We start from the raw sequence: 72,089 nt of genomic DNA on the forward strand, positions 1-72,089 counted from the left end.
ACGAAGAAAAGTTTTGTAATCTTCCCAAGTTTCAAGCAAATTCACCTCTCGTCCACCGCATCTTCCCAACAACGTTCTAATGCCTCGTCCACACGCCGTATAGCAAGGTAAAATGCATAAGAACTGTTGAACTTCCTCTTGTATGTGCGACATCGAGAAAAACCCAATTCCATGTTCCTTTCCCAATCTTCATACTCCTGAACTGTCGCAAGACGGTGTAGATACCAACGAAGACTGGACGGTGGACGCTGCTCTCCCTTCAAGCAATCCAGATAGTCATTGAACACATAACTAGACTTCTTCTTAAGAGTACATTTCATGCCCAGAACATCGCCCGGAAACTCACTTTGCGAACTTCCCGGTTTGCAGCCCGGTTGACCGGATTTTACGCCAGGCTGCCCGGTCACTGGCCCGGTTGGACCGGATTTTACGCCAGGCTGCCCGGTCACTGGCCCGGTTGGACCGGATTTTACGCCAGGCTGCCCGGTCACTGGCCCGGTTGGACCGGATTTTACACCAGGCTGCCCGGTCATCGGCCCGGTTGACCGGATTTCGACCGGATTTTTCCCGGTCGCGAATTTTCGTCTTCTTCCCGATTCTGGTCGCGATTTTTCGCGATTTTGACCTCCGAAACAGCCATGGATGACCTCCAAACTGCCCCAAACAACTCCAAATTTCCTCCAACCAACCTCCTTCGACCGAGAACCAAACTCCTCCGATCTAAGAACCAATCTTCTCCGCAGCAAACCGATCAAAGAGATCGATCAACAAAACCTCGCCGTGAGCAACCCAGAAAGCTGATACCACATGATAAGGGAGCGACCCACTGGATCCTCCTACGGTTGATGCCCGATCTTTCACAACGAGAACCCGGGGTAGAGAATCCTCCCAACAACGCGATGAACGCAGCCTGGAGAAGAGGGAACGAATCCAGCAAGCAACGGATCGATGAACGACCGCCTCAAACCAAGAGCTAGACAATCCTTGATGAACACAAGAACCTTCGCAGCGGATAATAGTATAGATAAACGGCAGCGCCGTACCCCGGAGGGATGATACACGTGAACACACGCAACTAGGTATAACCTAACTTTTAGACTAAAATTGATCTACCTAAACCCTAGCCGTGCCATCTCCTTATATGAGAGGGAGAGCTGGCCGGCCGGCCCCCTTATTGGGCCTAACCTAGTTCGACTTGGACAGGCCCAAGTCAAACGGACTCTATTAAAACCCTAGATGGCCCACAAGCATGACCTGGCTACATTATTATCTCCTAATAACAAGATTATAATAAACTACCGGTACAACCTTAGACCCAAATATCATATCAATGGCTGTCCTAGAGTACCAGTGCCCGGATATCCATATCACAGACAGTCAGCCTGGGAACTGCACAGGGCTTGGGCCGGACAATTCACCTCATTCACGTCATTTCACATCAATTCTTTTGTTGTAGAGGCAGCCTTCAGCCTAACCCCGATGACGCTTGTTTAGAGGGAACCCATACTAAAGCACATAAATTTCTAGTTAAGCCCTTACCCATATTGGGTATTGTGGGGGTACTTTCAAAATTGGAATGGTATCGCATCCGAACCCAACCATCAGTTTTATATCAAAAATCACCATCTTCTCTTGGTCACATTCACCTTCAAAATCATTCAATGGAATGAACCATCATTCCAAGGTTTCCACTTCATTTCAAAGTCACATGTTCCCATCTAGAGTAGTCCAATTTTTAATTGATTAGCACTAGCAACTATTTCATGAGGGGTGCTAACTAGCTTTGATTGCCATAGACTAACCTTGATGATAGTGTTCTATTCTAGATCGAGTGAATCATGAATCAAAAAGTACTTTGAATAAACAAAAGTATTGAAACTTGTAAGTAGAAGCTTGTAGTAAAAACTTGGGATAGGCTTATTAAACATAAGGTAAGATGTGGGAGTGCTTTGCTCTTGTAGCTTTGCACTTTGCAAGAATATTAGCTTGCCACAATCTATCTTATATTAATCTTACTTGCATGAGTAAAAGCTTGTTCTAATATAACTAGCATTAGAATAGCCTGCAACAGTTTAGCTTGCATTGGTAATAGCTTGCAATACTATAGCTTGCAAGAATATTGGCTTACACTGGTTATAGCTGGTAATAATATTAGCTTGCCTTGATTGGTGAGGTGATCAAAGTTCTCTTCTTCTCCTTCTGAGTAGAAGAACTCCTCCTCTTGATAGTCTCCGGTACTAGCGTCTATAAACGAATACGAGGATACAATCACCAAACAATCCTTAAGTGCTAAACTAATCACACAAATGGTTCACACAAGCTATTCTAGCATCACCATGTTATTCACTTGTGATTGACTTGGTTTTCCTTTAAAGAAAAATAATTTCCTCTCATTAAAAATATTTTTTATTGTTTTCTATTTATTTATTCTTAGGAATAATTTCCTCTCATTGAAATCTTTATTTGTGTTTCTATTTATTTGTTCTTGTGAATTAATTTCCTCTTATTGAACCTGGTTAAGATTTAATCTCCTCAATTAACAAGGTATGATCACATGTTGACCAAGGTCAACACTTCAGACTTATCCTTTGAGAATATGGCTTAAATGAGGGAATACACCTCATGCAATTTAATACTATCTTATTAAGAAGTCAATATCATCAATTCATACAGCATGAGATTTATTATATTAAGGTCATTACCTTATGTTGAATTTACTGGAGACAAAGATTTAAATGAGACCAATACATCTCATATGATTTAATAAATAGCTTGGAACAATTTAAACACTACTATACAAATGATTTAATAATCTTTAATTAGAACATATGGGTCTTGAAGACTAAGGTCCTTATCCCATGCATTTTAGATGCTACTTTGGTTTAAGATCCTTAAGTGAGCAAATATGAGATTATGAACAAAGGTCATCACATTACTTTTAGAGCACATGGGAAAGTTATTATAGTTCATACAATTTAGTATTAATCATGGTAATGATTTAATATCCTCAAACCAAACATATGAGAACCTAAATTACCAGAGTCTCTACCTTATTTGGGAATTGTTTGTGACAAGATTTAAATGAGAGAAATACTCCCATATGATTTATTAATAGTTTTGGCCAATACTTTTGACTATAAATAGCCATATAGTCTTTTAATTAAACTAGGCCATGATCATTCAAAGTAAGCCTGGCATATTTTTGCAGAAACAATTAATACAAGTGTAATGTGATTTATAGGAGTTGGAATTAACTAAAAAGCATTTGTGGTTGATTTTTAATAATTATTCTAAGGCAGAAAAGTCCTTGTCTTGTTTATTTTCCTATTTTAATTCTATAATTAATCTAGGATTCAATCCAGTGGCATGTTGTAGATAAAATTCTAAGCTTTTCAAATATATAAAATTTGTAAAATTTGGCCTAGTGAATTTGTAGTTATTAATTTTCTAACAAGGTATCTGAGAGACATTTGAATTAATTACATTAAATTGAATTTGAGTATTTGGGCCAGCGCGGGAAACGAATTGGGCCAAAACGTTTAAAACGCAGCAGGCCAGCCCAAGCAACGCTCGGCGCGCCACGGGCCAACTGACAGGGTGGGGCCTGCGTGTCAGTCACTCTTAATCACCGAAACGGTACCTGTGAGTGTGGGCCGCTGGATCAGAAGGAGATCTGACGGTGGAGGTGCGTCGTCGTCGTCGACGAGATGCAGACGCGGGCACGGCGGAGGTAGGGGCTCGACGGCGAGCTGGAGCTCCGGCGAGGGGCGGCGCTGGTGCTAGGCGGCGTTGTCGACGAAAAGGAGTCGCCTGGTACCGGTGGCGTCTCCAATGGTGGCCGAAATCGTCGTGTCGATCTGCGGCGGTCTCCGGCGATCGACGGAGCAATTGGAGCTATCTGTGGCCTAATCGAAGGGGAGCTGGCGTTGAGGAGGTTCAGAAGAGGGAGTGGAGCAGGTTTGGTGTGGGAAGGGAAGGCTGAGGAGGTCGCTATTTATAGGGCGAAGTGGTGGCCGTGGCGGAGCGGCTGGTCGTCGATGGCGCCGGCGATCCAGGACGCGAAGGGGCAAGGGTATGGGCGCAGGAGGTAGGCGACGCCTAGGAGGTGCTAGAGCGCTTGATGGCATCGCTAGGGGAGGACAGGAGTGTGCGGCGTCATCGTCGTCCTCGTAGTACCGGCGCGACAGAGCTTGATGACTACGGCACCGGTGAGGGCCAATGGCGGTGTCCGTCGGTGTCCTGGTGAGGTGTGGAAGGCGCATGCGCAAGGAGATAGAAGGAGGAGCTCGACAGCGACCAGGCGACGCGGGGTACTGGCGCGTCCAGGACGGTGCCCATGCGCGCTCTGGCGCGCCATGACCGGCATTGGCGTGTCAGGGCGTGCTGTGTTCTGGCCAATGTCGTGCTCGCGCGCGTTCAGGCCGTGCACCGTCATGATCAGAAAGTGTATGGGAGTGTACTGGACATGATCATAACGAAAGAGAAGGGCCAGAGAGAAGAGAGGGGTGGAGGTGGCCGGCATGGGCATGGCATGGATGCAAGGGTGTATTTCCTCCATTTTCTCCATGGCTGCAGTACAGGAGAGGGTGCAAGGGAGGTACAGGAACACTTATGAGCAATGATCAAGTGGGCTTTGGTCATGGACCAGAGGTTAATAGAGTGTATGTCAAAGTGTGATTTATGCATGCAAGGTGTTTGAGAGAATGGCCGCAAGAACATTTTGGTCAATTTTTTGAAATTCTTTTTGGTGTATCTCAATAATATAATTAAGGTGATATAATGGTGGTGGTGGTGATCATTTTGGTGGTGGTTTGCAAAGATTCAAAAAGTGGGGTGATCTACACTTTGATTCAAAGTCCCTACTTGTCTTCTTTATTCTGGTCAACCTAGTCAAAGTTAGGATGGGTGGTCAACATCAAAGTTGTTGACTTTGACATGGTCTTGGATGAGGTGTCAATGGTTGACCAAGTTTAGTTTAAGAAGGAATAAAACCAGAGGGGTAAAGTGAGGAACATGTTAAAATGTGCACATATGACCATGATCATATGTGAGATGGTTTTGAGATTTATTTGGATTTGATTCTGGTTTCTTTGGTGCATTTGGGTTTGTTTAAGACATATAAGTATTTTAGAAACCAAAGGTCAAGCAATGGTAGCCTTTGGTGAGGATTTGCAAAATTGACCTATGTGTATGTGAGTGAATAAATAGGATTTTCTCACCATTTGATTTCTTTCTATTTGATTTGTCTTTTCCTTATTCCAAAGTGATTCTTATTAGTTTAGAAACCTTTTACAAACATTGAAACCATCTCAAAAGGTATAGTTCAAGGATTTGTGAAAATGGCCAATAAACACATAAGAGGTGATTTTCCATTTTTGGTTTATTCTTCTATTTTGTTTCCCTTGCTCTAATTGAGCATGGGTTAGGATCAAATTGGTGTGAGCTTAAGTTTAGTGAAGGTTTCACACCATTTGGTCAGGGTAAAAAGGCATAAGGCAATAATTGGATAAATTGGTGATGTGCCACCTATACCTCTATGCATAGATTGCATTTGATTGTTAATTTAATTTGGCTTGACCCTATTGAGTTTATTGAGTGTTGAGGTGGTATAGAGAGATGATCCAACCACTCACAACATGTCTTAGGGTTAAGATTCTCAAATCCACAACTTGACATTTTTCTCTTATATGCCTCTATGGCATTTTTAGTTTCTTTTTAATTTCTTGAGATTCAACTTGGGTTTGATGTAATAAGCACTAGGTAAGGTGTATGAAGGTGTTCCAAACTTCTAACCAAGTAGAAAAGTTTTAGGGTAAAGATTTACCAAAAATAACCATAGGAACATATGTCCCTTTCTTATTTAATTTCACTTCTTTTTATTCATTTTCTATTGGATGGTGAATAATGGGATGAGGCTTAGGGTTTAGTGAGGTTTAGTAGAGGGTTTACCATTAGTGAGAAAATTAGGATGAGTGGTAGTCAAGATTTGCCTACTAGTCTTTATGCCCACAGATGTCTTTTTATTTTATTTTTGGTTTCTTCTTATTTGACCTAATGAGTAGTTGAAGTTAGGGTTTAGGGTGTTTGAAATTATGTTGAATGGAGTAATCAAACATTCATGGCAATAACACAAGTATTAAACCAGGTTACTATGTGTCTAACTAAATTTAATAAAAGTTTTTGTTGGTTCCAAAATTTGGTAATTGGAAAAATTCATTTTCTTTATTTTTAAATTTTTGGGGTGTTACAAACCCTTCCCCCTTAAACAAATCTCGTCCCGAGATTTTAAGAAAAGATTGGGTTTCCTAAGAGGGATTGAGTAGCGTAATTAACCGGAAAACATACTTGGCATGGTCTAGAGTGCTTCCTGGGCTTCAGTGGCTTCCATGTGGTAGAAGCAACCGTTGTTGTTGTTCTGGTTCCTTCTACCTGCAAAACGACGTTGTTGCTGGGCAGGTGCAGCAGTATTAGGGGAAGTTTTGGCAAGTTTATTGGGGCATTCCTTCGAGTAGTGGCCTACGGTGCCACAATTATAGCAGGTGATTGTTGCCTTGTCCTTGGTGGTGATAGGGGTCGCATTGCTTCCAGTTCTCGGGCCAGTGTTGGTGTTGTTATTATTCCCATTGGGGTGGTGGTTGTTGTGGTGGGTGTTGCTGTTGTTGTGGTTGGGGTTGCCTCCGGGCTTCGGGGGTCCTCCGTTGTTATGGGTGTGGTTGTGGCGGTAACTCTGAGCAGGGGGCTTGTTGTATCTTGGGGCAAGTCCTCCAGTTGAATGGTTGCGGTGCCTTTGGTTATGGTGGGGTCCACTCTGGTTCATCATCCTGCGCTTGCGGTTTTCAGTGGCTTGATGCAGCTTTCCTTCCATTTGTATGGCTGAGTCCACGAGGGCTTCGAGGTCAGCGAACGGAATGTTCACTAACACCGTTTGCATTTCGTCATGCAGTCCATTCAGAAATCTTTCCCTCCTTTTCTCATCGGTGTCGGTCTCGTCCGGGGCATACCTTGACAGGGTGAGGAATTTGTCGCGGTATTCCACCACGGTCATTCTTCCTTGCTTGAGTTCGCGAAACTCGTCTCTCATTTTCTTGATTAGTCCTTGGGGTACATGGTATTTGCTGAATTTTAGCTTGAAATCTGCCCAGTTCATTATCTGTCCATTATTCATGGCACGCGTACTTGTCCACCATGCTCTTGCAGGTCCTGACAGATAGTGGGTGGCGAATAGTACTTTCTCTGCGGCTTCCACTCCCGCAACTTCTAAGGTGTTCTCTATTGTTTGGAGCCAATCGTCTGCGTCAAGGGGTTCTTCCGTCTTACTGAACATTGGTGGGTTGGTGTTCTGAAAGTTCTTCAGCTTTGAACCAGGGTAGTCGTGGTTTCCATGACCCTGATTGTTCTGAGCTATCTGTTGGAGTGCAACAATGTTGGCTTGTCGTTCGGCTCTCTCAGCTTCTCGGTCTGCCATCAGAGTTTGTAATAGTTGCATCATTGTGTCTTGATTAGCACCGCGATTCGGAGGGGCCATCTGATCATTAAGGTATGTGATAAGATACGAGGGAAATTTCTATGGTTCGTTTTGAGTGAGTTTAAGACTTTAAAAACTTGGATTCTTTTTGGATGATACATATAACACATATTTATTTATTTATTCCGCATACAAACTAACACACCACACTAATGGTTTTAAGAACCATTCTTCTCCAGCTACGATACAACGGGCGGGGGTACAACTCACACCTACACAAGTGACTAGGTGCAGCTACTCTTCATCATCTTCATCCACATCAATGGGAATGATCCCATCCTCTCCAGACTCCAGAAACTCGTAGTCCTCCTCCTCAGTGAGCTCGTCTTCCTCAAAGTCGTTGTCGTCACTCAGGAAGTCCTCGCCTCCCTGGATGTCCTCTCCATTCTCCTCCATTTCCTGGATCTGGTCCTGCTGGGTCCGGACAGTCACCTCCAGGGTGCGTATCTTCTCGCGAAGACGTGCGATAGTGGCATCCTTCTTGGCGCGCTGCAGGCGGAGTGACTTGCGGTCCTTGGCGAGCATCCTGATGGCATCAGCATGATGACCCAAGGCCATCTGAGCACGGTGGGTGTGGACACGCGTCAGCTCCAGGTCCTTCCGGGTCTCATGGAGCATAAAGTCCAAATGCTGCACATGGATCTTGAGCACCGGGTGCGAAGAGAGTGCCATGGGCTCTCCCATGGTGTCGTGCCTCGCGAAGTGGGCGAAGCGGCTTCCCCGGAGTGCGGCGATGTTCTGTCCGCACACCCGAGCAAGTCCCTCCTGAAGGGCGTGAGCAAGACCGTCCACCCAGCTGTATGCCTTGAAGGAGAAAAGGATCCTCTCCGAGATGGGAGGCTCCGGGCTTCCCTTCAAGTCAGCGGTGATCATCCACTGCTCCTCCCCCGTGGGGGTGTTGTGGATCCGGACTCCGTGGAACTGGGGAGGTGGGCGTTCGAGCTTCTCGGACACCAGGTACAAGTCGCGCTCAAACACCATACTTCCTCCGTTTCCCAGCTCGTAGGACTCCGTCTGGACGTAGGGATCCATCTGAAAGTGAAATGGATGAGTAAGTTAGAGATGTGAACAAGTGTGGCAAAAAATTTAGATGGATTTAAAAGGAGGAGCATGGTCATCATTTTTGGAAAAGATCTTGTAGAAAAGCAGATGAGTAGGTTTTTCCAAGTATTCACTTCATTTGGTTTAGAAACTAAATTTTTCAGAACGTCCATTCTAAACTAGGGTCTCCTAAGGTCAAACAATGGCTCTGATACCAACTTGTAAACACCCGGATTTTTAAGTCCAGATGCCTATTATGTCATTCCTCGCAATCCCAGGAATAGTGTTGTTGCGAGACATAATAGTTGAATATCATAGAGTCATCATTTATTACAACGCATAATCGTCTTACACATGGAGATCACATGATCCAATATTACAATATTAGTTGATCTATTGATCAACGAACACACAAATAGCGGAAGCGGAGTAGTAGCGGATTCTCTAGTCCACAGGCCAACGCTTGACGTTAGGAGCGGTCCTAGTTGTCGTAGACGTTCTATGGTCCATCCTCTTCGTACTCGCTGCTCTCCTTCATAGTCTGGCCATTTGAATAGCCAGGGACAAAGCCATGAGTACTTTTAAAGTACTCGCAAACTAATACTAGTGTAAACATTATCAATCTTAGTAAGGGGGATGCTAAGCTCTAGATTTATTTGCATAAAGCCAAGTTTATTTTATAAACATTTAGTAAAGATGCTTGAATCGCTAGACTAACTCAAATGGGAACACTAAGGTCATTCCCACAACTCTGTTGTGATTCAATTAAAAGTCACCGTTCACCTTTCAAACCACAAGTCACCCTTCACATGTCACATTTTTGAAAATGGTCTGAGACGGAATAGTATGGCCTTTCCAATCGTCCGTAACCGTGGACACGGCTATTCGAATAGTTCTACACTCTGCAGAGGTCGTACACTTGTGCCACAACATTTGCAATAATCCGTCAGGGTTAACTGGCCCTGATTTACCGCACTCCGTGCGCGGACTACCAACCATAACCTTTCACCTACATACCCTAGTATAGGCACCTCTCCCCATGAGCTTGGCCTCCCAGTGAAGACAGACTGATAAGGGAGCGACCCACTGGATCCTCCTAGATTGATGCCCGATCTTTCACAGCGAGAACCTGGGGTAGAGAATCCTCCCAACAACGCGATGAACGCAGCCTGGAGAAGAGGGAACGAATCCAGCAAGCAACGGATCACATGATAAGGGAGCGACCCACTGGATCCTCCTACGGTTGATGCCCGATCTTTCACAGCGAGAACCTGGGGTAGAGAATCCTCCCAACAACCCGATGAACGCAGCCTGGAGAAGAGGGAACGAATCCAGCAAGCAACGGATTGATGAACGACCGCCTCAAACCAAGAGCTAGACAATCCTTGATGAACACAAGAACCTTCGCAGCGGATAATAGTATAGATAAACGGCAGCGCCGTACTCCCGGAGGGATGATACACGTGAACACACGCAACTAGGTATAACCTAACTTTTAGACTAAACTTGATCTACCTAAACCCTAGCCGTGCCATCTCCTTATATGAGAGGGAGAGCTGGCCGGCCGGCCCCTTATTGGGCCTAACCTAGTTCGACTTGGACAGGCCCAAGTCAAACGGACTCTATTAAAACCCTAGATGGCCCACAGCATGACCTGGCTACATTATTATCTCCTAATAACAAGATTATAATAAACTACTGGTACAACCTTAGACCCAAATATCATATCAATGGCTGTCCTAGAGTACCAGGCCCGGATATCCATATCATCTCATGATAAGGGAGCGACCCACTGGATCCTCCTACGGTTGATGCCCGATCTTTCACAGCGAGAACCTGGGGTAGAGAATCCTCCCAACAACGCGATGAACGCAGCCTGGAGAAGAGGGAACGAATCCAGCAAGCAACGGATCGATGAACGACCGCCTCAAACCAAGAGCTAGACAATCCTTGATGAACACAAGAACCTTCGCAGCGGATAATAGTATAGATAAACGGCAGCGCCGTACCCCCGGAGGGATGATACACGTGAACACACGCAACTAGGTATAACCTAACTTTTAGACTAAACTTGATCTACCTAAACCCTAGCCGTGCCATCTCCTTATATGAGAGGGAGAGCTGGCCGGCCGGCCCCCTTATTGGGCCTAATCCTAGTTCGACTTGGACAGGCCCAAGTCAAACGGACTCTATTAAAACCCTAGATGGCCCACGAGCATGACCTGGCTACATTATTATCTCCTAATAACAAGATTATAATAAACTACCGGTACAACCTTAGACCCAAATATCATATCAATGGCTGTCCTAGAGTACCAGGCCCGGATATCCATATCATCTCTCCCCTTCTTCAAGAAGCGTTGTCCCCAACGCGTGAGGGTCTTCTGGAAAAGGTGACGTGATATGAACATGACACGTCCTCGCCGTCTTCAAGTCTTGCTTGCCTTCCACACCACATCCTCCCTCGCGGCCTGCTTGACTTGATACAGCACTTGGCGCCTCCTTCCGTCTCCATATGAGCTTGTACTTTGGCGCCAACTCCTTCTTCTTGCGAGGTTTTGATGGACCCTTGTGTCGCTGCACATGACCCTGCACAAGATGTGTAATTCCTGGGCCACATAGATGTCTCACACGTCCATCCTTGCCTCGATGCATCCGCGGTGTCGCGGAAAACTGGACAGTACTCCTAGCACGGTAGTGCCGCTGCCCACTGTCTCCACTGACGCGCTCGCCCACAGCCGGTCTAGGCGCCGGTTGACCGGACGGTTGACCGGTCCGGCCGGTCCTGGAGCCGGTCGACCGGCCCTGGCACCGGGCTGAAACACCAGCAGCAATGGCTTCGCTATCCTTCTCGCCTCCCACTCCTCCCACGCGCATCTGCGCCATATGTACTGGAACATCATCAGCACAAACATCATCAGTCTGTATACTAGCATCAACACAAACTAGAACTGTAGCACATGCTGCAACATCCACATCAACAATAAGTGTAGCTTCATCCGGCTTGTCACCAACAAGAACTGGCTTGTCATCTACAGGCTTGGCTGAAACATCACCAACATCAATGCTCGGAACATCATGCACCTTATGTTGCACATTAGGCTTGTGCAACTTCTCCTTACGCACTACTAACTCCACATCGGACTTGATATGATCATCACCCATAGGCTTCAAAGTCCGCTGTTTGCCACCATGCATAAAAGAATATGTATTTGCTCGCCCAGCATGTGTCACATTGCGATCATACCGCCAAGGACGCCCAAGTAGCAATCCACACACCTCCAATGGCAACACATCGCACTCGATCTCATCAATATAATCACCAACTGTAAATGGCACACGCACCTTGTGAGTAATCTTCAGCATACCACAGCTATTCAACCACTCAAGATGTTTAGGTTCAGAAAGACGCCATGTAGACAACCCCAATGCTGCCACCATCGCCTTGCTAATGCCATTAGTACAGCTACCACCATCAATCATCAACTTGCAAGCTTTGCCCTTTATAATGCACTGAGTCTGAAACAAACTCCACCGCTGAACCTTGTCAACTGTCTTGCAAGCATCATCTTGTACCTTCTTGAGTTGCATATTCAGCCCGCTCAATGGTACATCCTCCTCAACAGTCACAATAGTGCTCTCGCATCGTAGCCAGGTTTCCTCTCCTCCGAAGATTTCACCTCGACCTTAGTGATCGTTGGTAGTGGAACAATCTCCTTAATAGGAACTATGCACTTGTCCACTTTCTCTATTGCATGTACAACTCGGGATGGCTGCACACTCTCCTCCATGTATGGTACCACGAAACCACTACGAAGAAAAGTTTTGTAATCTTCCCAAGTTTCAGCAAATTCACCTCTGTCCACCGCATCTTCCCAACAACGTTCTAATGCCTCGTCCACACGCCGTATAGCAAGGTAAAATGCATAAGAACTGTTGAACTTCCTCTTGTATGTGCGACATCGAGCAAAACCCAATTCCATGTTCCTTTCCCAATCTTCATACTCCTGAACTGTCGCAAGACGGTGTAGATACCAACGAAGACCGGACGGTGGACGCTGCTCTCCCTCCAAGCAATCCAGGATAGTCATTGAACACATAACTAGACTTCTTCTTAAGAGTACATTTCATGCCCGGAACATCGCCCGGAAACTCACTTTGCGAACTTCCCGGTTTGCAGCCCGGTTGACCGGATTTTACGCCAGGCTGCCCGGTCACTGGCCCGGTTGGACCGGATTTTACGCCAGGCTGCCCGGTCACTGGCCCGGTTGGACCGGATTTTACGCCAGGCTGCCCGGTCACTGGCCCGGTTGGACCGGATTTTACGCCAGGCTGCCGGGTCACTGGCCCGGTTGACCGGATTTCTGACCGGATTTTTCCTGGTCGCGAATTTTCGTCTTCTTCCCGATTCTGGTCGCGATTTTTCGCGATTTTGACCTCCGAAACAGCCATGGATGACCTCCAAACTGCCCCAAACAACTCCAAATTTCCTCCAACCAACCTCCTTCGACCGAGAACCAAACTCCTCCGATCTAAGAACCAATCTTCTCCGCAGCAAACCGATCAAAGAGATCGATCAACAAAACCTCGCCGTGAGCAACCCAGAAAGCTGATACCACATGATAAGGGAGCGACCCACTGGATCCTCCTACGGTTGATGCCCGATCTTTCACAGCGAGAACCTGGGGTAGAGAATCCTCCCAACAACGCGATGAACGCAGCCTGGAGAAGAGGGAACGAATCCAGCAAGCAACGGATCGATGAACGACCGCCTCAAACCAAGAGCTAGACAATCCTTGATGAACACAAGAACCTTCGCAGCGGATAATAGTATAGATAAACGGCAGCGCCGTACCCCGGAGGGGATGATACACGTGAACACACGCAACTAGGTATAACCTAACTTTTAGACTAAACTTGATCTACCTAAACCCTAGCCGTGCCATCTCCTTATATGAGAGGGAGAGCTGGCCGGCCGGCCCCCTTATTGGGCCTAACCTAGTTCGACTTGGACAGGCCCAAGTCAAACAGTACTCTATTAAAACCCTAGATGGCCCACAGCATGACCTGGCTACATTATTATCTCCTAATAACAAGATTATAATAAACTACTGGTACAACCTTAGACCCAAATATCATATCAATGGCTGTCCTAGAGTACCAGGCCCGGATATCCATATCACAGACAGTCAGCCTGGGAACTGCACAGGGCTTGGGCCGGACAATTCACCTCATTCACGTCATTTCACATCAATTCTTTTGTTGTAGAGGCAGCCTTCAGCCTAACCCCGATGACGCTTGTTTAGAGGGAACCCATACTAAAGCACATAAATTTCTAGTTAAGCCCTTACCCATATTGGGTATTGTGGGGGTACTTTCAAAATTGGAATGGTATCGCATCCGAACCCAACCATCAGTTTTATATCAAAAATCACCATCTTCTCTTGGTCACATTCACCTTCAAAATCATTCAATGGAATGAACCATCATTCCAAGGTTTCCACTTCATTTCAAAGTCACATGTTCCCATCTAGAGTAGTCCAATTTTTAATTGATTAGCACTAGCAACTATTTCATGAGGGGTGCTAACTAGCTTTGATTGCCATAGACTAACCTTGATGATAGTGTTCTATTCTAGATCGAGTGAATCATGAATCAAAAAGTACTTTGAATAAACAAAAGTATTGAAACTTGTAAGTAGAAGCTTGTAGTAAAAACTTGGGATAGGCTTATTAAACATAAGGTAAGATGTGGGAGTGCTTTGCTCTTGTAGCTTTGCACTTTGCAAGAATATTAGCTTGCCACAATCTATCTTATATTAATCTTACTTGCATGAGTAAAAGCTTGTTCTAATATAACTAGCATTAGAATAGCCTGCAACAGTTTAGCTTGCATTGGTAATAGCTTGCAATACTATAGCTTGCAAGAATATTGGCTTGCACTGGTTATAGCTGGTAATAATATTAGCTTGCCTTGATTGGTGAGGTGATCAAAGTTCTCTTTTTCTCCTTCTGAGTAGAAGAACTCCTCCTCTTGATAGTCTCCGGTACTAGCGTCTATAAACGAATACGAGGATACAATCACCAAACAATCCTTAAGTGCTAAACTAATCACACAAATGGTTCACACAAGCTATTCTAGCATCACCATGTTATTCACTTGTGATTGACTTGGTTTTCCTTTAAAGAAAAATAATTTCCTCTCATTAAAAATATTTGTTATTGTTTTCTATTTATTTATTCTTAGGAATAATTTCCTCTCATTGAAATCTTTATTTGTGTTTCTATTTATTTGTTCTTGTGAATTAATTTCCTCTTATTGAACCTGGTTAAGATTTAATCTCCTCAATTAACAAGGTATGATCACATGTTGACCAAGGTCAACACTTCACACTTATCCTTTGAGAATATGGCTTAAATGAGGGAATACACCTCATGCAATTTAATACTATCTTATTAAGAAGTTAATATCATCAATTCATACAGCATGAGATTTATTGTATTAAGGTCATTACCTTATGTTGAATTTACTGGAGACAAAGATTTAAATGAGACCAATACATCTCATATGATTTAATAAATAGCTTGGAACAATTTAAACACTACTATACAAATGATTTAATAATCTTTAATTAGAACATATGGGTCTTGAAGACTAAGGTCCTTATCCCATGCATTTTAGATGCTACTTTGGTTTAAGATCCTTAAGTGAGCAAATATGAGATTATGAACAAAGGTCATCACATTACTTTTAGAGCACATGGGAAAGTTATTATAGTTCATACAATTTAGTATTAATCATGGTAATGATTTAATATCCTCAAACCAAACATATGAGAACCTAAATTACCAGAGTCTCTACCTTATTTGGGAATTGTTTGTGACAAGATTTAAATGAGAGAAATACTCCCATATGATTTATTAATAGTTTTGGCCAATACTTTTGACTATAAATAGCCATATAGTCTTTTAATTAAACTAGGCCATGATCATTCAAAGTAAGCCTGGCATATTTTTGCAGAAACAATTAATACAAGTGTAATGTGATTTATAGGAGTTGGATATAACTAAAAAGCATTTGTGGTTGATTTTTAATAATTATTCTAAGGCAGAAAAGTCCCTGTCTTGTTTATTTTCCTATTTTAATTCTATAATTAATCTAGGATTCAATCCAGTGGCATGTTGTAGATAAAATTCTAAGCTTTCCAAATATATAAAATTTGTAAAATTTGGCCTAGTGAATTTGTAGTTATTAATTTTCTAACAAGGTATCTGAGAGACATTTGAATTAATTACATTAAATTGAATTTGAGTATTTGGGCCAGCGCGGGAAACGAATTGGGCCAAAACGTTTAAAACGCAGCAGGCCAGCCCAGTAACGCTTCAGCGCGCCACGGGCCAACTGGCAGGGTGGGGCCTGCGTGTCAGTCACTCTTAATCACCGAAACGGTACCTGTGAGTGTGGGCCGCTGGATCAGAAGGGAGATCTGACGGTGGAGGTGCGTCGTCGTCGTCGACGAGATGCAGACGCGGGCACGGCGGAGGTAGGGGCTCGACGGCGAGCTGGAGCTCCGGCGAGGGGCGGCGCTGGTGCTAGGCGGCGTTGTCGACGAAGAGGAGTCGTCTGGTACCGGTGGCGTCTCCAATGGTGGCCGAAATCGTCGTGTCGATCTGCGGCGGTCTCCGGCGATCGACGGAGCAATTGGAGCTATCTGTGGCCTAATCGAAGGGGAGCTGGCGTTGAGGAGGTTCAGAAGAGGGAGTGGAGCAGGTTTGGTGTGGGAAGGGAAGGCTGAGGGGGGTCGCTATTTATAGGGCGAAGTGGTGGCCGTGGCGGAGCGGCAGGTCGTCGATGGCGTCGGCGATCCAGGACGCGAAGGGGCAAGGGTATGGGCGCAGGAGGTAGGCGACGCCTAGGAGGTGCTAGAGCGCTTGATGGCATCGCTAGGGGAGGACAGGAGTGTGCGGCGTCATCGTCGTCCTCGTAGTACCGGCGCGGCAGAGCTTGATGACTACGGCGCCGGTGAGGGCCAATGGCGGTGTCCGTCGGTGTCCTGGTGAGGTGTGGAAGGCGCATGCACAAGGAGAGAGAAGGAGGAGCTCGACAGCGACCAGGCGACGCGGGGTACTGGCGCGTCCAGGACGGTGCCCATGCGCGCTCTGGCGCGCCATGACCGGCATTGGCGCGTCAGGGCGTGCTGTGTTCTGGCCAATGTCGTGCTCGCGCGCGTTCAGGCCGTGCACCGTCATGATCAGAAAGTGTATGGGAGTGTACTGGACATGATCATAACGAAAGAGAAGGGCCAGAGAGAAGAGAGGGGTGGAGGTGGCCGGCATGGGCATGGCATGGATGCAAGGGTGTATTTCCTCCATTTTCTCCATGGCTGCGCAGTACAGGAGAGGGTGCAAGGGAGGTACAGGAACACTTATGAGCAATGATCAAGTGGGCTTTGGTCATGGACGAGAGGTTAATAGAGTGTATGTCAAAGTGTGATTTATGCATGCAAGGTGTTTGAGAGAATGGCCGCAAGAACATTTTGGTCAATTTTTTGAAATTCTTTTTGGTGTATCTCAATCATATAATTAAGGTGATATAATGGTGGTGGTGGTGATCATTTTGGTGGTGGTTTGCAAAGATTCAAAAAGTGGGGTGATCTACACTTTGATTCAAAGTCCCTACTTGTCTTCTTTATTCTGGTCAACCTAGTCAAAGTTAGCATGGGTGGTCAACATCAAAGTTGTTGACTTTGACATGGTCTTGGATGAGGTGTCAATGGTTGACCAAGTTTAGTTTAAGAAGGAATAAAACCAGAGGGGTAAAGTGAGGAACATGTTAAAATGTGCACATATGACCATGATCATATGTGAGATGGTTTTGAGATTTATTTGGATTTGATTCTGGTTTCTTTGGTGCATTTGGGTTTGTTTAAGACATATAAGTATTTTAGAAACCAAAGGTCAAGCAATGGTAGCCTTTGGTGAGGATTTGCAAAATTGACCTATGTGTATGTGAGTGAATAAATAGGATTTTCTCACCATTTGATTTCTTTCTATTTGATTTGTCTTTTCCTTATTCCAAAGTGATTCTTATTAGTTTAGAAACCTTTTACAAGCATTGAAACCATCTCAAAAGGTATAGTTCAAGGATTTGTGAAAATGGCCAATAAACACATAAGAGGTGATTTTCCATTTTTGGTTTATTCTTCTATTTTGTTTCCCTTGCTCTAATTGAGCATGGGTTAGGATCAAATTGGTGTGAGCTTAAGTTTAGTGAAGGTTTCACACCATTTGGTCAGGGTAAAAAGGCATAAGGCAATAATTGGATAAATTGGTGATGTGCCACCTATACCTCTATGCATAGATTGCATTTGATTGTTAATTTAATTTGGCTTGACCCTATTGAGGTTATTGAGTGTTGAGGTGGTATAGAGAGATGATCCAACCACTCACAACATGTCTTAGGGTTAAGATTCTCAAATCCACAACTTGACATTTTTCTCTTATATGCCTCTATGGCATTTTTAGTTTCTTTTTAATTTCTTGAGATTCAACTTGGGTTTGATGTAATAAGCACTAGGTAAGGTGTATGAAGGTGTTCCAAACTTCTAACCAAGTAGAAAAGTTTTAGGGTAAAGATTTACCAAAAATAACCATAGGCACATATGTCCCTTTCTTATTTAATTTCACTTCTTTTTATTCATTTTCTATTGGATGGTGAATAATGGGATGAGGCTTAGGGTTTAGTGAGGTTTAGTAGAGGGTTTTCCATTAGTGAGAAAATTAGGATGAGTGGTAGTCAAGATTTGCCTACTAGTCTTTATGCCCACAGATGTCTTTTTATTTTATTTTTTGTTTCTTCTTATTTGACCTAATGAGTAGTTGAAGTTAGGGTTTAGGGTGTTTGAAATTATGTTGAATGGAGTAATCAAACATTCATGGCAATAACACAAGTATTAAACCAGGTTACTATGTGTCTAACTAAATTTAATAAAAGTTTTTGTTGGTTCCAAAATTTGGTAATTGGAAAAATTCATTTTCTTTATTTTTAAATTTTTGGGGTGTTACAAAATACAACCAAGAAATATAATGCAAGGATGCAAAGGTTTGACCGCACTCTGAACGATACGATCGAGTTACTCACTCGAGAGCCCCTTGATAGTACGACCACTATCCTATCAACCGGTCTCCCAACTAAACCACGAGACCGGTAAGAAAGAAACCCTACAAGAGCAAACCTTAACATAACGCCTTCCACTTTAGCTCGATGATGATGATCTTGACCGAAACAAGATGAAACGCCGTTCTTGATTGTGCTTGCTTGATGTCTTGCGGATTGCTCCCCCATAATCCACTATAGGAGAGCTTCTTCTTCGGTGCATCTTCACATATCCATGAGGACATATGAATGGCAAGCTTCAAGCATGTGAGCTCTTCGAGTTGACTCATCTTGAACTTACACCTCATTTCTTCGTATTTGCAACGTTGACGCCAACTAATCGTTCAAGCATTGCCTACGGACAACTCCTACACATATAACTCAATGCAACCATTAGTCCATAGGGATTGTCATTAATTACCAAAACCACACATGGGGGCTCTATGCACTTTCACCTATACCTGGTCAGGAAGGTGTTGGATTGCTTCAATTAGTTTCCTGCATGGTAAACACGTAAACATTAAATGAGCCTCGATCGACTCTCAGGTTGCCCTGTGAATCGGCTCAAAGAGCCGATTAACCCATGATTCATATTGGATCTACGATAACATGGGGATCCTGCTTTATCAACACCAAGTTAAATCGATCTACGACAGTTTGGGGCTTTCACCGCATGACCGGAACTTCCTACACGTAGTTGAGCCTGGCAGATACGAAAGATATCAGAAAACTAGTCCTAGAAGGGGCCTAAAAACCAACACAGAGTTGATTCCCGGAACATCCCTTCTGGGATCGGCAAACCGTACCTCACGCACAACTGGATCGTTCAACCCGTTTGCAAGGCCTAACCATGCGGATATCAAACTAATCCTTGAAGAACAAGGAACAACTATAACATATCAGATCTACTAAATAAAGACGAAGCAAGATGCTGCCCTTACACCTAAGATAGGTGCAAAGGCAGCTAGATATTGAGGGGTAGCATAACTAAGCAAACATGTCAGAAAAGCATCGATGCAAGCCCCAAAACATCTATGATAACAGTGTTACTCGCCATCAACAAGGCTTCAGTACGAGCAACACGAAACAACGAATAAACCGATACTGCCTAGATCGCAAGATGCAATCTAGGCAGCATGACGCTTACCCGGAAGAAACCCTCGAAACAAGGGGTGGCGATGCGCCTAGATTGTGTTTGTTGTGAACGTGATCGTCCTCTTTTCTCAATAACCCTAGATACATATTTATAGTCCGTAGACTTTCTATCTTTGGAATAAACCTAACTGTATACGACCCAAACTCTATCTCTTAATTCTAAACTAAAATGCGATCTACCATAATGTACAAATACACGGGCAATCTAGCCCAAATCCTCGCATGAGGCCGATTCATAAACACTTTATGTGCATCTCCTCCAAGCCCATCTCAATCACGGCCCATCTTCTGATTTGGCTAAAATCTGGTGATAACAGGACCCCGGTCCTATTCTTTTACACCTGAAATACAATCTACTGCAATCACTGTTCTCTGTTGTTCTTCACAAACAAACATCATTCTCCACACCATACGTTTAATCCTTTGTTTTCAGCAAGCCGGTGAGATTGACAACCTCACTGTTAAGTTGGGGCAAAGTATTTTGATTGTGTTGTGCAGGTTCCACGTTGGCGCCGGAATCCCTGGTGTTGCGCCGCACTACACTCCTCCACCAACAACCTTCACGTGGCCTTCATCTCCTACTGGTTCGATAACCTTGGTTTCTTTCTAAGGGAAAACTTACTGCTGTGCGCATCACACCTTCCTCTTGGGGTTCCCAACGGACGTGTGCATCACGCGCCATCAGGGCGACAGAAACCCAAACCCCCGTTAGGAAACCGGTGCATGAGGGAGTGTAGGATCTCAAAGTTTAAGGTTGTGGTTAGATTTATCTTAATCACAAGTATGCATTAGTACAAGTATGGGGTAGTGCATTAGCATAGGTTCACCCACACAACACTTACCAAACCAATAAAGATTATTCAGATGTGTGAAGCGAAAGCACTTGACGAAATTCCCGTGTGTCCTCAGGAACGTTTAGTCATCATAAGTAAAACAACTAGCTTGTCCTTTGCTTTAAAAAGGATTGGGCCACTCGCTGCAATTATTATTACTGTTTTTTATTTACTTGTACTTTATTTATCCGCAACAAATACCCCTAAAAACTTGTTTGTTAGTGTTTACAGTGAATCCTTGATCGAAACTGCTCGTTAACACCTTCTGCTCCATGTTGGGTTCAACACTCTTATTTATCGAAAGTACTACGATACACCCCCTATACTTGTGGGTCATCACTTCTCACTCTGTCCGACGCGTCCGGAGCATCCCCTGTGGACCGGGGACGGGCTTGGGGCGCCGGAAATCGTATTAGGCCGCGCAACTGGGTTAAAAAAATATCCGACGCGCCTCCAAAATCTTTGGGGACGCGGAGATGCTCTTAGGGCATCTCCAACGCAGGTACCCAAACGGCGTTGGGTCGTCCGTTTTGGGCCGTTTGGGCGGCCGCGCGGACACGCGGTGACATAGGCACCCCAAATGGGCCTGCCATAGGTAGTACCCGGGATTTACTGAAGGCCCACTATCCGAAGAATAAGAAGATTCGGGAGCCCAAGATGTATTAAGGAAAGCTAGAGTTGTAATAGGAAGTATTATTTGTAATCTGGCGGGACGAGTTAGAAACCGTCCCGAACTCTGTAACTTGTACAATACGAAACCCTCGGCTCCACCTCCTATATAAGGGGGAGTCGAGGGACAAAGAAAGAATCGAATCTACTGTCAACATAACCCTAGTTTTCATAATCGCCGAGTACTTTTCGCCTAAACCTTCGAGATCTACTTGCCCTCTACTTCTAGCAAAACCCTAGTCTACAATCTGTAGGCATTGACAAGTTAATCCTTTGTCAATTGGCGCCGTCCGTGGGAACTAGAGGCTGCAAGGATCTGATCTCGATGGCACGTTCAAGATCTTCGACTTCATCAACGAGCAAGCAACGCGATGGATCGAGGTAACAAGGGAAAAACTGATCTATTCAATTTTATTCCTCACCCGCCCTCCCGTATGGATGCATGTGCCTATCTGGAGGAGCCCATCGTCATGACGTTCGGAGAATTCCGATTTGGCGTCAACAAGGAAGGATCCTACCGTCTCGAAGTTCCGATCTCGTCGGAATTTTCAGCGGTCGACTCCAACTTTTCGTCGACCGACGAGGAGTTTTCGTCGACATACTTCGTCGACAACAAGGCAAGCGGAAAGCTCGCCAAGATCTTCAGCAACACATCCTTCGAGTCATCTGCGGACTCCTTTATAAGCAGCGACTACGACAGCATCGACAGCTTCAACTTCATCGACAAGTCTGCTGCCATCGGAAAGGTCTTCACCACTATATATGATGGTGTCACCAGTCCCGACAAAAATAAATGCACAAAATATCATCAGATCTATGTGGTAGAAGGGGCAGGCACATCAGACCCGCCAACATCAGAGGCTTTCGACGAATTGGGAAATCCATACGTCGATCCCGCCGATCTCGGACATGGTCTAGGCACCAAATATCCTGGATCCACAACTCGCGCAAGAGTACGGCTCCCGCAAAGCGCGTGGGATAGGGCCGCGAAAGCCATGGATGGTTCAGAACCTATGACCACCACTGCTATCGCACAAGAACTTCAAGCATATCAATATAGACTTGCTCGCGTAAGCGAAGAGTTGGAAAAACAGACAAGCATCCCTGAATAGGAGAAAAGAAGCGACTTCGCGTCAAGCGGACGCCGAGCGGATTTAAGTCGACAATCTAGAACTTCGGGAGATAGTCACGGAGAAGCTCGGAGGAGAGCAATGTCTCGGCTGCAAAACATACCCGAAGCAGAAAGAGGAAACATAATCCAAAATCTCGACATGTCTTTTATGTCGATCGATGAAAGAGGAAATATCATCCCAAAAACGCCAGAGGCAGGTTACATGGCAACACAAGCTTATATCTTGGCATCCAGACCACCTGCTGGAGACCTGATGCGCGTAGATGTACACGTCCGTTGGGAACCCCAAGAGGAAGGTATGATGCGCACAGTGGCAAGTTTTCCCTCAGTATGAAACCAAGGTTTAATCGAACCAGTAGGAGCCAAGAAGCACGTTGAAGGTTGATGGTCGCGAAATGTGATGCGGCGCAACACCGGGGATTCCGGCGCCAACTAGGAACCTGCACAACACAACCAAAGTACTTTGCCCCAACGAAACGAGTGAGGTTGTCAATCTCACCGGCTTGCTGTAACAAAGGATTAAACGTATCGAGTGGAAGATGTTTGCAAAGAAAACAGTAAAACAAGTAGATTGTATGCTATGGAAAGAATAGGACCGGGGTCCACAGTTCACTAGAGGTGTCTCTCCCATAAGATAAAAGCATGTTGGGTGAACAAATTACAGTCGGGCAATTGACAAATAGAGAAAGGCATAATAATGCATATACATGACATGGTAAATATAGTGAGATTTAATTGGGCATTACGACAAAGAACATAGACCGCCATCCAATTGCATCTATGCCTAAAAAGTCCACCTTCGAGGTTATCGTCCGAACCCCCTCCGGTATTAAGTTGCAAAGCAACGAGACAATTGCATTAAGTATGGTGCGTAATGTAATCAACAACTACATCCTTAGACATAGCATCAATGTTTTATCCCTAGTGGCAACAGACACATCACAACCTTAGAACTTTCCATCACTTGTCCCGGTATCAATGAAGGCATGAACCCACTATCGAGCATAATTACTCCCTCTTGGAGTTAAGAGTAAAAACTTGGCCAGAGCCTCTACTAATAACGGAGAGCATGCAAGATCATAAACAACACATGAACAATAGATTGATAATCACCATAATCATAGTACTCTCTATCCATCGGATCCCGACAAACACAACATATAGAATTACATATAGATGATCTTGATCATGTTAGGCAGCTCACAAGATCTAACAATGAAGCACAACAAGGAGAAGACGACCATCTAGCTACTGCTATGGACCCATGGTCCAGGGGTGAACTACTCACTCATCACTCCGGAGGCGACCATGGCGGTGTAGAGTCCTCCGGGAGATGAATCCCCTCTCCGGCAGGGTGCCGGAGGCGATCTCCGAGAATCCCCCGAGATGGGATTCGCGGCGGCGGCGTCTCGTAAGGTTTTCCGTATCGTGGCTCTCGGTGCGGGGGTTTCGCGACGGGAGCTTTAAGTAGGCGGAAGGTCAACGCGAGGGGCCACACGAGGGGCCCGGGGGCTAGGTCGGCGCGGCCGGGGCACGGGCCGCGCCGGCCACCCCCTGGCCTCCTCGTGGCCCCACTTCGTTAGGTCTTCGGTCTTCCGGAAGCTTCGTGCAAAAATAGGACCACGGGCGAAAGTTTCGTCCAATTCCGAGAATATTTCTTTACTAGGATTTCTGAAACCAAAAACAGCGAGAAAACAGCAAGCGGCTCTTCGGCATCTTGTTAATAGGTTAGTTCCAGAAAATGCATAAATATGACATATAATGTGCATAAAACATGTAGGTATCATCAATAAAATAGCATGGAACATAAGAAATTATCGATACGTTGGAGACGTATCAGCATCCCCAAGCTTAGTTCTGCTCGTCCCGAGCAGGTAAAACGATAACAAAGATAATTTCTGAAGTGACATGCCATCATAATCTTGATCATACTATTTGTAAACATATGTAATGAATGCAGCGATCAAAGCAAAGGTAATGACATGAGTAAACAACTGAATCATATAGCAAAGACTTTTCATGAATAGTACTTCAAGACAAGCATCAATAAGTCTTGCATAAGAGTTAACTCATAAAGCAATAAATCAAAGTAAAGGTGTTGAAACAACACATAAGAAGATTAAGTTTCAGCGGTTGCTTTCAACTTATAACATGTATATCTCATGGATATTGTCAACATAAAGTAATATAACAAGTGCAATATGCAAGTATGTAGGAATCAATGCACAGTTCACACAAGTGTTTGCTTCTTAAGGTGGAAGGAGATAGGTAAACTGACTCAACAATAAAAGTAAAAGAATGGTCCTTCGCAGAGGAAAGCATCGATTGCTGTATTTGTGCTAGAGCTTTTATTTTAAAAACATGAAACAATTTTTGTCAACGGTAGTAATAAAGCATATGAGTTATGTAAATTATATCTTACAAGTTGCAAGTCTCACGCATAGTATACTAATAGTGCCCGCACCTTGTCCTACTTAACTTGGACTACCGGATCTTTGCATGCCATGTTTCAACCAAGTGTCACAAAGGGGTACCTCCATGCCGCTCTGTACAAAGGTCCAAGGAGAATGCTCGCATTTCGGATTTCTCGCTTTTGATTATTCTCAACTTAGACATCCATACCGGGACAACATGGACAACGAGATAATGGACTCCTCTTTAATGCATAAGCATGTAGCAAAGTTATTATTCTCATATGAGATTGAGGATATATGTCCAAAACTGAAACTTCCACCATGGTTCATGGCTTTAGTTAGCGGCCCAATGTTCTTCTCTAACAATTTTGCATGCTCCAACCACTAAAATGATAGACCTTCGGACAAGACGGACATGCATAGCAACTCACATGATATTCAACAATAGTTGATGGCGTTCCCCGGAAACATGGTTATCGCACAACGAGGCAACTTAATAAAATATAAAGTGCATAAGTACATATTCAATACTACGATAGTTTTTAAGGCTATTTTGTCCCATGAGCTATATATTGCAAAGGTGAATGATGGAATTTTAAAGGTAGCACTCAAGCAATTTACTTTGGAATGGCGGAGAAATACCATGTAGTAGGTAGGTATGGTGGACACAAATGGCATAGTAGTTGGCTCAAGGATTTTGGATGCATGAGAAGTATTCCCTCTCGATACAAGGTTTAGGCTAGCAAGGTTATTTGAAGCAAACTCAAGGATGAACAAGTGCAGCAAGACTCACATAAAAGACATATTGTAAACATTATAAGACTCTACACTTGTCTTCCTTGTTGTTCAAAACTCAATACTAGATATTATCTAGACCTTAGAGAAACCAAATATGCAAATCAAATTTTAGCAAGCTCTATGTATTTCTTCATTAATGGGTGCAAAGCATATGATGCAAGAGCTTAAACATGAGCACAACAATTGCCAAGTATCACATTATCCAAGACATTTTAGAATTACTACATGTAGCATTTTCCAATTCCAACCATATAACAAATTAACGAAGAAGAAACTTCGCCTTGAACATTATGAGTAAAGCCTAAGGACACATGTGTCCATATGCAACAGCGGAGCGTGTCTCTCTCCCACAAAGTGAATGCTAGGATCCATCTTATTCAAACAAAAACAAAAACGAAAACAAACCGACGCTCCAAGTAAAGAACACCGGATGTGATTGAATAAAAATATAGTTTAGGGGAGGAACCTGATGATGTTGTCGATGAAGAAGGGGATGCCTTGGGCATCCCCAAGCTTAGACGCTTGAGTCTTCTTAAAATATGCAGGGATGAACCACGGGGGCATCCCCAAGCTTAGAGCTTTCACTCCTCTTGATCTTAGTATATCATTCTCCTCTCTTGACCCTTGAAAACTTCCTTCACACCAAACTTCAAGCAAACTCATTAGAGGGTTAGTGCATCATTAATAATTCACACATTCAGAGGTGACACAATCATTCTTTTCACTTCTGAACATTGCATAATGCTACTTGGACATTAATGGATCAAAGAAATAAATCCAACATAGCAAAAGAGGCAATGCGAAATAAAAGGCAGAATCTGTCAAAAACAGAACAGTCTGTAAAGACGAATTTATAAATGGCACCAGACTTGCTCAAATGGAAAAACTCAAAACTAATGAAAGTTGCGTACATATCTGAGGATCACGCTCGTAAATTGGCAGATTTTTTCGAATTTTCTACAGAGAATTATGCCCAGATTCGTGACAGACAGCAATGCTGTTTCTGCGCAGCGATCCCAAATATAACATCAACTTTGACATAGAAACTTTACTTGGCACAAAAACATGATAAGGAGAGGTTGCTACAGTAGTAAACAACTTCCAAGACTCAATAAAACAAAAAATTGCTGTAGGTAAAAACATGGGTTGTCTCCCATAAGCGCTTTTCTTTAACGCCTTTCAGCTAGGCGCAGAAAGTACAAATCAAGTAACATCGAGAGTAGAAGCATCAACATCATAGCTTGTTCTAATAATAGAATCAAAAGGCAACTTCATTCTCTTTCTAGGGAAGTGTTCCATACCTTTCTTGAGAGGAAATTGATATTTAATATTACCTTCCCTCATATCAATAACGAGCACCAACAGTTCGAAGAAAAGGTCTTCCCAACACAATAGGACAAGATGCATTGCATTCGATATCCAAGACAACAAAATCAACGGGGACAAGGTTATTGTTAACCGTAATATGCACATTATCAATCCTCCCCAAAGGTTTCTTTTTAACATTATCGGCAAGATTAACATCCAAATAACAATTCTTCAATGGTGGCAAGTCAAGCATATCATAAATCTTTTTAGGCATAACAGAAATACTTGCACCAAGATCACATAAGGCATTACATTCAAAGTCATTGAATTTCATTTTAATGATGGGCTCCCAACCATCTTCTAATTTTCTAGGAATAGAAGTTTCAAGTTTTAGTTTCTCTTCTCTAGCTTTTATGAGAGCATTTGTAATATGTTTTGTAAAGGCTAAATTTATAGCACTAGCATTAGGACTTTTAGCAAGTTTTTGTAAGAACTTTATAACTTCAGAGATGTGGCAATCATCAAAATCTAAATCATTATGAGCTACAGCAATGGGATCATTATTCCCAAGGTTGGAAAAAAATTTCAGCAGTTTTATCACAAGCAGTTTCAGCAGTTTTAGCAATTTCAGGCAGTTTTGTTCGCTTTACACTAGGAGTAGAAACATTGCCAACACCAATTATTTTACCATTGATAGTAGGAGGTGCAGCAACATGTGAAGAATTAGCATTACTAGTGGTGGTAATAGTCCAAACTTTAGCTACATTATTCTCTTTAGCTAGTTTTTCATTTTCTTCTCTATCCCACCTAGCACGCAACTCAGCCATTAATCTTATATTCTCATTAATTCTAACTTGGATGGCATTTGCTGTAGTAGTAATCTTATTATCAAGATCATTATTAGGCATAACTTTCAACTTTAAAAGATTAACATCAGAGGCAAGTCTATCAACTCTAGAAGCAATAGTATCAATTTTATCAAGCTTTTCCTCAACAGATTTGTTAAAAGCAGTTTGTGTACTAATAAATTCTTTAAGCATGGCTTCAAGACCAGAGGGTACATTCCTATTATTGTTGTAAGAATTCCCATAAGAATTACCATAACCATTACCATTAGCAGAAGGATATGGCCTATAGTTATTACCGAGTTGTTCCTATAAGCATTGTTGTTGAAATTATTATTTTTAATGAAATTCACATCAACATTTTCTTCTTGAGCAACCAATGAAGCTAAAGGAACATTATTTGGATCAACATTAGATCTACCATTCACAAGCATAGACATAATCACATCAATCTTATCACTCAAGGAAGAGGTTTCCTCAACAGAATTTACCTTCTTACCTTGTGGAGCTCTTTCCGTGTGCCATTCCGAGTAATTTATCATCATATCATCAAGAAGTTTTGTAGCCGCCCCCAATGTGATGGACATAAAGGTACCTCCAGCAGCTGAATCCAATAAATTCCGCGAAGAAAAATTTAGTCCTGCATAGAAGGTTTGGATGATCATCCAAGTAGTCGAGTCCATGGGTTGGGCAATTCTTTACCAAAGTTTTCATTCTCTCCCATGCTTGAGCAACATGTTCAGTATCAAATTGTTTAAAATTCATTATGCTACTTCTCAAAGAAATAATTTTAGCGGGAGGATAATATCTACCAATAAAAGCATCCTTGCATTTAGTCCATGAATCAATACTATTCTTAGGCAAAGATAGCAACCAATCTTTAGCTCTTCCTCTTAATGAGAAAGGAAACACTTTCAATTTAATAATATCACCATCTACATCTTTATACTTTTGCATTTCACAAAGTTCAACAAAATTATTGAGATGGGCAGCAGCATCATCGGAACTAGCACCGGAAAATTGATCTCTCATGACAAGATTTAGTAAAGCAGGTTTAATTTCAAAGAATTCTGCTGTAGTAGCAGGTGGAGCAATAGGTGTGCATAGGAAATCATTATTATTTGCATTTGTGAAGTCACACAACTTAGTATTTTCAGGGTTGGCCATTTTAGCAACAGTAAATAAAGCAAACTAGATAAAGTAAATGCGAGTAACTAATTTTTTTGTGTTTTCGATATAGAGAGCAAGACAGTAAATAAAGTAAAACTAGCAACTAATTTTTTTGTATTTTAATTTAGTGCAGCAAACAAAGTAGTAAATAAAATAAAGCAAGACAAAAACAAAGTAAAGAGATTGAGAAGTGGAGACTCCCCTTGCGGCGTGTCTTGATCTCCCCGGCAACGGCGCCGAGAAAAAGTGCTTGATGCGCGTAGATGTACACGTCCGTTGGGAACCCCAAGAGGAAGGTATGATGCGCACGGTGGCAAGTTTTCCCTCGGTATGAAACCAAGGTTTAATCGAACCGAGTAGGAGCCAAGAAGCACGTTGAAGGTTGATGGTCGCGAAATGTGATGCGGCGCAACACCAGGGATTCCGGCGCCAACTAGGAACCTGCACAACACAACCAAAGTACTTTGCCCCAACGAAACGAGTGAGGTTGTCAATCTCACCGGCTTGCTGTAACAAAGGATTAAACGTATCGAGTGGAAGATGTTTGCAAAGAAAACAGTAAAACAAGTAGATTGTATGCTATGGAAAGAATAGGACCGGGGTCCACGGTTCACTAGAGGTGTCTCTCCCATAAGATAAAAGCATGTTGGGTGAACAAATTACAGTCGGGCAATTGACAAATAGAGAAAGGCATAATAATGCATATACATGACATGGTAAATATAGTGAGATTTAATTGGGCATTACGACAAAGAACATAGACCGCCATCCAACTGCATCTATGCCTAAAAAGTCCACCTTCAGGTTATCGTCCGAACCCCCTCCAGTATTAAGTTGCAAAGCAACGGACAATTGCATTAAGTATGGTGCGTAATGTAATCAACAACTACATCCTTAGACATAGCATCAATGTTTTATCCCTAGTGGCAACGAGCACATCACAACCTTAGAACTTTACGTCACTGTCCCGGTATCAATGAAGGCATGAACCCACTATCGAGCATAATTACTCCCTCTTGGAGTTAAGAGTAAAAACTTGGCCAGAGCCTCTACTAATAACGGAGAGCATGCAAGATCATAAACAACACATGAACAATAGATTGATAATCACCATAATCATAGTACTCTCTATCCATCGGATCCCGACAAACACAACATATAGAATTACATATAGATGATCTTGATCATGTTAGGCAGCTCACAAGATCTAACAATGAAGCACAACAAGGAGAAGACGACCATCTAGCTACTGCTATGGACCCATGGTCCAGGGGTGAACTACTCACTCATCACTCCGGAGGCGACCATGGCGGTGTAGAGTCCTCCGGGAGATGAATCCCCTCTCCGGCAGGGGGCCGGAGGCGATCTCCAGAATCCCCGAGATGGGATTCGCGGCGGCGCGTCTCTGTAAGGTTTTCCGTATCGTGGCTCTCGGTGCCGGGGGTTTCGCGACGGGAGCTTTAAGTAGGCGGAAGGTCAACGCGAGGGGCCACACGAGGGGCCCGGGGGCTAGGTCGGCGCGGCCGGGGCCCGGGCCGCGCCGGCCACCCCCCTGGCCTCCTCGTGGCCCCACTTCGTTAGGTCTTCGGTCTTCTGGAAGCTTCGTGCAAAAATAGGACCCTGGGCGAAAGTTTCGTCCAATTCCGAGAATATTTCTTTACTAGGATTTCTGAAACCAAAAACAGCGAGAAAACAGACAAGCGGCTCTTCGGCATCTTGTTAATAGGTTAGTTCCAGAAAATGCATAAATATGACATATAATGTGCATAAAACATGTAGGTATCATCAATAAAATAGCATGAAACATAAGAAATTATCGATACGTTGGAGACGTATCAAGACCCGAGAGAACCATTGTTCAATATGGCGATGGCTGGAGTAGGAGTTATGGGAACAGCGTTTGCAACAACGCCTCCCGAAGAAAATCCTAGGCAAAATAGTCCACGACCCGCTGCAGCAGTTCAAGACCCACCAAGAGCAAGTGGAGCAAGAGACACAGCAGTCCAAGTAAGGGTGGACGGAGCGCGACAAGAAAGGAGGGACCGTCAGTACTCGCCAGAGCTTGCCGACGAAGATATGTGTGGGCTCCCGTGCTTTACGAGAAGCGTGCGAAAAACTCGAGTCCCAAAAGGGTTCAAGTTACCCGAGAATTTCAAGAAGTTCGACGGCTCTGCAAGATCCCGAGGATTGGCTCGTGGATTATCTCGAGATGGTGAAAGCTGGTAGGAGGAACCAGAGCAACAGCTATGCAAAGTATCCAAGTTCACCTGAGTGGTGCCGCAAGATCTTGGATAAAGAAACTCCCCTTGAACTCCATCGACAGCTGGGAAACCTTTGAGGACATCTTCGTGAAGAACTTCCGATCCACCTGCAAAAAACCCGCGTCGTTGGAAGAATTACGAGCGTGTCGACAAAAACATGACGAGTCGATGAGAAAATATATACAGCGGTGGAACATTATCAAAAACTCGGCAGAAGACATATCTGACGAGAGGGCAATAGATGCGTTCGTGGCGAGGAATCCGACGAGCAGACTTCGTCGAGGACTTGGGGAGAACTAATCCCAAGACAATCTCAGCGTTGATGGAAATCGCTAACAAGTGGGCAGATGGAGAAGACGCAATATACAACAAACGACACAGGTCGCCAGAAGAGGATCGTAGTCGAAACTATCAAAATAGAAGGCGATTTTCTCGCCAGTTCTACAACAACGATGCTCCCGGCCACATATCAGCTGGTTTTCGAGGAAACCCTGGTGGAAATAGTCGAGATGATTATCAAAGGAGCAATGAGCAACAAGGCGACAATAGAGGTGATTTTCGCGGCAACAGACAAAATAGTGGACCAAGAATTCAGAGACCTTACGTGTCTCCCGAAGAGATGATGAACGGTCCGTGTCAAATGCACTTTTACCTCGACAACAATGGAAAGAGACAGTCAGGACATCTCCAGAAAGACTGCCGCAATTTTCAGGCAATGCTGCGAGCCGCAGGAATCGCAAATGCCCAAGCAAATAACAGAAATCCTCGGGAGCCAAGGAGCGAGATTCACCTTCCACCTCCTCCCGCAATAACCGAAGAAAATCGACACCAGCTCAGAATAGCGGCAGCACCACAACCACCCCCATATGTCGATCCCAATTCCAATGGCGCAGTTTTGATGATTCAGAAAGCTAGGCCGTCCAACAGGGCGCAGAAGGTCATATCTCGACAAGTGTTTATGGCAGAGAAGATGCCTCCACCAACAGTCGAGTATCTAAATTGGTCAGGGCAAGACATAGGCTTCACAATCGCGGATCACCCGCAGCAAGTTCCTCGACCGGGACAATCAGCACTTATTCTACCCGCGGTAATTGCTTGGGTTCGATGTGTCGCGAGTTTTCATAGATGGCGGCAGCGATCTAAACCTCATGTATGCGGACACATTGAGGAAGATGAACATATCCCCGGCAAACTTGAAACCAACTGACACACGCTTTCACGGGATCACACCAGAGAAGCCAAGTTACCCATTGGGCAAGATCAACCTCGACGTTCAGTTTGGAACCCGAGAAAACTACAGAATAGAGAACCTGGAGTTCGAAGTTGTGGATTTCCCGTCGCAATATCACGCTTTGTTGGGACGACCAGCGTACGCCAGGTTCATGGCAGTGCCGCATTATACATATCTGTTGTGGAGGTTGCCTGGGCCTAAGGGACCTATCACAATCAAAGGAAGCTTTGCACTGTCCGATAAATGCGACAAGGATTTTCATCGACTGTCGAAACTTTCGGGATGCAAGCGAGAATATGCGGCACCTAGGTTCACCGATTATGATGTGCTGCCCGAGGTAGGAAGACCTTCTAAGGAGCCAACTTTCAATATAAATAAAGATTCAAAAGAGGTACGGATCCACCCGACGGATCCAAAGAAAACGACGTCCATTGCTGCAAACATGGATGTCGCATAGGAAAGCGCGCTCGTCGAGTTCCTCCGTGAGCACCTGGAAAATCTTCGCATGGTGTCCAGCCGACATGCCAGGAGTACCCGGGGAACTTGCCGAGCACCACCTCAATTTGGATCCTCTCGCACGACCAGTAAAGCAACCTTTGCGGCGTTTTTCGGAACCTAGCCGCAAAGCCATGTTATCAGAAATAGATCGACTCAAAGATGCCGGGTTCATCAGAGAAATATCTACAGAAGCCACATGGGTAGCTAACCCGGTGATGGTGCCGAAGAAACACACAATAGTCCTTCGCATGTGCGTCGACTTCACGTGTCTCAATAAACATTGTCCCAAGGATCACTTTCCCCTCCCAAGGATCGATCAAATCATCGACTCCACGGCAGGATGCGAACGTCTTTCCTTCCTGGACGCATATTCTGGTTATAACCAGATCAGATTAAAAGAAGAAGATGAAGCCAAGACAGCGTTCATCACACCTTATGGCGTGTTTTGCTACAAAACAATGCCCTTTGGTCTGAAAAACGCGGGAGCAACATATCAGCGGATGATGCAGAAATGCCTAGCAACACAGATTGGGAAAAATGTACAAGTCTACATCGACGATGTCGTAATAACATCAAAGAAAGGGTCAACGTTGATCGAAGATCTGAAGGAAACCTTCGACAACCTCGACAAGTTCTGCCTCAAGCTGAACCCGACAAAGTGCTCTTTTGGAGTACCCGCAGGAGAACTTCTCGGGTTTTTAGTATCAGCAAGGGGGATTGAAGCTAATCCCGAAAAAATACAGGCCATCGTTACGATGAGAAAGCCAACAAAGTTGAAAGAAATACAACAGCTAACGGGGCGAGTCGCAGCTTTAAGCAGATTCGTCGCCAGGCTAGGAGAAAAGCGGCTGCCGTTTTATGCGTTGATCAAGCAAGGGGAAAAATTTCAATGGAACGAGGAAGCGGACAGAGCTTTCGAGAATCTCAAGCGAGCAATTTCGACACCGCCGATATTGGTGGCGCCAAAAGAGAAAGAACCTCTCCTCTTGTACATTGCAGCTACACCTCAGGTGGTCAGCACGGCCCTAGTGGTCGAAAGGGAAGAAGAAGGCAAGCTTCATGGAGTTCAAAGGCCAGTATATTTCATCGGCGAAATCTTGTCGCCGTCAAAACAGCGGTACCCGCAATATCAAAAGCTAGCATATGGAGTATTCACGACAGCAAGAAAATTGCGACACTACTTTTCGGCGCACCCGATAATAGTGGTCAATGAGGCTCCCTTATCAAATATACTGAACAACCCAGAAGCCACGGGTCGTGTCTCCCTTTGGGGAATAGAACTTTCCCCTCGGGACATCACGTATGAAAAAAGAAAAGCAATAAAGTCGCAGGTCTTACCAGATTTCATTGCAGAGTGGATGGAGCTACAAAACACAGGACCCCAGATTTATCGAGGACTTGGACCATGAACTTCGACGGGTCCAAGAGATTGGAAGGTGCCGGAGCAGGCGTGATATTAGTTTCACCTGAAGGCGACAAGTTGAAGTATGTTCTGCGGATGACGTTCCCAAACGCATCTAACAATGAAGCGAGAATATGAAGCTCTCATACACGGGATGAAGATGGCGAAAGCTTGCGGTGCAACCCGATTGAAAATTTTCGGCGACTCACGGTTGGTAGCACGGCAAGTAATGAACCAATGCGACGCGATCAACGAGAGTATGATAGCATACAAGGAGGTGTACAATGAGCTGGAGAAGCTATTCGATGGTTGTGAGGTAAACCACATCGGCAGGATGAGCAACGATGAAGCCGACGTTCTCGCAAACATCGGGTCACAATGCCTCGCAATCCCTCCGAGTGTGTTTTGGGAAGAGATAAGCGAAAGATCAACAAAGCCAGCAAAAACAAAAAAGGAGAAGAAAGAGAAAACCTCGGTCGTCACCAAGGACACGACGGAAGAAGAAGAAGAAGAAGAGCAAGAACTAGTCATGATGGTACAAGTTCCATGGATGCAGGCCTACATATCATACATCCTAAGGAAAGTCATACCCGACGATCCAGTCGAAGCAAGGCGAATAATTAGGCGATCAAAAGCTTTCACTGTGGTAAAAGGGGAACTGTACAAACGCAGTATTTCGGGTGTGCTACAACGGTGTGTTACACCCGAAGAAGGAAGGATCATCCTAAAGGACGTGCATGAAGGGATATGCGGACACCATGCGAGCAGCGAGAGCCATCGCGGCAAAGGTTTTCGAGCAGGATTCTATTGGCTCACAGCAATCGAAGACGCAAAGGAAATAGTGCGCACTTGCGACGCGTGTCAAAGATTTGCGGCAAGACCTCACTCTCCTGCCGCAGAACTTATGCCAATCCCACTATCTTGGCCTTTTTCTCAATGGGGTCTCGACATGGTGGGAAAACTACACAAAGCTTCGCCGAGGAGGTTATGAGTATATGCTTGTTGCTGTCGACAAGTTTACAAAATGGATCGAAGCAAAGCCGATAAATTCACCGGACGGCGCGTCAGCGATTAAGTTCGTGAAAAGCATCGTCTTCAGATTTGGAGTTCCTCACAGTATTGTGACGGACAACGGCAGCAATTTCACGTCCAAGGAGTTCAAAGCATACTGCGCAGAAGTGGGCATCAAATTGAGTTTTGCGTCTGTCGCGCATCCTCAGACCAATGGACAAGTCGAGAAGGCCAATGGCATCATCTGCAATGGCATCAAGAAACGCCTGCTAGGCCCATTGGAAAAAGCTCGGCATACTTGGCCGGAGGAATTACAAAGCGTGTTGTGGAGTATCCGAACAACACCAAATACGGCGACACAGGAAACACCGTTCTTTCTGGTTCATGGCGCCGAAGCAGTCCTGCCGATAGAAATAGAGCACGATTCTCCAAGAGTCACAGAATATGACGAAGAAACATCGAGAAAAGCTTTGGAGGATGATGTCGATGCACTCGATGAAGCTCGAGACGAAGTCCTGTCAAGAGTCGCCAAATATCAGCAGGACCTGAAAAACTATCACAGTCGACGATTGCGGCCAAGGTCTTTTCAAGTTGGTGACTTAGTTTTGCGGCTCAACCAAAAAAGTCACGAAAAACTCGAATCACCATGGCTTGGACCCTACATCGTCACAGAAGTAATCGAAGGAGGAGCATACAGAATCAAAGACAAGAAGACAGGGATTGACGAGCCAAATCCCTGGAATGTGGCACAGCTCAGGCGATTCTACGCCTAGGTGTTGAAAATATAGTCCTCCTTTGTAAAGCTTCAATGTACTGAAACGCCCACGAGTTTTCAGACGCACTCTTTTCCTTTTTCGGGGCACCGAGTGGGGCCGGGAAAGGTTTTTAATGAGGCGGGCTCGTGGTGCTGCAATATAATAAAGATAGTGGAATTATATATCTTCTTCTCGACAAGATCAGGGGTTTTCCCCTACATGATACAATATATATATAAACACAGTGTCGACAAACGCAAAAGAAGCATGTTGCCTTGGTAAACATACCTCGCCAAAATAAAAAGAGATACAGACAAAATAGTGATCAACAAAAGACTCGGGGGCTTACACCCACAAAAATAGTATACAGTGTATATTATCTTGCCTTGGGACAACCTCGCATGATAATAAACAAAAGACACTGCAATCAAAACGCCCGGGGGCTTGGCGAAAAAAATAAAATACAATGACTTTACAATATAGCTCGTCTATACAGGATACAAAGTTCGGAATAAATGTCAAGGATTTCCCAATATATTATCTATGGTTAAGCGCTCGTTATTTACAGCGCGAGTACTATGCTCAGCATAGCTACCCTTCACGAAGAATTCGGAATCCATCCGAAGAAGTTCATCCATCATATCTTCAGCAACAGGAGTAACTATGTCATCATATTTGCCGAAGTTCCTTTTCCTCTTCGACATCTTCTCCAGGCACTTTGGGACAATTTGCCCTACATCTAACTTCGGGTAGCAAATCTTTATCATGATCATCGCAAACCTTGCACCAGCAGCTAGTTGGGCTCGTACAAAGCCGTGGATGCGAGGAGCATCTCGAAATTTGTCCATCAATGCAGGAAGGGTTTCTGGCATCTTATTGCGAGGAAACATGGTACCATACACCAGAGACAAAGTCCTTGTACAGAAATCAAGATATTCGCGAACCTGAAGTGCACGATCTTGAAATCTCACGATTTGGCGGGTCCGCTCAGGTGTACCCCAAAAAGTCGATCCGTGTTCATGTGCAAGCCGAAGGAGAACATTGGAACGAGCCTCGACACGTTCATCTTCAGTTATAGGATCCAAAAAAGCACCTACGGTTTCATAAAACAATTCAGTGGGCAATGAGGAGGCAAGCAGCAAAGGAAACGAAGAAGCGAGATAAAGATAATGAAACTTACCCGCCATATCCAAGCTAGCATCTGTTAGCAGCTGCAGCATAGAATTCTCTCGAGATGCAGCCGCGTCAGCTTCAGCAACAGCAGAGTCCTTTTCAGCAATGGCAGTTTGTGCTTGTTGGAGTGCAATTTCCTCGGCTTCAGATGACTTACGAGCCTTCTCCATCAGCACAAGTGATTGCTTCTTCACGAACTGAAGTTGGTGTCGAAGTTCGTCTAATTCTTGCGGCAAGGAATCCTCGGCAGTCGAAGCATCAGCAGGAATTCTCCTCGGGGGAGAAGGCAAAATATTGGAAGAACCAGGAGCTGGCGTATAATTGTCAAAAATTAACTGGAAAAAGAAATATTTCGATATCAATCACTGAGCAAAGATAGATTTCCATTCATCTCCATAATATATACATGTCTATTACAAAAGAAGGACCTTCTAGAGGGATACTGAAATAGTTCTCGCCAATAACACTACGGCGACAAAGCCAAAAGAAAGAGGAATGCTAAAAAAGAAAAAGCAGAGGCATTCAACTAGACCTCCGGCTTTGATGAGCTAGGAGTCGAAGATGGCTTGATCCCGATATAAGCCAGGATTTTCCTCGTGTTGGGCTTAGCTGCCTTGATCAAAGACCTCCACCTTGACTCGTTCTATCCGATCGGTGTCGCCAACTTTCGACCGGTCGATAGACCGTTGGCTATCGGCAACCAAGGCGACAGTATTTTCCACGGCAATCTTCATATTCTCATGGCGCACCCTTAACCCAAGATCTTCAGACGGATTGAAACACTTGGCGAGGTCAAGGAAAGTTGCGGGTTCCTCTTTCTTTGGGAAGAAATAAGGAAAAAGCCGCGACAACCCTGCTTTAGCCTGGTCGATGCCTTCCCGTGCTTCTGATCCATGAACCTCGAGGAATGACAGAGCGTCAAGCAGAGGATCATTGGCGGGTTCGTCAAGTTGAAATTCTTGAGCTGTTCTAGCTGTTAAGAAAGAAAAAATTGAGCAACAAACGAGTGCAGAGAAGAAAATACAAAAGCATAATGAGTGGTACTTACCTACGAAGCGGCGACTCTGCGTCGTTAAACGCTTACGGATCGCCTCCTCGCGAGCAGACTGGGCGGCTATGTGATCGCTCAGGGAAGTTTCAGCGGTGTGAAGCCTCTTTCTAAGGTCTTCGACACCAGCAGCATCAGCCTTGGCTTTATCAGCTTCTGCTCGTGCATCAACAGCATCTAATTCAGCCTTTTTGCGAGCCTTTTCACTCTGCTCTAATTGCAGAGCAAGTGTGTTGGCACGCTCATTGGCTTCCGCCAGTTTTTCTACAATAGAAGATAAATATAGTTACAAATTTTGACAACAAAGAAGGAACAAAAAGAACAGAGGGAAAAAGGAGCAGAGTATTACTTTCAGTTTTACTCGCATATTCACGGTACCCAACAAATTGGGCACCGATGCGAAGAAGATCCTTGATCACAGGCTATAAAAGCAAGAGGATAAAGAAAGAATAGGGGTATGAGAAAAATATAGTGATACGCAGAAGCAAACAAAGGAAACATAAACACTGACAAAAAAAGTAAAGAACTTACATCTTCCATGAGAAGGTTCGAAGAACTACTCAATTGGAGAGTAGGCTCCGAGACAATTTCCGTCCTTGCCCTTTTCGGTGAAGGGGCTCGGGGGCTCGAAGGAGGAGTAGAAGCGCCGATGTTTTGTTGAGGAGGCGAGGATTCCTCTCCTTCAACTCGTGGCTCTGAAATGACTAGGGTATGTGACATACTCGTTCGAGCAGCCACATCCAAAGCTGGCGTTTCCTCGTCGTCATCACTATGGCAAAAGGGTGGCAGTATAAAAAGCAAGGCAAGCAAAAATTCTTCGAATAGGAAAATAAAAGAGGGAACTTACGAACTGATGATACTCGCAAGATATGGGTCATAAGCTGCCTTTTGCGGTAAAGGAGCAGCTTCTTCGGGTTTAGAAGTCCCGGAATCTTCGACATCACCCCTCTTCCTTTTGTTCTTTGGAGAATCAGCAGGAGGAGGAGATTGGGCCGACGTAGTGTCTTCGAAGCGACATCTTTTTCAGCAGATCCCGCAGATTTTCGAGAATCTGCGGGTTCATCCACAAAAGAGGAGGCCTCTTGGTTATCATTAGAGATAACGGTCCTTTCTTCGACTTCCCCACCCTCAGGAAGAGGAGGAAGTGAAACAAGATTTGGATGATCCTGTCCAAAAAGAGGGAAGGATATCAGAACGAAGCAAACAATGCAAAAAAGCAAAGCAATAAGAAATTGCGCGACAATGTTTACCTGAGGAAGTGCATGGGTGGCGCTGTATGGTTTTACGCGACAAGAAGAAGGGATGGAATCTTTTTTGCTGAGGGAGGTGATTTTTCGGACAAGCCTCTCCAGGTCCTTGACTTCCAAATCCACCGACAGCCGATCCACGTCTTCGTCGCCAGTATATTTCCAGAGAGGGAATTTACGAGCTTGAAGAGGCTGAACTCTACTCTTAAGGAAATACACTATAATCTGGATACCCGACAATTCTTTGCCGCGAGTATTTTGCAACTCATGGATGCGAGCCATCAGGGCTTCAGTCGAAGTTCTTTCTTCCTCGGTAGCCTCTGCATCCCAGGAACGGCGACGAAGAATTTTTTCGGCACCATCGAACGGAGGGATGTTGTCCTCTGCACATCCATGGTTTTCTTCCCGAATGTATAGCCACCTCTTGCGCCAACCTTGAACGGAGTCAGGGAGCTTGACGTCGAAGTAATCAGCAGTGGAGCGAATAGAAATAACAACGCCGCCTATATTATAGGCGACATTGGGAGAGCCATTGCGGCGACAGAAGAAAATGCGCTTCCAAAGCGCCCAATTGGGTGAGACGCCAAGGAAGGCTTCACAAAGCGTGATGAAAATAGAAATGTGGAGGATTGAGTTTGGCGTGAGGTGGTGAAGCTGGAGACCGTAGACATAGAGTAATCCATGGAGGAAAGGATGGATGGGGGTGGATAAACCACGGATGAGATGGTCGACAAAACTTACCCGGTACCCCATTGGAGGGGCTGGGTAGCTTTCTTCGTCGGGGAAGCAAACCGCTTTGGGTTTCGTGGTGATTCCCGAGTTTCTTCGGGAGGTTCAGGTCTTGGTTTGTGATCTTGGACCTCTCCCACTCCGCAGTTCCTAGATCCGCGGCGGCCATGGAAGAATCAGGAGTGCTGTGCCTGGTTAAGCGACGCGGTGGCATCAACAATGGCAATGGCGAGCAGCTGCGAAGAGAAGAGCTTTGGCAGCAGTGGAGCGCAAGGGGAGATTTTGCGAGAGGAGAGCGAGAGAACGGCGCGAGCGGAAGTGCTCGAGGAAGAAGAAGGAGATCTTATATAGAGGTGCGGTGAAGCGACGGAACCGTTGGATGAAGAAAGAATGCAGGAGATGATTACCACGTGGCAACGAGGGCAAATTAGTATTTCAACATTGACGAGGTTACAGAACGTGCGCCAGGAAAAGCGGAGGACGTGTGTCCCCCACTTGCACGACGTGTCAACGTGGTTGAACAATGGACCCACAAGGCAGAAAAAAAAATCCCGGTTATTGATAGAGATGAAGAGAATTTGACAAGGGAAAATATGTCGACAAGCAAATTACAAAAAGAATGGCGACAAGACAAATCATTTGATTACTTTGGGAGCCTTTGATCAAATACAAGTTTTTGCCCATATGCTCGGGGGCTACTTTGGAAAAATAGAAAATTTCGAGTATGACAATATAGAAATGGCGAGAGCCTATGACCAAATCCAAGAATTTGTTCATAGCCTCGGGGCTACTCCCATCGGGAGCGCTGGTCGCGCACCCGATAAATATAAAAATATCGAGAAGGATCATAAATATAGCGGCAAAGGATGCTAATCTGTGGAGCCTACACCCAAGCACAAGTTCTTGGCTGTAGCCTCGGGGGCTACTCCCATCGGGAACGCTGTTCGCGTGCCCGATGAATTTGATCAGAAATAGAGAAAAAAAGTGAGTATATTTCGAGTTACACAAATAACTCTACATATACTCCCATCGGGAAGACAAAATAAAGTCATCAAATATGACTCAATAAAATGTGCTATTCCAAAGGCGAAAAGCACTCGACAATATATTCTCGGAACGCCAAAGTTGCGATCAATTTCCGAATGCCGCAAATTTGCGAAGGTAAGACCCCAGATCCGTTCTGCTGGGCGTGGCATCGCCAAAGACTGCGCTCTGCTACTTTTATCCGTATCAACAGATACGAAGAAAAATCCTAACGGACGCGTTAGGTACCCGATAAATTTGACTGGGACTCGACATAATGGTAAGACCTTAAGCGGCACCTGTCGAAGTTTACACCAGTATCCCGAGATCATGTCCGGGGACGTGATCTTGAAGTAGGTTTTTGCGGATTGCCACTAGAGCAGTTAACTAGTACCTGATCCGTCAGATGAACTAGCCCCAACTACCATTATCCCTGTACAACATAGAATTTTATGTGGAGTATAAATAACAGCTCTCGAACAAAAATAAACGGGAGAGATTTTCCCTGACTCTACGATTCAAGCAAAATCTCGGGGGCTACTGACATAGGCACCCCAAATGGGCCTGCCATAGGTAGTACCCGGGATTTACTGAAGGCCCACTATCCGAAGAATAAGAAGATTCGGGAGCCCAAGATGTATTAAGGAAAGCTAGAGTTGTAATAGGAAGTATTATTTGTAATCTGGCGGGACGAGTTAGAAACCGTCCCGAACTCTGTAACTTGTACAATACGAAACCCTCGGCTCCACCTCCTATATAAGGGGAGTCGAGGGACAAAGAAAGAATCGAATCTACTGTCAACATAACCCTAGTTTTCATAATCGCCGAGTACTTTTCGCCTAAACCTTCGAGATCTACTTGCCCTCTACTTCTAGCAAAACCCTAGTCTACAATCTGTAGGCATTGACAAGTTAATCCTTTGTCACGCGGACAGCGCCCCGCGTCCGCCTATCCTTTTGGGTCGCACGCTGATACGCGTAGATGCACACGTCCGTTGGGAACCCCAAGTGGAAGGTATGATGCGTATAGAAGCAAGTTTCCCTCAGTATGAAACCAAGGTTTAATCGAACCAGTAGGAGCCAAGAAGCACGTTGAAGGTTGATGGTGGCGAAATGTGATGCGGCGCAACAACAGGGATTCCGGCGCCAACGTGGAATCTGCACAACAAAACCAAAGTACTTTGCCCCAACGAAACAGTGAGGTTGTCAATCTCACCGGCTTGCTGTAACAAAGGATTAAACGTATCGAGTGGAAGATGTTTGCAAAGAAAACAAGTAAAACACAATTGCAGTAGATTGTATGCTATGTAAAGAATAGGACCGGGGTCCACGAGTTCACTAGAGGTGTCTCTCCCATAAGATAAAAGCATGTTGGGTGAACAAATTACGGTCGGGCAATTGACAAATAGAGAAAGGCATAACAATGCATATACATGATATGATAAATATAGTGAGATTTAATCCGGGCATTACGACAAAGTACATAGACCGCCATCCAACTCGCATCTATGCCTAAAAAGTCCACCTTCGAGGTTATCATCCGAACCCCATTCAGTATTAAGTTGCTAAGCAACAGACAATTGCATTAAGTATGGTGCGTAATGTAATCGACAACTACATCCTTAGACATAGAATCAATGTTTTATCCCTAGTGGCAACAGCACATCACAACCTTAGAACTTTCTGTCACTGTCCCAGGTGTCAATGAAGGCATGAACCCACTATCGAGCATAAATACTCCCTCTTGGAGTTAAGAGTACAAACTTGGCCGAGCCTCTACTAATAACGGAGAGCATGCAAGATCATAAACAGCACATAAACAATAGATTGATAATCACCATAACATAGTATTCTCTATCCATCGGATCCCGACAAACACAACATATAGTATTACAGATAGATGATCTTGATCATGTTAGGCAGCTCACAAGATCCAACAATGAAGCACAACAAGGAGAAGACGACCATCTAGCTACTGCTATGGACCCATGGTCCAGGGGTGAACTACTCACTCATCACTCCGGAGGCGATCATGGCGATGAAGAGTCCTCCGGGAGATGAATCCCCTCTCCGGCAGAGGTGCGGGAGGCGATCTCCCGAATCCCCCGAGATGGGATTCGCGGCGGCGGCGTCTCCGGAAGGTTTTCCGTATCGTGGCTCTCGGTACTGGGGTTTTCGCGACGGAGGCTTTAAGTAGGCGGAAGGGTAGGTCAGGGGGGCTGACGAGGGGCCCACACCATAGGGCGGCGCGGGCCCCCCTCTGGCCGCGCGACCCTATGGTGGCGGCGCCTCGTCGCCCCACTTCGTTATCTCTTCGGTCTTCTGGAAGCTTCGTGCAAAAATAGGACCCTGGGCGAAGATTTCGTCCAATTCCGAGAATATTTCCTTACTAGGATTTCTGAAACCAAAAACAGCAGAAAACAGACAATCGGCTCTTCGGCATCTTGTTAATAGGTTAGTTCCAGAAAATGCATAAATATGACATATAATGTGCATAAAACATGTAGGTATCATCAATAAAGTAGCATGGAACATAAGAAATTATCGATACGTTGGAGACGTATCACACGCTACGTCCAACGCGGCCAGATATGGGTCGCGTCCATAGAAGTTGGCATTTGCCTTTAAATTCAATATAAATGCATAAAAATCATAAACAATATATAAATAAGTATAAATGCTCAAGATTTATTACATAAGATTATTGCCCACCTATTCAGTGACTAAGTACTTATTCAAATAAAAATGTAAAATGATACAAATGGCCTAGACATTGTTTTTCTTCATTGTTGTTGTTTCCAGCATTGTTGCCAACATGCGCCTACATGTGCTCAACCAAATCAGCCTGCAGCTGGTTGTGAACAGCTTGATCCCGAATTTCATGGTGCACATGGAGGATATCTTGGAATGATGCCGGACCACCTTGAGGAGCAACCAGCTCTCCCTGGCCATCCCACTCATTATCAAACAGTGAATCATCCCGCTCTACCTCAACAATCATGTTGTGCATGATTACACAAGCGGTTATCACCTCCCATAGAGTTAGCACACTCCATGCTCTAGCAAGGTGTCTGACGATAGCCCAACGAGCTTGGAGGATGCCAAACACCCGCTCGACATCTTTCCGGGCTGCCTCTTTCTCTTTTGCAAACCTTGCCTCCTGCTCTGAGTTGGGATGACGGATTGTCTTCACAAGTGTAGCCCAAGTTGGATAGATACCATCAGCAAGGTAGTACCCCTTGTTGTAGTGGTGGCCATTGATCTCAAAATCCACATCAGGGGACTGACCGTGCGCTAGCCTACTAAACACCACAGCGCTGCAACACATTGATGTCATTGTGCGAGCCGGCCATTCCGAATAATGAGTGCCAAATCCATGTGTCATGTGAAGCAATAACTTCAATAATCACTGTGCACCCCTCAGAATGGCCGTTGTACGCCCCTTGCCAACCGAAGGGATAGTTCTTCCACTCCCAGTGCATGTAGTCTATGCTGCCAAACATCCCAGGAAACCCCCTGGAAGCGTTGATTGACAATAGGCGGGATGTGTCCTCTGCATTAGGTTGCCGCATATATTGTTCACTAAACACACTAATTATTGCTCTGCAGAACCTGTACATCGCTTCCAAGCAGCTCGACTCGCTCATGTGGATGTACTCATCTACGAAATCACCGGCAACACCATATGCGAGCATCCTAATTGCTGCCGTGCATTTCTGATAAGAAGAGAGGTCTACGTTGCCAATTGCATCCACTTTGGCGACGAAGTAGTCGTCGTAGACCTTGACGCCATCCATTATCGGGTGAACAACGGTCTGGACATCCGAAAACGACGACGAAAAGAGACCGGCGTGAACAATGTCTTGCGGTAGAAGTAGTCGTGGCCGCGTTCTCTTTTGCGGTCCAAGGCCGCCACGCGCCCCGACAAGGACCCCCGGTACCCGGGGATCTGCGCGACATTGTGCTCGTGGATGAGTAACGCAGCCTCCGTGAGAAAGTCCTCCTCGGACTCGTCGTCTGAGGACGTGTCGACGAAGTTCTTGTAGAAGAACTCGTCGTCGCTGTCCACCATGATCTACAGATGAAATGGGAAAAATTATTTCATCGAACACCTCGCGGGCGGGGGCAATCCACTGCCTCCGTAGGGACCTTTAGGCAATGGCTGTCCCGGCCGACTTGCGGCCTGGAAGTACGGTGCACGAGAGCTCACCTTGGCAGCAACGGCGAAGCTAATGACGACGGGAGGTCTCGCGATGGCGAGAGGACCACAACGTCAGCGGCGGCGTCCTCCGACGACGCAACGAGGCCGTGAAAGCACATGCGAAACCGTCGGGCCGTGTCCTATGCTGCCGCACCGCTTGTTGGCGTCTCGACGTCGGTGGCAGGCGTCGAGAGTGGTCGCAAATCGTCGATCCTGGGATGGCGGTGGAGCGGGGGGGGGGAAGATGTGTGCGAGGGGGCTGTGTTTTAGGAGGCAGACACGCGGGCCAGGGGAGAACAAGAGAGGACGCGAGAGGCCAGCCCCTGGTGTCCACGGCAACGCAAACGAGCCCAGATTTGTGCCGGATTTGGGTCGTCTCGGACGTCGCGGTCATCCATTTTACGAATGGATCCGCGATGGACCGCGTTTTGTTCGCTTTGACTCATCCGAACGCGCGGGCGTGGAATGAGTCGCCCCGTTGGACATAGCTAACCACGTAATTGAATTTTCTTGATTTATTATTTTATTTGGCCTGAGCGCTCACATAAGAGTCTCCCTTTTTTTTTTGAACAAGGAGAGGCCCAAGGGCCTGGACACATTCACATTCATTAGATCAGCAGTACATGTACAAATGCAGGAAGGACCTTACAAAGAAAGCTGCAAACAAACCAGTCCCTACTTTTAACAGAAAAGACCCTACAAAAATATTGCAAAAAGCCATCGGGTCCCCTATCACCGCTTACACACAAGGAGTACAGAGCACGGCCATCTTCTCCGGTGCCGGGGACATCACCACTTGGCTCCGAGAAAACGGGGGACGCCGCCTCCCACTCCGCAGAGGGCCTCCACCTGGAGGTTGAACAAACGCCGGGAACCATCACCGGCGAAGAGGAAGGCCACCATAAGGCCAATTGAGTCGGCCGGCAAACTTTGGCCGCCGAGGATGTAGCACAATCATCTGTGTCTCTACTCCAGCGCTGTCGGATTCCGAACCAGAGCTTATCAGCACGGCTTCCCTCCCCAACTCCACCATGGAGAGATGCAGAGAAGAGCATGGCTTCAGATCGATTCATAATCCAACAACATCAGGCCTCCAGTCTCCCATTTACATACCCTGATCCCGATCAAACGGGGCAGTGGGGGAAGCGGTTCTGGTGGGGCCAGTCTGCAGACCCATCGCCAAAAGGTGCTCATCCTCCGTTCCTTCGCCCGCGGCGGCGGCGGCGCCTCCCAAGACTCGATTTTTTCCCCTTCCCTGACTCACCTCACAGAGAGATCACGCGGCGGCCATGGAAGGAGAGGTGGCCCAGCTGGACAAGGAGGAGCTAGCATGTATCCTCATTCGTGCCATGTCCGCCGCGAAGAACGTCGGCGCCCAGCGCGACCGCCTCCTGCAGCTCCGCCGCCGGCTGCAGCTGCGGATCCCCGGAGACGAGGACGCGGCCAGGATCCAGGCGGATGTCGCCTCCGGCCTCCACAAGGTCTACTCCATGGGCCTTTTCCACGGCGCCTGCTACCTCGCGGACTGCCTCGAGATGGCTTCCGAGAACCGCGACCGCCTCTCCTTCAGCATCCCCGCCTTCGCCGTCATCCCCAATGAGCAGCTCTACGGCCTGCTGCGCCGGCAGTGGCACTCCCGGCGCCCGACCACCCTGGTCCAGGCCTTGGCCCGCATCGAGTCCGCCTACTACGCCGTCATGCTCCCCTTGGAACACCACCTCCCCCGCTGCATCGAGTTCCTCGTCGGCGTCCGGCCACCGTCCGTCACCCCCCAGACGATCGGAGTCATGACAGGCTACCCAGATGACCTGATAGCCGCCGCCAACGAGCACCTCCGCCGCCTCGCGAATAGACCGGAGGGCAAATTCCCCAACCCCGCCGCCGCCGCTGGCAAGTCCCCTCCGGAGGAAAGCAGCGTGGACGTGGACCTGGCGCTCACCTACCTCCATCGCTCCTGCTCCCTCACGAGCCTCGCCGTCAAGAACCTGGACGTCGCCATCGCCTTCATCTCCAGCTTCCTCGACCCGGACGAGGTCGCCAAAATCTCCAAATGGACCGACCAACATATATACTACACCTCTGAGGTACATACAGGAATTCTCTGCCTTATTTGCTACTACCAGATCTGTTCATCGATGTGCCCTGCAAAAGGAAAAAAAAAATCGAGCTTTCCAATTCATTCTCTTCACTTCATTGCAGGAGGGGCCTTATCCACCAGATGAAAGAAACTGCTTGAATTGTTGATCCAAGCCAACGTTGTCCAAGCTCCAATTTTACAGTTTCAGTTCAGTTCGGTCAGATAATCTGCTGCTACCATCTATGGTTCTTTTTCTGGACGGCCGTGGTGGTTATCCATGTTTAATCCCATCAGGATAATGCTGTAATGTCATACCTGCACCTTGTCGAACCGAATGGCAGCTAAATTGGCATTTTGGTCATGCTAATTTTTCCCAATCTTCTGTGATGCACTTCTCTTTTTCGATCGTAGAGCAGCAATCTACTAATAATGCGTGCACTCTGGTCTGGTTTTGAGTTTTCACAATCAAGGGACCTCATGAACGCGTTAATCTTGGCCGCTACTCTCAACTTGGGACTTACTCTCTGAACCTGCCGTTCCACGCTACTCTGAAACTATCAGGCACCACCAACATAGCATTGTTTAACAGGACATTACCACTCCAAAGTTATCAATCCAGGATGGAAACAACACATAACGGACAATCTGGATTGATTTTTTTTTTATCTCGATAAGGGTGTTTAATTAAACCTGTTTAAGGGTGTGTTTGGTTGAGCTGTGGATTCTGAAAAAAGCTGCTGTGAACTGTGAACTGTGAAAAAGCTGCTGTGAGATGTGAACTGTGGATTATCTGGAAGTTGTTTGGTTGTACCTACTGTGAACTGTGAGTTTGGTTAGAAATATCTGTAATGCCCTTGAGATACAAAGAGATTGTTTATATGCGAATTGATCGGAAAACATTGATATGTGCAGCACCAAGTGATATGTAAACACTAGGTCCGGAGAATATTTGTATTTTTTTCAGAAGAGCATCTCCAACGGGGCGTGATACGTCCAATTTGCATCACTATTTTGTATCATAATTTGCTGTTATTCATTGATATATTTCATATTGGGACACAATACTTATGTTATTTCATCTATTTTGCATGTTTCATCATCATTGGAGGATCAAACACCGGAGTCAGGATTCTGCTGGAAAAAGCACCGTCAGAACGCAATATTTCGGAAGATCAACTGTGGAAGGGAATTTCACGTAAATTCCTATTTTTCCAGATGACGGAGGGAGCCAGAAGAGGAAGAAGAGAGAAGCCACTGTGGGCCCAGACCATAGGGCGGCGCGGCCCATGGCCTGGCCGCGCCACCCTATGCTCTGGGGGCCCCACAGCCCCTTTCGCCTCCTTTTCTTCGCGTACTCCTTCGTCCCGAAAACCTAAGCCACAGAGGGTACCTCACGAAGGGTTACAGCCGCCTCTGCGGGGCGGAGAACACCAGAGAGAAAAGAGCTCTCCGGCGGGCAGGAATCCGCCGGGGAAATTCCCTCCCGGAGGGGGAAATCGACGCCATCGCCATCGTCATCGAGCGGGACATCATCTCCATCACCATCATCATCATCTTCACCATCTACACCGCCATCACCACCGCTGCACCTCGTCACCGCTGTAACAAATTGGGTTTGATCTTGATTGTTCGATAGGGGAAACTCTCCCGGTGTTATTCTATACTTGTTGTAGATGCTATTGAGTGAAACCATTGAACCAAGGTTTATGTTCAGATTGTTATTCATCATCATATCACCTCTGATTGTATTCCATATGATGTCTCGTGAGTAGTTCGTTTAGTTCTTGAGGACATGGGTGAAGTCTAAATGCTAGTAGTGAATTATGGTTGAGTAATATTCAATGTTATGATATTTAAGTTGTGGTGTCATTCTTCTAGTGGTGTCGTGTGAATGTCGACTACACGACACTTCACCATTTATGGGCCTAGGGGAGTGCATCTTGTATTCGGTTGCTAATTGCGGGGTTGCCGGAGTGACGTAAACCTAAGCCCCCGTTAGTATATCGATGCAGGAGGGATCGCAGGATCTCGCAGTTTAAGGCTGTGGTTAGATTTATCTTAATTACTTTCTTGTAGTTCCGGATGCTTGCAAGGGGTATAATCACAAGTATGTATTAGTCCTAGGAAGGGCGATGCATTAGCATAGGTTCACCCACACAACACTTATCAAAACAATGAAGATTATTTAGCTACATGAAGCGAAAGCACTAGACTAAAATCCCCGTGTGTCCTCAGGAACGTTTGGTCATTATAAGTAAACAAACCGGCTTGTCCTTTGTGCTAAAAAGGATTGGGCCACTCGCTGCAATTATTTCTCTCGCATTTTATTTACTTGTACTTTATTTATCTCGCTACATCAAAACCCCTTGAAAACTTGTTTGTGAGCATTTACAGTGAATCCTTCATCGAAACTACTGCCAACACCTTCTGCTCCTCGTTGGGATCGACATTCTTACTTATCGAAGATACTACGATATACCCCCTATACTTGTGGGTCATCAAGACTATTTTCTGGCGCCGTTGCCGGGGAGTGAAGCGCTATTGGTAAGTGGAATTGGTAAGGAAAACCTTTACTGTTTGTGCTGATTTTATTTCTGCCTGCTGCTATAAATCATTATGGAGAGATCTTCTCTTCAATTTCTATTTGGGAAATCTACTACTACTGCAACGGTAGTGGATGAAGCGCCAGGTGAGGAAGTAGTACCATATAAAATACCTATGAAAATTATTGAACGTGTTATGGATAACCGCTATGAAGGGGATGGAACTGTCCATCCTGGTGATCATTTACTGTTTTTGCATGAATTATGCGGGTTATTCAAATGTGCAGGTATTTCTATGAATGAAGTTAGAAAGAAACTATTCACTATATCGCTGTCTGGTAAAGCGGCGCACTGGTATAAATTGCTGAAGAATGGTGATTCTATTGATTGGGAGGACATTGTGCCTTTATTTTATTCCAAATTCTATCCTCCAAGTGAAATTCACAAAGATCGGAACCGCATATATAATTTTTGGCCTCATGATGGAGAGAGTATTGCCCAAGCTTGGGGGAGATTGAAGTCTTTAATGCTCAAATGCCCCATTCATGAGCTTCCTGGTAATGTTATTATTGATAATTTCTATGCAAGACTTTCTTTTCAAGACAAGACCTTGCTGGATACTTCTTGTTCTGGATCATTTACACGCAAGAATGAAGAGTTTAAAAGGGACCTTCTTGATCGGATCCAAGAAAATACTGAAGGATGGGAGAATGACAAAGATAGGGAATCAGGTATAATTTATGATTATAAATGCATTGAAGTTTTTATGGATACTGATGAATTTCGTAATATGAGTGCTACATATGGTCTTGATTCCCAAGTTGTTGCAAATCTTTATAAATCTTTTGCCTCTCATTATGAATTGCCTAAGAAGAATTTTGATAAGTATCATGAACCGTATAAAGATAAAATTGATTCATCTGTAAACAAATGTGTAGTGATTGAAACTGTTGATAATGTTATTCCCGAAGCTTATATTGAAAAAACTCCTTTCCCTGCTAAAATGAAGGAGTACTCTGTCATATCTAGTGCAGTTAATAAAAGTGAAAAGAAACCTAAAGAACCCGAAGAACAAATTAAAATTGAACCTCGCTCGTTGCAATAGTTAAAGATCTTGTGACTCGAAAATGTAGAGGATGGTCATATTGTTTTCTCGTGAAGATGCTTCTAATATTGTTTCACATCCTAATAAATCCAAACAAGTTAGTGTTCCTATGCTATCTCGTTAGAATTGGTGATCATTGCTATTATGGTTTATGTGATATTGGTGCAAGTGTTAGTGCTATTCCTTATGAGCTTTACACGGAGATTATGCACGAAATTGGTTCTTGTGAACTTGAAGATATTGATGTGGTTATTCATTTGGCTAATAGAGAAACTATTTCTCCAATTGGTATTGTTCGAGATGTGGAAGTTCTATGTGGTAAGATTAAATATCCTGCCGACTTTTTGGTACTTGGTTCCGTCGCTAGTGATCATTGTCCTATCATTTTTGGTAGACCTTTTCTAAATACTTGTGGAGCTATTATAGATTGTAAGAAAGAGAAAATTTTGACTAGATTTGCTGGTGAACCTTATGAATTTAACTTTTCTAAATTTACCAAAACTCCTTATAAAGTTGACTTGCCTAGTAATGATTTTAAAATGGAGCAGTGTGCATCTATTGTTCTTGTTCCTAATAATCCCTTGCAGCAACATTTGGAGAATAGTGAAACTGAAGCTTTTAGAAAAGAAAGAGATGAGCTTGAGGAAATTTTTCTTCGCCAACCTATTCTCAAGCATGATTTACCGGTGGAAGATTTGGGTACAACACCGCCACCGAAGGAAGATCCTGTTTTTGATCTAAAGCCTTTACTCGATAATCTTAAATATGCTCATATTTATGATAAGAAAATATATCCTCGTTATTATTAGCTCTAAGCTTTCAGAGATTGAGGAAGAAAGGTTATTGGAAATATTGAAGAAACACCGAGGAGCTATTGGCTATACACTTGATGATTTGAAAGGGATTTCTCCATCTATTTGCCAACATGCTATTAATATGGAAGAAGATGCAAAGCCTGTTGTTGAACATCAACGTCGTCTAATTCCGAAGATGAAAGAGGTGGTAAGGAACGAGGTATTAAAACTTCTTGAAGCTGGTATTATATATCCTATTGCTGATAGTAGATGGGTTAGTCATGTGCATTGCGTTCCTAAGAAAGGAGGAATGACTGTTGTGCCTAATGATAATGATGAGCTTATTCCTCAAAGAATAGTGGTAGGTTATAGAATGTGCATTGATTTTCGAAAAGTTAATAAAGTTACTAAGAAAGATCATTACCCTTTACCCTTTATTGATCAAATGCTAGAAAGGTTATCTAAAAATACTCATTTTTGTTTTCTTGATGGTTATTCTGGGTTTTCACAAATTGTCGTTAAAGCTAAAGATCAAGAGAAAACCACGTTTACTTGTCCTTATGGAACTTATGCTTATAGGCGTATGCCTTTTGGTTTATGTAATGCTCCTCGCTACTTTTCAAAGATGCATGTCTGCTATTTTTCATGGTTTTTGCGAAAGTATTGTAGAGGTGTTCATGGATGATTTTTCTGTCTATGGGAACTCTTTTGATCATTGCTTGCGAAACCTCGATAAAGTTTTGCGGAGATGTGAAGAAACTAACCTTGTTCTTAATTGGGAGAAATGCCACTTTATGGTTAATGAAGGAATTGTATTGGGACATAAAATTTCCGAGAGAGGTATTGAAGTTGATAGAGCTAAAGTTGAAGCAATTGAGAAGATGCCCTATCCAAGGGATGTTAAAGGTATCCGTAGTGTTCTTGGTCATGCTGGGTTTTATAGGAGATTTATTAAAGATTTCTCTAAAATTTCAAAGCCTCTTACTAATCTTCTTCAAAAAGATGTACCTTTTGTTTTTGATGATGATTGTAAGGAAGCTTTTGAAACTCTAAAGAAAGCTTTAACAACTGCTCCTGTAGTTGAACCTCCTGATTGGAATTTGCCTTTTGAAATTATGTGTGATGCTAGTGATTTTGCTGTAGGCGCTGTTCTTGGACAACGAGTAGATAAAAAATTAAATGTTATTCATTATGCTAGTAAGACTCTTGATGCTGCTCAAAGAAATTATGCTACAACTGAAAAGGAATTGTTAGCTGTAGTCTTTGCTTGTGATAAGTTTAGACCTTATATTGTTGATTCAAAAGTTACAATTCATACCGATCATGCCGCAATTAGATACCTTATGACAAAGAAAGATGCTAAGCCAAGGCTTATTAGATGGGTACTTCGTTGCAAGAATTTGATTTACATATTATAGATAGGAAAGGTGCTCGATAATCCTGTTGCTGATAATTTGTCTAGATTGGAAAATATTGCTTATGATCCTGTTCCCGTTAATGATAGTTTTCCAAATGAACAATTGGTCTGTAATAAAGGTGAGCTCGCGAGAGAGCCCTTTGTATGCGCATTATGCTAACTTTATTGTTTCGAAGTATTTGCCTCCAACCTTTTCAGCTCAAGCAAAGGAGGAAATTCTTTTATGACTTGAGGCATTATTTTTGGGATGACCCACACTTATATAAAGAAGGAGTAGATGGTATTATGCGAAGATGTGTTCCCGAATATGAACAACAGGAGATATTGAGTAAATGTCATGGTAGTGTTTATGGAGGACATCACGCCTGGAGATAGAACCGCGCAAAAGGTTCTACAATCAGGTTTTTATTGGCCAACACTCTTCAAAGATGCAAGGAAATTTATTTTATCTTGTGATGAATGTCAAAGAGTTGGTAATATCTCTAGACGCAATGAAATGCCTATGAATTATACTCTTGTTATTGAACCATTCGATTGTTGGGGATTCGACTTCATGGGTCCTTTCCCCGCTTCGTAAGGTAACACTCATATACTTGTCGTCGTTGATTATGTTACCAAATGGGTGGAAGCTATACCTACAAAGAGTGCTGATGGTGAGACCTCTATAAAAATGCTTGTAGATGTTATATTTCCTAGATTTGGAATACCTAGATATATTATGACTGATGGAGGTTCTCATTTTATTCATGGAGGTTTTAGAAAAACTCTTGCTAAGTATGGTATTAATCATAGAATTGCTTCTGCTTATCACCCTCAAACTAGTGGTCAAGTAGAATTATCAAATAGAGAGATTAAATCCATTTTAGGAAAGACTGTTAATAAATCTAGAAAGAATTGGGCTAGCAAATTGAAAGAAGCACTATGGGCTTATAGAACTGCTTATAAAAATCCTATGGGAATGTCACCTTATAAAATGGTTTATGGAAAAGCTTGTCATTTACCTTTAGAACTAGAGCACAAAGCTTATTGGGCTGTTAGAGAACTAAATAAAGATCCTAAATTAGCCGGTAATAAAAGATTGTTGCAATTAAGTTCTCTAGATGAATGGAGAAGTGAAGCTTATGAAAATGCTAAACTCTTTAAAGAAAAAGTTAAGAAGTGGCATGATAGAAGGATCATTAAAAGAGAATTTAATGTTGGAGATCAAGTTCTATTGTATCGGTCTCTGTCTTAGATTCTTTGCGTGGAAATTACTCTCGAAATGGGAAGGACCATATGTTATTGAGGAGGTATACCGTTCAGGAGCAATTAAAATTAGCTCTCTCCAAGGCAATGCCACACAAGTGGTGAATGGACAAAGACTCAAGCATTATATCTCGGGTGATTCTTATAATGTTGATGTTGATATTATTCAAGTGGAAACACCGGAGGCTTTCATCAAAGGACAAATCGACAGTCCGCTGTAACTCGGACTTTGAATAGGTAACGATGACAGGTAATAGAAAGTCCGCGTTTACCTTTCCGAACATTATTTCTGCTATTTTTAGAAAATATGAAAAATTACGGAATCGAAACGGAGTGGAAAGGACGCGCGAGGGCCCGTCACCACAGGCCGGCGCGGGCCCCACCCTGGCCGCGCCGACCTATGGTGACAGTCCCTCGGCGTCCCGTTTCCACTCGTTTTCGGCCTGGAACCTTCCTTTTGTCGTAAAAATATTTGCTATATAATCCCTCGGACCCCTGGAGGTCCGTAACATCGTGTTCTCGTCGTGTTTTGTTTCGAGCTGTTTTCTGCCAGATTTGTTTTGATCTAGAAGCACCATGGTCTCCAACAACAAGGACAAGGGACCTTTGGAGGAAAATATTCAAGACCCGGAACTGAAGGAAGAAGACGCAAGAGAGGATGAGGAAGAAGTGGGGGAAGCTCCGCAGGAACACCAGCGAGCCACCGTTGCAAGTATTGGCGTGATATCAAGTTCATCCGACATCAAGAGGAGTGCACGAATCGCTACCGGAGGAGCGGTTCCACGTCATTACTTGGCTCCAAGGACGTCTTCGCCGAGCAATTACAACCCTTACCGCAATCTAATCTATGATCGTCAAACTGAAGGGACTCCCAAGGTAGTGCTGCCAAGTAATTGGGATATAAATCGTTCTGACATTGCAGGAGAGATGAAATCTGAAGATGAAGGATGGGGAAACAACTCTAAGAGCTGGAATTCACCACCTGACATGATTATGAGCCGCGTTGATCACAACTCGGAACTGATTCGCAACCTCACATATGAGATTGAGGATTTAAAGGAGCTTATTAAGAAGCTTGTCGAGAAGAATCCATCACCATCATCACCGAAGGAGTAATTCATCATCGGTATTGGCATCCCCTTGGTTTGTTCCAAGCTTGGGGGAGTGCCGCGGTATCACATCATCACTACCTTTATCTTTTACTATCAAGTAGTGTCATATCATGAGTAGGGAAGTTATCATATAGGATAGTATGCAATGTGGAAGTATCTCTCTTAGTTGGTTATCTATGTATCCGTTGGTGTGAGTTATCGTTATGGAATATTAATGAGAAGTCTTATCATTTACTCTTTGCACACCTTATTTTAGTTTGCAATCTCCATTATATGATTACTCTTGACATGAGTATTGATATCACTTTGGGAGCATCAAGTAGATCTATTTGGTTTTGGCAAACTTAGCATTGGTCAATAGCAACAACACCATGATGTTTAAATAGAAGAGAGAAATACACTTAGATATATTACTCTATGCTAATGAGTTTAGTATTCTGAAGTTAAAATTGCTTGTGCTTATGAGAAAGATGCATGATTGTTTCTATCATTTGTATATTTGTTTGTTTTCCTCAACCTTTATGCTTGCTATTAAACCTTGCTAGCCAAAGACCTGTATCGAGAGGGAATGCTTCTCATACATCCATAACCTTATACCAAACCTATGCCATTTGTGTCCACCATACCTACCTACTACATGGTATTTTCTCGCCATTCCAAGTAAATACTTCATGTGCTACCTTTAAATTATTCAAACTACTACTCCTTATTTGTGTCAATGTTTTATAGCTCATGAGGAAGTATGTGGTGTTTTATCTTTCAATCTTGTTGGGCGGACTTTCACCAATGGACTAGCGGCACATCCGCTTATCCAATAATTTTGCAATAAGAGCTGGCAATGAGGTTCCCAGCCTCAATTAATAAGTTTCATTAATAATTCTCTTCACATGTTTTGCTCTGATTCATCAGTAAGCAACTTAATTTTGCAATAGACACTCCTCCATGGTATGTGAATGTTGGAAGGCACCCGAGGATTCGGTTAGCCATGGATTGAGAAAGCCAAGGTTGGGGGGAGTGTCATCCTAAAATAAAACTAAAATACATGTGTAAACAAAAGAGAAGGGGGATGATCTACCTTGCTGGTAGAGATGCCGTCCCTCATGGGAGCCGCTTTTGAAAGGTTCGTTTGGCAAGGGGGTTAGAGTGCCCGCTACCATTCGTTGACAACAACAAACACCGCTCAAAATCTTACTTTTATGCTCTTTATATGATTTCAAAACTTGAAAAGCTCTAGCACATGATTTAATCCCTGCTTCCTCTCGCGAAGGGCCTCGTCTTTTACTTTTATGTTGAGTCAGTACACCTATTTCCCTCTATCTCAAGCAAGCAATTGAGTTGTTGTGAACCAATCATTTATGCTATGATTCAGTTGATCATGTCTTTTATACTTTCTTGTTTAGTACCAATTTTATCTGGATGAATATAACTTTGAAGTTATCAATGATTATGAGGAGATTGTTATGATTGAATATGAAAGCCCAGCTATATAAATTCTAATATGAAAGCTTTGCTTAGAAGTACAATCCGTTAGTAGTTCTCTGACCAAGAACAAAGTTTGCCATCACCAATTATGATTTCTTATGCACCTTTACTTGTGATTTCTCTTTACTTATTTCAAGATGAGTTATATGAGGAAGTTGTTTACTAAAATGTCTTGTGTGAATGAATATGATGCTTCTTGTCCGTATTTTATTTATCGACTCTTCACTCCATAAACATGTGGTCTTGTTTATCGAGCTCAGTTTCGCTTGGGGACAAGCGAGGTCTAAGCTTGGGGGAGTTGATACGTCCAATTTGCATCACTATTTTGTATCATAATTTGTCTGTTATTCATTGATATATTTCATATTGGGACACAATACTTATGTTATTTCATCTATTTTGCATGTTTCATCATCATTGGAGGATCAAACACCGGAGTCGGGATTCTGCTGGAAAAGCACCGTCGAACGCAATATTTCGGAAGATCAACCGTGGAAGGGAATTTCACGTAAATTCCTATTTTTCCGGATGACGGAGGGAGCCGAAGGGGAAGAAGAGAGAAGCCATCGTGGCCCAGACCATAGGGCGGCGCGGCCCATGGCCTAGGCGCGCCACCCTATGCTCTGGGGGCCCCACAGCCCCTTTCGCCTCCTTTTCTTCGCGTACTCCTTCGTCCCGAAAACCTAAGCCATAGAGGGTACCTCACGAAGGGTTACAGCCGCCTCTGCGGGGCGGAGAACACCAGAGAGAAAAGAGCTCTCCGGCGGGCAGGAATCCGCCGGGGAAATTCCCTCCCGGAGGGGGAAATCGACGCCATCGCCATCGTCATCGAGCGGGACATCATCTCCATCACCATCATCATCATCTTCACCATCTACACCGCCATCACCACCGCTGCACCTCGTCACCGCTGTAACAAATTGGGTTTGATCTTGATTGTTCGATAGGGGAAACTCTCCCCGTGTTATTCTATACTTGTTGTAGATGCTATTGAGTGAAACCATTGAACCAAGGTTTATGTTCAGATTGTTATTCATCATCATATCACCTCTGATTGTATTCCATATGATGTCTCGTGAGTAGTTCGTTTAGTTCTTGAGGACATGGGTGAAGTCTAAATGCTAGTAGTGAATTATGGTTGAGTAATATTCAATGTTATGATATTTAAGTTGTGGTGTCATTCTTCTAGTGGTGTCGTGTGAACGTCGACTACACGACACTTCACCATTTATGGGCCTAGGGGAGTGCATCTTGTATTCGGTTGCTAATTGCGGGGTTGCCGGAGTGACGAAACCTAAGCCCCGTTAGTATATCGATGCGGGAGGGATCGCAGGATCTCGCAGTTTAAGGTTGTGGTTAGATTTATCTTAATTACTTTCTTGTAGTTGCGGATGCTTGCAAGGGGTATAATCACAAGTATGTATTAGTCCTAGGAAGGGCGATGCATTAGCATAGGTTCACCCACACAACACTTATCAAAACAATGAAGATTATTTAGCTACATGAAGCGAAAGCACTAGACTAAAATCCCCGTGTGTCCTCAGGAACGTTTGGTCATTATAAGTAAACAAACCGGCTTGTCCTTTGTGCTAAAAAGGATTGGGCCACTCGCTGCAATTATTTCTCTCGCATTTTATTTACTTGTACTTTATTTATCTGCTACATCAAAACCCCTTGAAAACTTGTTTGTGAGCATTTACAGTGAATCCTTCATCGAAACTACTGCCAACACCTTCTGCTCCTCGTTGGGATCGACATTCTTACTTATCGAAGATACTACGATATACCCCCTATACTTGTGGGCCATCAGGGCGACGCAAACGGACACGGAGCGACCGGCGCTGTCGAAAAATGCGCCTGCACCCAGGCCCAGCGGTCCGACGCATAGTGACCGGTTGTCCGCGGAGACGGAAACACGGCGCATATTTATGCCTCGGATGCGTCTCAGCGGACGTTGCGCGGTTGCACCACGTGACCGCTCGCTTTGGCCCATCTGGCATCGACCTAGAGGCACATCGTAAACAAGGCCTAGACTTGGGCTGGGTTTAGGTCGTCCCGAATGTTGCAGCCATCCGTTGTAGAAATAGGTCCGCGCGTTGGATCAGGTTTTTGTCCGCTTTGATTTATCCGGACGCCCGTGGGATGGGTCGGAGATAGCCTAACCACGTAACTGAATTTTCTTGATTTATTATTCTATTTCGCCTAAGCGCCCAAATAAGAGTCTCCCATTCTTGTTAAAAAAAAGAGTCTCCCATTCCCATTGTACATGCCCTGATGCCGATCAAAAGGGGCAGTGGGGAGGTTTTAGCACGTAGCACCACTTGTTGGGGCTTCTTTTGCAGGAAACCACAACAACTAGAATTTTTTGCACCAAACACCAGTATTTGTTGTAAACGTTGCACAGAACACATAAATCACCATTAACAGCCTTGATAGCCATTAGTTAATTGGGCCCACACTTGTCATTTCATAATCTGCCCCCCGGGCAAAGGTCAAGGGTGGCGTGTGACGATGTGGGGATCGTGGTGGCCGACGATGCGACGGGGCTCGGGTAGATCGAGGCCGCGCTGATTGCCTGGATCGATAGACTGAATGGACGACGATGAGTAGGTGATGCACGCTAGCGGTGGTGGATGTCAGTGCAAAGCAGGACATCGACGGGGAGGTTCGCACTATCATAGGAAGTGTAGGGACGTCGTCTGGACGAGGGAAACGACGGCGGAGCGCATGGGATGCAGCGGGGATGGCCGGGGGGTGCGCGGATGCTCGGGGAGGCGGTGGCGGATACATGAGCACTGGGGGAATGGCGAGGAATGGGAATCGAACGAGCTGGCGAAAGCTGCGGAGGAGATCGGCAAGGCGGCGGCATTCGGCTGGAGACGGGGAACAAAGACTGTTGCATTAATTTTGGCACTGTGTTACGATTCCTTTTTTTCGAAATGAGGAAATATCACCCCCAGCTTTGCAGCCAAAGGATGCACACGGCTTTTTTATTAGATTATTCACAAAACCTTACAGGAAGGTAACAACGCGTAACGTCGCCATCGCCTGCCATGACCAGGGTCGGAGCACGATTTTCACCGGCAGCCGGACATCTCCAACTCGCCAAGTGGACTGATGAGACAAACAAAGACGATTCCTTCGACAAGGTAACGACGCCAAGCGACGCCGCCATCGTCCGCCAAGCCCGAGAGAGAAGCACGGTTTTCACCGGATGCCCGTCATCCTAAACTCGTCGTCGACTGGATCTTCACCGCCGGAGACCTGTGTGGGATCCCAAGATCCCCCACCCCAGATCCCAACGAGGCCGTCCACCTCCGGGGAGGAGGTCGCCGCCGCCATGCCCGGGGCCGCCGCCCCGGCTCCCATGTGATGCGCACGGAGCATCCCGTCGCGCGGAGGTTATGGCGCAGCAGCCGACCGCCTCCAGGACCCAAGGGCCAAGATCCGGCCACGTCACCACCGCCGCCGCCTCGCCTTCCGGCTGCCGACGCCGCGCACCACCACCACCACAAGATAGAGATCAGGAGCGCCGCCCCACCCCCCATGATCGTGACCATCTGAAACCCCCGTCGCCGCCATGCCACGCGGGCTTTGCCCGACGACACCTCCGGAGGCGTCGGCGAGGGGAGGGAGGGGCTAGAGGGGGCTGGAAGGCGAGGTCCCTTCTCTGCTCGCGTGCGCCTCCCTGCGGACGCTTGCCGCCATGGTGCCACCCGCTCACCATGGCCGGAGCTGTGGTGCTGCTGCTGACCATGATTGAACTCATCTGTTCATCTATGTCCAGCAAAGAGCTTGTGAAATCCATGTTGCATGCCGCCTTGATTATGAAAGTGGGCCTAATGCGGTTAATTCCCCGTTAAGACTCACAATTGAAGTATGTGTGTTTTGTGCAAATCGTTACCCCAAACATTGGTGTTTGGTGCAAAAAAATATCATTGTTGTGGTTCTGTGCAAAAGAAGCCCCAACAGTTGGTGTGATCTGCTATTTCCTCGGCAGTGGGGGAAGCGGTTCTGGTGGGGCCGTATCTGCGGACCCATCGCCAAAAGGGGCAGTGGGGGAAGCGGTTCCTTCGCCCGCGGCGGCGGCGGCGCCTCCCAAGACTCGATTTTTTCCCCTTCCCTGACTCACCTCATAGAGAGATCACGCGGCGGCCATGGAAGGAGAGGTTGCCCAGCTAGACAAGGAGGAGCTAGCGTGTATGCTCATTCGTGCCATGTCCGCCGCGAAGAACGTCGGGGCCCAGCGCGACCGCCTCCTGCAGCTCCGCCGCCGGCTGCAGCAGCGGATCCCCGGAGACGAGGACGCGGCCAGGATCCAGGAGGATGTCGCCTCCGGCCTCCACAAGGTCTACTCCATGGGCCTCTTCGACGGCGCCTGCTACCTCGCGGACTGCCTCGAGATGGCTTCCGAGAACCGCGACCGCTTCTCCTTCAGCATCCCCGCCTTCGCCGTCATCCCCAACGAGCAGCTCTACGGCCTGCTGCGCCGGCAGTTCAGGATGTAGAGGGACGAGTCCGTGATGTCCGTCACATATTTTTTGTCAGCCGTCTAAAGAATTTTAGCTGTCCACGGTGTCCGTATAAGTATTTCAGATTTCTACGGACATCCGCCGGACATACGCGGACGAGCGGGGAACCGGCGGCGGCCAGGCGATTGGCGTTGGAGACCGTCTGAGACCCTTCGAGTAGCTCGAGGGGAGGAGCTAGGAAGGGGGGGGAGTTGGAGGGCAGCGAGGAGCCGGGTGCAGGCTGGCGGCGAGGAGCAGTGAACCGGCGGCGGCCAGGCGCCATGCGCTCGGCGCCGGAGACCGTCTGAGACCGGACGGAGGGGGGGGGGGTTGGAGGGCGGCGAGGAGCCGGGTGCAGGCTGGTGGCGAGGAGCGGGGCGCAGGCTCAGCGGCAACGAACATCGTGGCGGCGTGCCGCCGTGCCCATCGAGGGAGATTTGATGACGGGGGGGGGGGCAAGGCGCCCCACCAGTTGTATATAAACTCGAATAGGCCAAGAAGCCAGTCAACATGTACAAATATGAGAGGTACAGGGGGAGGAGAGGAGGCACATGCCTCTACCTAGCTCTAGTCATGAGGTAACAGCGAAGAGCATCCAAATCAGCACGGTCACGCGCCGAGAGCCGCCACCGCCAGAGAGACAGCTCGTCACCGGCCCGAGAAAGAATGAGGCGAGCAGAGGAGCGCTCACCATTGAACACAAGGTTGTTGCGAGCCTTCCATATGGACCACAGGATAGCCACCACTCCCATGTGCCAAGATGTGGGAGAGAAATCTGCAGGGCCTCGGATGGCCCAGACAGAGAAGCGCCCGGTTGGGAGTGGGACCTCCAACCGAGACCAAACCTCAGCAGCGACGAGGCACTCAGAGAAGAGGTGCCTCCCAGTCTCTACATCCGCGCAGGCAGCACAGAGCGCGGAGGGGGCGCAGCTCTTGTGGAAGAGGTTCGCCCTAGTGCTCAGCCGGTCGATGTCCGCCAAGTAGGTAAAGATCTTCAGCTTCCGAGGGAGCCGAAGTGACCAAGCAACGCAAGCGGACTGGTCCCTGGGGCGTGCAGGGGAGAGCATGCAGTAGGCCTCACGCGAGGAGAACCGAGGTGTCGAAAGAGAGTCGATGAAACGTCTGTCGTGGCCTGGGCGGGGGGGCGAGGCGCTGATAATGCGCAAGACCACCAGTAGCTCCCTTTCCGCGGCCGTAGAGAGCCGGGGATGCAGGTCCAGGTCGTCAGTGGCGACGGTAGCCACCGTGGCATGCCGGCGGGTGCTGTGGGAGAAGAGCGCGGGGAAGCGCGCGGCGAGGGGGGGGGGGGCCCGGCTGCCATTTGTCCAACCAGAAGGACGTGGTACAGCCGTCAGCAACCTCGACCCTAGTAATGCTCCTGTGGAGTGGGAGGCACTCGTCGACGAACCGCTCCAGGAAGGAGGGGGATTTGGAGGTTTCCCCCAAATCACGACCTGTAACAGAGAAGAACCAACGCTTCCAGGGCAAGGGGTTAGGTGTATGTAGGGCATGTAGAAGTGGAGACTCTGTTTCCTTCTTTGTTCGTTCTTTTTCTTTTTTGCAGGACGGACGAACGGGCCTGGCAGGCTCTGCGGGAGTTGTCCGTGAGTCCGTGTAAACTGCACGGCCCGTCCACGACGTCGTTTGACTATTTTAACGGACACGGACGAACGGACTCCACGGAAATCCGCGTCCATTTGCATCCTGACCGGCAGTGGCACTCCCGGCGCCCGACCACCCTGGTCCAGGCCTTGGCCCGCATCGAGTCCGCCTACTACGCCGTCATGCTCCCCTTGGAACACCACCTCCCCCGCTGCATCGAGTTCCTCGTCGGCGTCCGGCCACCGTCCGTCACCCCCAGACGATCGGAGTCATGACAGGCTACCCAGATGACCTGATAGCCGCCGCCAACGAGCACCTCCGCCGCCTCGCGAATAGACCGGAGGGCAAATTCCCCAACCCTGCCGCCGCCGCTGGCAAGCCCCCTCGGGAGGAAAGCAGCGTGGACGTGGACCTGGCGCTCACCTACCTCCATCGCTCGTGCTCCCTCACGAGCCTCGCCGTCAAGCACCTGGACGTCGCCATCGCCTTCATCTCCAGCTTCCTCGACCCGGACGAGGTCGCCAAAATCTCCAAATGGACCGACCAACATATATACTACACCTCTGAGGTACATACAGGAATTCTCTGCCTTATTTGCTACTACCAGATCTGTTCATCGATGTGCCCTGCAAAAGGAAAAAAAAAATCGAGTTTTCCGATTCATTCTCTTCACTTCATTGCAGGAGGGGTTATCCACCAGATGAAAGGAACTGCTTGAATTGTTGATCCAAGCCAACGTTGTCCAAGCTCCAATTTTTACAGTTTCAGTTCAGTTCGGTCAGATAATCTGCTGCTACCATCTATGTTTATTTTTCTGGACGGCCGTGGTGGTTATCCATGTTTAATCCCATCAGGATAATGCTGTAATGTCATACCTGCACCTTGTCGAACCGAATTGCAGCTAAATTGGCATTTTGGTCATGCTAACTTTTCCCAATCTTCCTTCTGTAATGCACTTCTCTTTTTCGATCGTAGAGCAGCAATCTACTAATAATGCGTGCACTGGCAAGGATTTGAGGAGACAGAGCTTGGCCCTGCGGGTTCGATGGGAATGGCTCAATCGGACGGATCCTAATCGGCCCTGGCAAGGATTGAGTCTGCCGAAGGATGACAAGGTCGCCGAGGTCTTTCAGAGTTGCGTCAGCTTTGTCATAGGGGATGGGAGGAACATCTGGTTCTGGAAGGACAGATGGCTTCATGGTCAAAGGATCGGCGATATTGCTCCTGTGGTTACTGCGATTGTCCCAACCAGGAGAAAGAATAGTAGAATGGCCTCGGATGCGCTTGTTAACAACACTTGGATCTCAGATATACCGCCTGACCTGATTTCGGTGGAGGTTTGTTCTCAGTGTATCCATCTTTGGGAAGAGCTGGAACGGATTGAAAGGGATGTTACTGTCCCGGATCGGTTTGTTTGGAAAGGATCTGAGTCAGGAGGCTACACAGCGAAAGGAACCTATCTGATGCTTTGCCAAGGATCGGTGATTGATGGAGCGCATAAGCCGATTTGGAAGTCCTTCGGGCCACTCAAATGCAAGATTTTCATTTGGCTTGCGCTCAGGAACAGGCTCTGGACTGCGGAGCGGAGATTCAGACATGGCATCACGACCCACACTGAAACTTGCTATACGTGCTTACAAGAGGAGGACCGAGTGGACCACATTATCACCCTATGCCCCTACGCGAGAGAAGTATGGTTCGGTTGCTTGCATACAAACCAGTTTGAGGTGGCCCTACCGCACCTCACAGAGAGTTTGGAGGATTGGTGGCTTAGGACCAGGAGAGTAATTCAGAAGAGCGACAGAAGAAGGTTCGATTCCCTGGTGATTCTGGTGGCATGGACGCTTTGGAAGCAGCGCAATGCCCGGGTGTTCGGCAATGTTCGTTTTCAGTTGAACACCGTGCAAATCATAGATAGCGTCAGAGAGGAGTTTAGGTTGTGGGAGTTCGCGAGAGTCGGAGGGAGACAACTAGTGCCGCGAGAGTAGGCTTAGGTGTGTGTGGTGTGTGGGTGTGTGTGAGTTGGAGCTCGCCGGCTCAGTTGTTCGCAACTTGTTGTACGGCTCTTGTATATCTGTTTTCTGCCTTCTATAAAGATATGGTGCGCATTTAGCGCACTCTCGAAAAAAAAAAATAATGCGTGCACTCTGGTCTGGTTTTGAGTTTTCACAACCAAGGACCTCATGAACGCGTTAATCTTGGCCGCTACTCTGAACTTGGGACTTAGAGCATCTCCACTCGTCTCCCCACAGAGCCCCCCACGGCGACTTTTTTTCATCCGGACGGCGAAAAACGGCCCAGTCAGGCCCCCGGTTCCTCGTTTTGGTCCGGATTTGAGCTTATTTTCGTCCGGACTCCCCATGCCATCCTCGGTTTCCCGGGGGTCTCCCGGGGACTCCGGATGAAGCTAAACCAACCGCCCACGCCCACGTGTCTCCTCTTTCGTCCGGATTCCCCGAGCCATCCTCTTTTCCCCGAGAAACGCCGCTTGGGGAGCACACGACTGGGAAACTACTCCTCCCCACGCCAAATCTTCCTCCAATCCGAACGAAAATTTCGCCGGATTTGGACGTGGGGAGCGCCAACGAGTGGGGATGCTCTTACTTTCTGAACCTGCCGTTCCACGCAACTCTGAAACTATCACGCACCAACATAGCATTATTTAACAGGACATTACCACTCCAAAATTATCAATCCAGGATGGAAACAACACATAACAAACAATCTGGATTGATTGATTTTTTAATCTCGATAAGGGTGTTTAATTAAACCTGTTTAAGAATAGCAAGGGTGTTTATCCATGCGTTATTTCATTCTGAACAAACCAAATTCTCCAAATGATCGTCAGTAACTTATCATGGATAGCTTGACAATGGCGACGGCCATGTCCTCTGCTCTGTAACAACTACACCCTGCACTCACTGCACATGAATGGGTGCCGCATGAGAAAGATGTATTGAGTTGTACTGCCTTCACATACATATACGTGGCCATGGCGTAACTCTGGGAAGATGACAGCAAGAGCATCTCCACCGGCGACCCTTAAATAGGCACCGGCAGGGGTGTCGGCAGAGCACTCTATTTGAGGATGCTGCTCCCACACCGACGCCCCTAAACCGACAGCCTCGATAGATTTTAAAATTTAAAATCAAAATTTTAAAACGATATTCATACGAAGTTCGAACAAAATTTGTATAAATTTAACGCGAATTTAAACTAAAATATTAAATAAAACATCTAGGTGCGCCAGGAGTCGAAGGCGCTGAAGTCCAGGTCGTCGCTGTCGTCGCTGGATGGCCCGAAGGACCAGCTGTCGTCCTCGTCGGCCTCCTCCGCGTCGGCCTTCTCCTCCTTTGGCGCCGGCAGCTCCGATGGTCCGGCGAGGTCGACGTAGTTGGCGCCGTGGTCCCTGGTGGACCACACCGCCGCCTGCTGCGGGTCCAGCGTAATATTCCGGTATTCTTCGTCGATGGAGCGGACGACCATGAACTGTAGGGCGGGGAACTCCTCGTCGTCGCCGTCGCCACGGAGGGCCGCCTGCACCTCGGCCTCCTTCTCCTACCATTTCTTCTTCGCCGGCGGAAGTGGTGGCGAGGCCGCGATGTCCTCCTCCTTGACGCGAGGGCGGCAGCCCGACCCCGTCGTCCGACGGGCCGGAGCAGAGGACGCGCGCCTCGCCTCGTCGCAGATGACGACGCATCCGGAAGGAGGCGCGGGCGCGGCCGAGCGCGTACCCGTGACGGCAGACGACGATCCGGTGCGCGAGCCTCCGGACGCCACGGTCCTTTCCGGCCTCTGCAGGGACGGCGGCGACGCCATGCAAACTGCTTGCGGGAAGTACACCGGGTCCCGTTGCCTGTCGCCGCTGACGCTCTGGCGGTAGCTGTACTCGCGCAGCGTGGTGTCGACGTCGCGGCCGTACCACCAGGCACGGCGGCCGATGGTGTTGAAGCGGCCGCTCGAGCGGTTGGCCGTTCGCGCGAGCTCGACGGCGCACTCGTCTTCGAAACACCGTGCCCAGGACGGGCTGTCGAGAGCGTTGTCCGGCAAGCTCCTCTCCTCCGGCATCATCAGGCTCTGCCGTTCCCTGGCGAGGGCATGCGTCTGTGCTCCTGGCGAGGGTTTTAGGGTTAGACAAGTTTTAGGTTGAAAACCATTGCGTGTGTTCACGTGTATCATCCCTCCGGGGGTTCGGCGCTGTCGTTTATCTAGTTCATAATATATCCGCTGCGAAGGTTCTTGTGTTCATCAAGGATTATCTAGCTCAGGTTTGAGGCGTATCGTTCATCGATCCATTGCTTGCTGGATTCGTCCCTCTTCTCCAGGCTGCGTTCATCGCGTTGTTGGGAGTATCTACTACCCGGGTTCTCGCTGTGAAAGATCGGGCAACACCTAGGAGGGTCTGCTGGGATCCCCCATATCATGTGGTATCAGATTTCTGGGTTGCTCACGGCGTTGTTGATCGATCTCATCGAATCGGTTTGCATCGGAGGAGTTTGGCTCTAGGTTGAAGGAGGTTGGGTGGAGGAAGATTGGTGCTGTTATGGTGCAGTTTTCTATCATCCATGGCTGTTTCAGATGTCAAAATCGTGAATTCTGGTGTTTGGAGTCGTGGGGAAGAAGCTGATTCGCGACGGAATCCGGCGGCAGGGCCGGTAGACCAGCTCCAGGACCGGCCGGGCCGGTGCTGGACCCGGTCAGACCGGGCTCCAGGCCGGCCAGACCGGCCAAAACTGGACCAAGGCCGGTGCCATCCGGGCTGCTTTACTGTGCGCAGGGACAGTCCGCCCGGCACCCAGGCCGGTCAACCGAGTCCCTGGCCGGATGTTCCGGTTTACGGGGGGCCCAACTGGGCTCCAGGCCGGCCCGACCGGCGTGCAGGCCGGTTCGACCGGGCCGCAGACCGGCCAGGCCGATGCCCAGGCCGGCCAAACCGCCCCCTGACCGGCCAAGCCGTTGCTGCTGATGCTTCTGTGTTGCCTTCGACGGTGTTGTCTGTTCCTGCTGTGGATTCGTTTCCACGCGATGTTTTTTTGCATACGGTGTTCACGTGGAAAGAAGTCAAGTGTTGTTTTCAATGACTATCTTGACATTAGGATGGGAATACAACGTCATGCATCCAAGCTTCGTTGGTATCTACACCATTTGGCGACAGTTGAGGAGTATGAAGATTGGGAAAAGAACAAGGAACTGGGTTTCAATCGATGCCGCATATACAATGGGAATGGGTATGAGGCATATGTTCTCGCTCACCGGCGTGTGGACGAGGAGTTAGACAATTGTTGGTGCGATGCGGTTGACAGAGGAGAATTTTCTTGTACTTGGGAGGACTTCAAGACTTTTCTTCGTGATGGTTTCGTGTTATCGTATATGGAGGAAAGTGAGCAGCCGTTCGGAGTTGTGCATGCAATAGAGGAAGTGGGCAAGTGCATAGTTCCTATTAAGGAGGTTGGTCCACTACCGACAGTCACTAAGGGCGAGGTGATATCTTCAGAGGAGAAGGATCTTGGCTCTGATACCATGGGCACTACTGTGACTATGGAGGAGGATGTACCATTGAGCTGGCTGAATATGCAACTCAAGAAGGTACACGGTGATGCTTGCAAGACAGTTGACAAGGTTCAGCGGTGGAGTTTGTTTCAGACTCAGTACATTATAAAGGGCAAGGCTTGCAAGTTGGTGATTGATGGTGGTAGCTGTACTAATGGCATAAGCAAGATGGTGGCAGCATTGGGGTTGTCTACATGGCGTCTTCCTGAACCTAAACGTCTTGAGTGGTTGAATAGCTGTGGTATGCTGAAGATTACTCATAAGGTGTGTGTGCCATTTACAGTTGATGATTATGTTGATGAGATAGAGTGCGATGTGTTGTCATTGGAGGTGTGTGGATTGCTACTTGGGCGTCCATGGTAGTATGATCGTAATGTGACACATGCTGGGAGAGAAAATACATACTTTTTTCTGCATGGTGGAAAACAGGGGACTTTGAAGCCTATGGGTGATGATCATATCAAGTTCGATGTGGAGTTGGTGGTACGCAAGGAGAAGTTGCACAAGCCTAAAGTGCAGCATGAGGTGCATGATGTTCCTAGCGTCGATGTTGGTGATGTTTCAGCCATGCCTGTAGATGACAAGCCAGTTCTTGTTGGTGACAAGCCGGATGAAGCTAATCCTATTGTTGATGAAGATGTTGCAGTATGTGCTACAGTTCCACTTCGTGTTGATGCCTGTATACAGACTGATGATGAGTGTGCTGATGGTGTTTCAGTACATATGGCGCAGATGCGCGTGGGAGGAGTGGGAGGCGAGCGCGTCAGTGGAGACAGTGGGCAGCGGCACTACCGTGCTAGGAGTACTGCAGTCCAGTTTTCCGCGACACCGCGGATGCATCGAGGTAAGGATGGACGTGTGAGACATTTATGTGGCCCAGGTATTGAGGTTTTAACCACGACAGATGCTACGGGGTAGCACATGAGAGGAGTAGAGCAAGGCGACGTAGGAGATTGCGGGAACGAGATGGCACACGATGTACCTAGGTTTACGTCCCCTTCGGTGGAGGATCGCTACGTCCTGCTATAAATCACTATGATCATAGTGTCGCCAGCGTTAGGCGACATGCTTTGTGGTAGCCGCCCTAGGCGGAGGGAGAGATTGTATCTAATGAGAGATGATCTGAGGTCATGTGTCCTCAAGGCGGTACCCCTGGTGGCTTTATATATGTAGCCACCTAGGGTTTACAGGTATAAGGCCACTTGGGCCACTACGCTTCCTTCATGGGCCTTGTGCAGATCCAGTCGTTATGGGCTTCAGTCGCTAGGGCGCTTGGCCCAGTCGCCCACCGACTGGAGATGTCCTGAGCTCTCTTCATTCGACGAGTGAGCTGGGTGATGGGCCCCCTAGGGCGTACTCCCCATCAGTAGTCCCCGAGCGCGTCGTGGATTCGACGCGGGCTTGAGGCAGGGCGCGGAGAGTCTTGGCGATGGATTGTGGTGAATCGGCGTCGAGCTCCTAAAACAGAGGAAACAATTGTGAAACAGGCGGCAGTCAAAATGAGCCAGTCGGCGTAGGCCAATAGGCATGAACCAGTCGGCGTGAACCTGTCGGTAGAAGCCAGTCGGCGAGAGCCAGTTGTTGAGGGCCAGTCGGTGGAAGCCAGTCAACGAGAGCCAGTTGGTGAGCGGCGCTATCGGAAGCGCGCCGAGTCCCTGAGCGTGGTAAGTGGAAAGGTCGGGCGACCGTCTTTTGGCGCTGTCTGGAGCACGCCGAGTCCCCGAGCGTAGCGAGTGGCAACGGGCGACCGGCGAGTAGCGCTGTCTGTAGCGCGCCGAGTCCCCGAGTGTGGTGAGTGGTGAGGCGCGGAGACTGGCGAGTAGCGCTGTCTGTACCACACCGAGTCCCCGAGCGTGGCGAGTGGCGAGGCGTGGAGACTGGCGAGTAGCGATGTCTGTAGCGCGCCGAGTCCCCGAGCGTGGCGAGTGGCGAGGCGCAGAGACTGGCGATTGACGTAAAGCAAGGACTTGTGATTCGTGCGTTGTTCATGTTTTAGCGCGCCCGCTCATCGTGGCCCGGTAGGCCAGTCGCTTGGCGACCCCAAAGGAGGCTCTCAACTCGGCGTTTCCCTGGACGAACTTGGGGTCCGTTTTGCGGAGTCCCCAGTCGCGGTACGTGGCCATGGCGAGTCGCCGCTACCTAAGGTAGATGAGGGCGAAGTTAATGCGCTGTTCTGTAGCGCGCCAACTCGTCGTGACCCGGTGGGCCATTTGTATGGTGACCCCAAAGGTGGCTCTCGACTGGGCGTTCTTCCTGGACGAGTTGTGGCTTGATACGTCTCCAACGTATCCATAATTTCTGATGTTCCATGCTTGTTTTATGACAATACCTACATGTTTTGCTCACACTTTATAATGTTTTTATGCGTTTTCCGGAACTAACCTATTAACGAGATGCCACAGTGCCAGTTGTTGTTTTCTGTTGTTTTTGGTTCCAGAAAGGCTGTTCGGGCAATATTCTCGGAATTCTACGAAACGAAGACCCAACATCCAATTTTTCCCGGAAGATTCCAGAACACCTGAGGGGGACCAGAGGGGAGGCCCAGGGGCCCCACACATGGTGCTGGCGCGGCCCGGGGGGGCGCGCCGCCCTGTTGTGTGGCGGCTCCATACCCCCTCCGACTCCGTCTCTTCGCCTATAAAATCCCTTTCGACCTAAAAACGCGATACCGATTGACGAAACTCCAGAAAGACTCCAGGGGCGCCGCCGCCATCGCGAAACTCCAATTCGGGGGACGAAGTCTCTCGTTCCGGCACCCTGCCGGGACGGGGAAGTGCCCCTGAAGCCATCTCCATCAACGCCACCGCCTCCATCATGCTCCGTGAGTAGTTCCCCCATGGACTACGGGTTCTAGCCGTAGCTAGTTGGTATTCTCTCCCCCATGTACTTCAATACAATGATCTCATGAGCTGCCTTACATGATTGAGATTCATCTGATGTAATCGGTGTTGTGTTTGTTGGGATCCGATGGATTGTTACATTATGATTAGTCTATCTATAAAGTTTGTGAAGTTATTGTTGCTGCAAT

The 72,089-nt window shown here is 46.5% G+C and overlaps 1 protein-coding gene across 1 annotated transcript; it reads left to right on the forward strand.

Annotated features, from left to right (window-relative positions):
* Nucleotides 1-46,912: 46,912 nt before the first annotated feature.
* LOC124664342 lies at nt 46,913-48,061 on the forward strand. Its single transcript, XM_047201883.1, has 2 exons — nt 46,913-47,707; nt 47,823-48,061. The coding sequence occupies exons 1-2, from the start codon at nt 46,913-46,915 to the stop codon at nt 47,865-47,867; spliced, it is 840 nt and encodes a 279-aa protein (XP_047057839.1). The 3' UTR covers nt 47,868-48,061.
* The last annotated feature ends 24,028 nt before the right edge of the window (nt 48,062-72,089 follow it).

Source organism: Lolium rigidum, chromosome 6, assembly GCF_022539505.1.
Source record: "Lolium rigidum isolate FL_2022 chromosome 6, APGP_CSIRO_Lrig_0.1, whole genome shotgun sequence".
Lineage (NCBI taxonomy): Eukaryota > Viridiplantae > Streptophyta > Magnoliopsida > Poales > Poaceae > Lolium > Lolium rigidum.

Bases quoted from the DNA above. Each gene is read 5' to 3' on its own strand.
- LOC124664342 (XM_047201883.1), top strand. From the start codon at position 46,913: ATGGAAGGAGAGGTGGCCCAGCTGGACAAGGAGGAGCTAGCATGTATC. The intron at 47,708-47,822 runs GTACATACAGGA...ACTTCATTGCAG, and splicing joins ATATATACTACACCTCTGAG to GAGGGGCCTTATCCACCAGA.